This window comes from Lonchura striata, chromosome 4 (assembly GCF_050655825.1).
Source record: "Lonchura striata isolate lonStrDom1 chromosome 4, ASM5065582v1, whole genome shotgun sequence".
NCBI classification, from domain to species: Eukaryota; Metazoa; Chordata; class Aves; order Passeriformes; family Estrildidae; genus Lonchura; species Lonchura striata.
Genome location: NC_140706.1, coordinates 5,544,969 through 5,605,916, shown reverse-complemented (window position 1 = coordinate 5,605,916; position 60,948 = coordinate 5,544,969). Strand labels below are relative to the sequence as shown.

General features: G+C 43.5%; 1 protein-coding gene across 2 annotated transcripts; it reads left to right on the top strand.

The window, feature by feature from the left end:
- Window positions 1–8,168: 8,168 nt before the first annotated feature.
- SUCLG1 (succinate-CoA ligase GDP/ADP-forming subunit alpha) lies at window positions 8,169–23,743 on the top strand. Of its 2 annotated transcripts, XM_085577483.1 has the most exons (10): window positions 8,169–8,235; window positions 13,927–13,995; window positions 16,747–16,850; window positions 17,687–17,803; window positions 18,311–18,523; window positions 18,612–18,669; window positions 20,995–21,078; window positions 21,685–21,836; window positions 22,355–22,543; window positions 23,490–23,743. In XM_085577483.1, the coding sequence occupies exons 1-10, from the start codon at window positions 8,184–8,186 to the stop codon at window positions 23,514–23,516; spliced, it is 1,065 nt and encodes a 354-aa protein (XP_085433609.1). In that variant the 5' UTR covers window positions 8,169–8,183; the 3' UTR covers window positions 23,517–23,743. The 2 variants fall into 2 exon arrangements, with proteins under 2 accessions (XP_085433609.1, XP_021391422.2); XM_021535747.3 differs by lacking the exon at window positions 13,927–13,995.
- Window positions 23,744–60,948: the final 37,205 nt, after the last annotated feature.

Here is a 60,948-nt window from a genome sequence, read left to right as displayed (position 1 = left end):
GGTGGGCTGGTCCAATTGGCACAGCATGGGAAGTTCTCCAAAGGGAGGAAGCCTCCCTGTGTCTCACTGGGTGCTTCCCAGGCTGACATGGTGCAGAGGAGGGGCTGTATCTATAGCTATGATTAATTTTTTCATCTAGGATTTGTTAGATTGGTTTAGAAAAATCAATTTTGAGGATGGCGGGTGGTTGAAAAATATTTCTCTTCTCCCTTTTCTTCCCTCTTTTCTCCCAGGCAAATTGTGAGCCAAGTTTCTCTTCCCTCCAGTCACAAAGGGAGTTGGCATCAGGCTTGGGTGAGCTGTGATTTGGTGTCATCTCAAAAGAAAGCACCACTGAGTCCAGCAGAGAAGCTCATTTAGCAAAGCCTGTCAGCTTGAACATTGGCCTCAGCTGGATTTAGGCTGCATCTGAAGTCAGACAGACAAAGCATTGCTTTACAGCGAGGAAGAGGAATTTGACTAAAGCCACTGTAATAATTAATCTTGTGATGGGCAAATCATGCAAATTAGGTGAATGTAGGCAGGCTGGGAACCCTCTGCCCAGGCCTGAGGCAGCTCAGACTCCTTTGTGCCACTCTGGGTTCCTGTTACAGTGGAGAGATGTGGGTCCCATGGTCCACCCCCTGCTCTGAGATCCACCTCCTCCTCTGCAGTCCACCCCAACGTGGAGGAAGCACAGCCAGAATCAGCCACTTAAAACTTTACCTTTCAAATACTTATTTTCCTGCACAGGTAAATCCAATCAAAATCATATTTTGTCACACACAGGTGTGTATGATGAGTGGTGTTTCACTGTGGTTTCCTACAGGACCTGTCTTGTTTCACTCTAAATCTGTCAATAATCCCAGTGAATTTAAGCACTGCAAATATTTCAGTTTGAGGGTAAATGTGCCTGGGTGTTTGAGTGGAGTGTGAGAGCAGAAGCTAACACTCCTCTGTGGCACCCACTGAAGAGGTGCAGAAACCCCACTGAGCTGAAAAATGCCCCTTGCTCAAGAAAAGCAGGCTCCTGCCCATGCTTCCAATGCCTTGTGATGGGACATCTCCCAGAGAGATGGGAGCACCTCCAGTGGGTTCCTCTGCAACCCACTGCAGGTCTGATTCAAAGCTCACTCAAGGTAAAAGTGCCATTTATTTTCTGTGGGATTTTGAATCTGTTTTCCCATTAAATGCACTCAGCTTTTAGAGAAGGACAATTGTGATATGAATTAATTTAGCTGAAGTTTCTGGACTTTCCCATTTCATGTCGATTTTAGGGATTAAGTTAAACCAGGTTCTTCACAGAATCACAGAACAAGCTGAATTGGAAGGGACCCATCTCCTGGCCCTGCACAGCACCGTCCCCAGGAGTCCCCCTGTGCCCCAGAGCTTTGTCCAAACACCCCCTGAGCTCTGCCAGGCTGGTGCTGTGCCCACTGCCCTGGGGAGCCTGTTCAGTGCCCAGCCACCCTCTGGGGGAAGAACCTTTTCCTGATCTCCAGCACAAACCTCCCCTGGCACAGCTTCAGGCCATTCCTTGGGTCCTGTCCCTGTCACCACAGAGCAGAGATCAGTGTCTGTCCCTCCTCTTCCCCTCACAAGGAAATTGTTTCACAACTCAGCATAGTGAGAATAGCCCCACCAAGATGTTCACTGCTTCTTGTAAGGTGCTGCTGTTCTGACAATCACTTTTGCTTTCTTTTTCTTTGTACTCTTTATTTGGTTTAGGTTTAGTGTTTTTTGGGGGTTTTGGGGTTTTTTTGGTTTTTGTTTTTTCACCTTCAGGGCATGCTTTAACAGCAATTTCACAAGAATTCAGTTTTGGTTTTGTTTGCAATAATTGTTGTCACTGGAGTGAAAAACGAATCCATAGGAGCAATTACTGGTCATGAGAGAGTGACTAAAAGAATTCATTATCTTTAGCTTTGCTATTATTTTCATGCACATAATGATGGCACAGGCTGGTGCACTGACTACAGTGTGTTTAGGGGAGGGAGAAAAATTCTCTAAAAGCCTGTGGGAGATAATTAGTTTGAACCTCCCTCTGAAAAATGTGTATTTTTCTTTTGTGGCAACTTCAGTGCCAAGACCTGAGGACGAACAGGTTCCTATGGGTGACACCAGCAGAGACAGAAATCAGATTGCCTTGGGAACAGAGGAAGAATATTCTTCCCTGACCTTCACATGGGCTGAAGCAACTGTGCTCTCACTCCTTCACCTTCCAATCATTTGCCTCTCTGCCACGAGCTGCTAAAATAGGGCAGAGATACAGTAAGCCTCTGTGGCAGTTTGGCATCTAAAATTAGCTCCTGCAACAGAAAACACCTCGAGTTTGGCCTAATTAAGTTCAGTTGATGTTATTGCTATTTCTTCACTAGTTCAGTAGGAGGAGGTGGGTGGCTGCTTGTGTGTTCCAGGACCATCAAACATCAACAACCACAGTGACAACACAAATGCCATATGCTATACCCAGGGAAAGTGCAGGAAAGTCACTACCAGCACTGAAATTATCAGAATAAAGGCAAAAAAATATCCTGTGGTCACTTTGCTTTCCTGCCTCCAGCACAGTTGTTTGTGTCCCACATCAGCTTCTTCTCCACAGCTTTTTGCTGTAGTTTTAAAGGGTCAGGGTGGTCCTGCACAGGAATTTCCTTCATACTGAACAAACTGCAGAGCCTTTTTGTGCCCAAAACTAGAGGATTTGAGAAAAACATTATTTTTTTTTTTCTCAAGAAAGATGTGTCCTACAGCACCCTGCACTTCCTGAGGACATAACCTTGGTTTTGCTTAGTTGTCTTTGTATTTTGCTCCTCAGTTAACCCTGCAAAAGTTGTTCTTCAGCCGAGGCTGTTCAGGAGGGAGCAGTCAAACAGTGAAGCAGTTGTGACATCTAGTGGTGTTTGTGGCTGTTACACGGCAAGGAAAAATGGGGAATCGTGGAATGGTTTGGGTTGGAAGGGACATCAAAGACCACCTTGTTCTAACCCCTGCCATGGGCAGCAACTCCTCCCACTAGACCAGGCTGGTCAGAGCTTCGTCCTTGAACAATTCCAGGGATGGGGCAGCCACAGCTTCTCTGGCCAATGAAAAATATACACTGAATAATACTAAAATTGAAAAATAGGTATACTTGGTGAAAATTGATTTTGAGTTTTAAAGGATAAATAGCCAGAGAGATCTCACAAAGGGCACCAGGTCTCAAGTGCTGCCATTGCAGTGCCTTCACCGCTGCTGCTCCAACTTTAACTGCAAGGTTGCGAAATGAGGATTAGCCCCTCTGGTTTAGTTTAGACATTTGTATACATTTTGTAGACATTCAGGAACCTAGTCCTGAAGCAAAGGATTTCAGTAGAACATTAACTTGGTCCTGCAGAACTTTGCACACTGACATTGCTGTGTCAGCAAGATTTCTGTGATTTCTGCAAAATTAAAAACCTCAAATAAAACTCTTCCCTTTAGAAAGAATCTGGGTTCTTTTAATGCTGTCAGTTACTTTTGCAAGGACAAAGCTGGCTTCAGTGTAACAACAAGTTTGAGCAAAATTCTTTTTGTCTTTAGGTGCAAGACAAATCTTGCCGTGGAATAAACATATATTCATATTTTATTCTGGGGCTGTTAAGCCTCCAGAGAAATAATGGACTCTAGAGAACTTCTACTCTTTATCAATCCCACAGTGCCTGAAAAGAAAGGCAATTTTAGTGCAGAAAAATTCCAACAGATGTGTTTGTGAAGCTGCTGTGGCCAGCTCTGGGATTTCCAGACTGCACGTGACCTGTCCGACCACTGAAAATGAAATGATGACATCCAATAAAGGGGAGTAAAAATGTGTAATTTGTCATCTCAGCACTTCTTAAGGCATTGACATATATTCAGGTTGGGCAGGGCACTGAGAAGCTTAGTCTAGTGCAAAATATCCCTGCTCATGACAAGGAATTGGCCTGGAGGACCTTTAAATGTTCTTTCCAACCCAAAGCACTCTATGGCTTGATGATGCAGAATTAAATAAGAATTGCAACAGAGCTACTCTTTGTGGTTTTGTGTGTGTGAGTCCAGGAGAGGTGGGTGAACATCACTGGAACTAAGGGAATAGCCCCAGGAGACTGCTGGAGGGAAAAGCCACCAGTTCCTGCTCCAGGACCACAGAGCCCTGCCCTGCCCTGCCCAGTTGTCCTGCAGTGGCCTGACCAATCTCCCTATGAAATAGCTGATGACAGTGGTGGGGGAACAGGGCAAAAGGGAAGGAGCTGGATTTACTGCTCTCCCTGGTGAAGGTGAACACATTGTTCCATGTGCTTGTGACTTCTGGGGACACCAGACCAGACCAGACCAGACCAGACCAGACCAGATCTGATCTGTTGTAGGCTGTGCTACATTTAGCCAGGTTGGGAACTTCCTCTTGGCTGTGCATTTTGGGTGCTCCCAGTCCTTACCACTCTCTTATTTTCTGATGCTGATATTCAGAATTATGGCTTTCTTAAACCCCGCAGGGGTAAAAAAAATCATTGCTCCATGACTAATTATGCAGAGACACATCAGCCACAGCATTTCAGGGATGCTGAGGTCAAAAGGAATGTGCCTCTTTCCACTCTGCCGTCCTGGCCCTTAGATGTCAGGGTTTTATCAGCTTTCAGCTTAACTCCTGCTGAGATGCACCCCACAGTCCTGAAACCTTAAAAACCACTGTGGCCTCCAGGAAAGAAGACTTGAGTTTATTTATCACACAAGGATTCATTGGTATTCAGTGGAGTCTTTTTCAGGGCAAAGAATTAGGGGTGGAACAAAATGGTCCCCTTCCAACTCAAACCATTCCATGATTCTATGAAAGAATTAAGAGCCAAACTCAATTCCTGACAGCAAGGGGACAAGCCATGACCAGAGGCTTTTCTGGCATAAGCATTTCAAGAAACTTACATCCCATTTTGCTTCTGCTTCTTCTTGTGTGGCAGAGGCTTTGCAGGATCCTGTATCCTGCTCCAACACCAGGAAAACCCCACGCAGGGTCTCTGAGAACAGAATTTGTTCCAGTCTGCTGTTTTCCCTTTGTGAACCCCTCCCATCTTCAGGTCTGCTCCACTCCTCGTGACCAGCAGTGCAGGCTGATGATTTGGAAGTGCAGGTCTGCAGGATGTGACCTTTCCCAGCTCTGGGGGGCAGCCCCAGGTGTGACACCTGTGTTTTTAATAAACCAGATTGCCGTGCTTGGCTGCCCCATCTCCAGGAGGGAGAAAGGCAGTGGGAGGTGTATGGCTGCAGCCCAGTGAACAGCTACAAAAACCCATCAAATGTCAAGCTTTCCTCTAAGACCTGGAGCTGCTGAAGCATTTCTGGCAAAAGTTACTGAATAAAATGAGTAAGCTCTGATAAGCCCCTGATATTTGACATAGCCACACTTGCTTCAAATCACAGAACAAAGGAAAAAAAAACCCTATTTAGATGAAGATCACCACAGGCTTTTGGCAGCATCTTCATTCCAGGAGAAATCCAAGCCATGATGGACCTGAAAGGATCATTTTGGGGCTGGCAGGCTGCAGGTGTCCATGCTTGGGACTTCCCACTGAATGTGACCAGAGCTGGTGCCAAGCTGAAATCTGATCTCCTGTTTGTGAAGCACTGCAGAAATGTCAGCCTCTTTAGAAATACCAAGCAACAGTTAGGGGACGAGGGGTAGTGTTTGTGTGCTTCTTTATTTTCATTTGGCATTAATAATACTGAGCCCCCCAAAGTAATTATACTAATAGTACCACAAAAGTTTGCAGGATTTTTTCAGAAGCAAAATATAGAATGTGTTTGCTGAAAGCATAATGGAGATTGCACAGAAAAAAAGCAAGCTGGATGATCCTTTTCTTGTTCCACCTACACCCTCCCTGCCATAACTCTCCACTGGTCCTTATCTCTGCTCTCTGGAGTTACAGAAGTCCCAGCAAAGTAAATTTCTAACTAATTCCTTAGCAGATGCTCTCAGCCTTAGCTCTGTTACTGAAAACCACAGGCTGCAGGTTAAAAATAAAGCAGGTTAAAGCACAAGTGTGGCTAATCCCTCCAGAGGGAATCCTCAGCTCTGAATTTCTCTGTGCTCTTTTCAAAGGAAAGGAGAGCAGTGGTCCAGCTCCTCCCAGTCACTTCCCTAGGGCTGAGATGATGGGATTATTTTTACTTACAACCTATAAATTAAAGTATAGAAACCCACAAACTGCTGGAAGCTGGACAGATGTGAGGCCAGGGTTTACCTTGACACTGGGGTTCTTGCCTTGATTCCAGGGAGGTGGTGGGGACTGACCAATTTGTTTGCACATCCTTATGTTCCAGTGAGAGGAGGTGATGATGCCACTACAGCTAACAAGACTCGTGAGGATTTCAAGCTGCTGGGTTGTTTTATTGAGGGTAAGATCAGACATCAGCTCAGATCAGACAGCAATCAGACATCAGCTGATGCCACAAATGTAGGTCCAGAGTCATCACTGAGGTGAGTAAGGGCTAAACCAGCTCAAGAACTTGTGCTTGGTTTAGCAATTCCCTTTTCCTGATCTCCAGCACAAACCTCCCCTGGCACAGCTTCAGGCCATTCCTTGGGTCCTGTCCCTGTCACCACAGAGCAGAGATCAGTGTCTGTCCCTCCTCTTCCCCTCTCAGGAATTTGTAACTGCACTGAGGTCTCCCCTCAGTCTCCTCCAGGCTGAGCAGACCAAGTGCCCTCAGCCTCTCCTCTCACGGCTTCCCCTCAAGGCCCCTCACCATCCTCGTGCCCTCCTTTGGGCACTCTCTGGTAGTTTAATGTTTTTCTGACATTGTGGCCCCCAGAGCTGCCCCAGCACTGGAGGTGAGGCCACCCAGCCCGAGCAGAGCGGGACAATCCCCTCCCTTGCCGGGCTGGCCATGCTGGGCCTGCTGCCCCAGGACAGGGATGTCCCTCCTGGCTGCCGGGGCACTGCTGGCTCAGCTTCCACTTTCCACTGGCCAGGAGCCCCAGGTCCCTTTCCCTGGCACTGCCCTCCAGCCCCTCCTTCCCCAGTCTGTCCCTGCAGCCAGGGCTGCCCCATCCCAGGTGCAGAATCCAGCGCTTTCCCTGGCTGAACCTCACACGGTTGGTGCTTGCCCAGCCCTCGCACTTGCTGAGGTCTCTGCAGGGCCTCCCTGCCTTCGAGGGGGTCACTATAGGACACGTAAAAACATGATGCAAACCACTGCTATTGCAAAGGTGAAAAAGAGGAAGTTTAATTTCCAACTCCAGCATTTCTACTTTTCCAAAAGTGACAGTGGATTGGAGGGTGAATGTAACACCTCTCCAACAACATTGGACAAACTACTAGTACATCAAATTTCTCTGCCTCTATGGAGGAATGGTAAACGATAGATTGCTTACAGAAAGTTGTGTGAGAAAGTTCTCTACAAGAATTTAAACTCAGAAGGCTTTAGAAAATCTTAAGAATCAGGGTGTTGTGTAGTAGACATAATTCGCGCCATTTCTAGTATGATATATGTGATATTGAATATTTGTTGGAGTATACATGTTTGTATTAGGAGTTCCCCCCCCCCCCCCACTCTCCCAGGCTAAACTGGTGTATGTTGAAACCTTTTACACGTAAAAGGATGTGGCTCGGCCAGGAGATGGGGATGGGCCGTGTCTGGAGAGATACGGGACACCCTGGTGCTGAATGGTGATGGATATCATGGAAATCCTCGGGCAGATAAATGTGAATGCAGCGTTCAGTAAATTTCATCAAGGGATTCAACAACTCCGGACACTGAATTGTTCTTCCTCATCACCAAAAAAGAAAATCTTATTAACTTATGGACTCTGAATGGAAGAAAAGGCTGACTGCCGAAATCTTGGCTTCAGGCGGAATTTTCCCAATAAAACCCGCTTGTGCCAGGATGGAGGTGTGTGGGCATAGAGAAAACTTTCTCTGCTGAGGCTGACTCCTTGTTGCACACCCGGTGCCGACCCCGGGCTCTGTGCTTTCCTTGTGGCTGGCTAGATGGAATTTGATTGCAAATAAATATTTTTTTATTTTAACTTGGCGGGACAAATTCTCATTTATAACAAGGGCAACACGAGGGAGTGCGTATGAGGAAGGAGTGCGCGGCTCGGACGCTGTCCCCTCACGGCTCCGCGCCTACAACACCCAGCAGGCCCCGCGGCGCCGCTTCCGCCGCCGGGGCGGGCCGAGCTCGGGGCCGCCGCCGCCGTCATTGCGGACCGGACCATGTCTCGCTGCAGCCCCGCCGCCGCCCGCCTGCTCGGCCGCTTCCTCCGCCGTGAGTACCGGGACGAGCCCTCCCGGCCCCGCCGCGGGGGCTGCGGGCAGCGCCGGGGCTGGGCCGGGCCGGGCCGGGCAGGGCCGGGCAAGGTCACGGCGGAGCGCGGCCCGCGGGCAGCGGGCGGGACCCGGGCTGGCCCCGGCGGTCCCGGCGCCGCTCCCGGCACCGCTGGGCGTTCGGAGCGGGGCGGGATCGCTCTGCCCGGGGCAGGGCACGCCTGGCTGCGAGGGAGCCGTGTGTGGATGTAGTGGGAAGTTTTCCCTGGAGGGTGGGCGGCCGCACGTGTGGGGCACGGGGAGGTTTTCTCGGCCGTGTGGACCCGCAAAGACTCCGAAGGGCAGGGGCCGGAGGGGGCCCGTGGTCACTGCGAGGGCTGGAGGCCTCTGGAGGGCCGGGGATTACCCTGTGGTTTCAGCACAGCCTGGTAAAGTTCTTTCTCGTGCCAGGAATAAGATTGTGGAGTTCCCTTTTTTGGAGAGCACGAGCAGTCTGAGACTAGTGTTTCAGCTCGAAACATTTAATTTGTGTTGTTCTGAACATCACAGTTAAAAATAAAGTGCTTTTCTCCCTCTTTTTTTTTTTTTTTTTTCTTTCCAGTGTGATTTTTTTTGGCTATATCCTCTTGAAGAGGAGTCTGGTAGTAATAGAATGAGGGTAGTAGCTTCAAAGTGAAAGAGGGGAAGTTTAAACTGGATATTAGGAAGAAATGCTTTACAATGGGGAAACTGGAGCAGGTTTCACAGAGAAGATGTGGCTGCCCCATCCCTGGACGTGTTAAAGGCCAGGTTGATGGGTTGAAGAAGCCTGGTCTAGTGGAAGGTGTCCCTGCCCGTGGCAAGGGGTTGGAATGAGATGGTCTTTAAGGTCCCTTCCAACCCAAACCACTCTGTGAGATCAGTGTGGGTATGCCCAGACACAAGAAAAGTTACTAGGAACGTAAACAGAGAAAATTGTGCATTAACGTGGTTCTTGTAGCTGAAAATGAATGAACAAACTTAAACCTACCTCACTGGACTGCACACAAAGTGTTTTTGTCCCGGTGGGATGGTGACTTGCAGGTCAGGTAATGTGATCTCACAACCGCAGGCTGGTCTGAGTAGTTCCTGTGGCACACCTACTGTCCAGGTGGGTATCCATTCCTGCCTCTTGTTCTCCACAAGCAGGATCAGAAAACTATTTATGCTGTTAACTTCTGCCACTTCAGCTTTTTGAATTGGCTCCCCTGGGCCCAATAAGAATTGGTTCTGATGGAGGGGAACAGATGGGAATGTAGCACCTTCCAATTCAGTTTAATTTATACTCCCAGCAAAACTACTCTTGGGTGCAGTTTTATGTGTAAAAACCCCACATTATTCCCTTTGCAAATAGCAGTAAGAGATTCAGGGAATTGTTATCAAAATTATTTTAAACCCCGCATTATTCCCTTTGCAAATAGCAGTAAGAGATTCAGGGAATTGTTATCAAAATTATTTTGAGGGGTAGAAAGGAGGAAGAAATCTAAGTGGCTCAAGAAGTGTCTTTATGCAGCTGTTCAAGTCTTTTACAGAAACTCCTGCAAGATGAAACAGTCCTTCATTGAAAATCTTTGGTTTGATACTCTTTATTCTTTAAAGACTGCTGAGACCTTAAATCTGGGCTTTGTACATACATTTTCACTAACAATTAACATCTGCTTCTCTGAGTGATTTGAAATCATGAGTGTCCAGTGTGTTCTGTTGCAGAAGAGATACAAATCTTGTGTTTGTTGCTGAAGGAAACATGCAGGGTGTGTATCCCTAAGGTTGAGATCAGGAAGTTGTGGAAATGGAGTATGAAATCTGTCAGTGAATGGTGAGTGCTGTTCAAAGGTCACCTCAGAGCACTGCTGGTGTATGGACAGAATCAGGAGAAACCTGTGCTTGTCCATACTCTTGAAAAGTTTTTGTAGGCATTTGAACTGACTGAAGAGTCAGGATTAAGGGTTCCATTGTCCTCGATGTATTGGAAGGTTTTGGAGAGCTCTTAGATTAAAAGATTACAGTAATTATGTGAGTAATCTTAGCAAAGAATTGCTGCAGAAATAACAGCCCAAACTGAAGCATTCCTTAATTGTTTTTATGTCAACAGTGTGGAGGGAGGAAAGCTCACAAACCTTTACCTGCTGACATTCTTGGTGGAGGATACCTGGGGAAGAGCAGCTTGTTGCTTGTAGGAAACAGTGGATTTGTACCAAGGAGAGACTTGGATTAGGAAAGAAATGTGTTGAAAGAACTGAAATTTTTCTGAATGTCATTTCCCACTAATTGTAGATTTGTTTTAATGTGATGGGTGTAGTGGAGGCATTGCATCTGCCCTTCACAGCCCAATTAATTTACTTAATTCCTCAACTCATGGTCACAGATCTGGGTTTCCATAATTAACGGGAATTTGGCAAGGGAATGGTGCAAGAAGAGAACCTGGGGACTGATAAACAGGAATCCTGGAGTGCATAATCCTCTTAAACAAAGGAATAAGATATTTTGAATAATCCCTCAATAGCATAAAAACGTCTTTGTCATGAAGAAGCATCTTCTGCTAATGTAGCTGATAACTTCAGGGGTGAGTTCTGGGGATGGGTTTATGCTTCTCTGCACTGTCAGGAGCTCCCCAGAACTGTTCTTGTGGCTTCCTCAGGCCTTGCATTGGTTGGCAGAGGAAGGAGAAAGAAGATGGCATAAAAATGTAAATTAAACACAGAAAACATTGAAAGGAACTCTGAGCAGCAAGCTGAAGGCCCATAACTGATGGGAAGTGTGGAAAAAAGATACAGCATTTTACGTAGCACTCCTCATACCCCTGAGCTTCCCCTGCACTCGCCTCCATTTTCCCCACTTACATTGGAGCTCCTATGATTTCTAAGGCTTTCTTCTTTCCTTGCATAGGTTATGGAAAAGAAAAGGAGTATCTTCCATCATCTCCCAAGTTCTCTGGCTATTTCAAGGTGCAATAGAGGAAGAATTTCACTTATTCCTCTTCCCTTAAATAGGTAATAGAAAAGAAAGGGAATATCTCCCTTCATCTCCAAGTTCTGTGGGTATTTCAAGGAGCAATAGAGGAAGAATTTCAGTCTTCTGGCAATGTAGGTGTCAGCTCAGGTCACTGTGGAGAGGGATCTGCTGTTTCACCTTGCTTTTATACTGGGCTTGTTTTATAAGCAGCCTCCAATGATATGCCTCATCTTTCAACTTTCCTTATTTTTTTGGTTTGGGGTAAATATGGTTAAGAAGGAGACACTTTGATTGGATTTGTGTCCATAGGAAATTCTACGAGAAGCCCTGAAAATAGTAAATTTTGAGCTCTGTATAGTTTGGATGAAGAAGAGGTTCGCGCCTTTAGTATCTGTGTTGTCACCTGGTTTGCACAACCCAAATAGAGAAGGGCTTGGACTAGATCATCTCTAAAGGTCCCTTCCAACCCAAACCATTCTGTGATTCCATGAAATGTAGCTTGAGTTGCATTGTTTTAAATGAGATTTGTGCCTGAGAGGTGTTGCTGCTCAAAGAGGGCCTGAAAGCTCAGTGTAAATGGTATTTAAATACCCTCTGTGCTTTAACATACCTTGTAAATGGATCCGTTTTCTTTTTAACATATAAATTCCTGTTTGGACTCCATGATAAATAATAGGGTATTTTTCTAGAAAGGCTTGTTAATTATAATGCACAAATGAGCTTTAAGTCCTGCTTGAGCCTTGGGATTGTGAGATTTTTTTCCTAAGAGGTAAATGAGGTGGATTTTCCAGTTATTTGTACTGCAGTGAGTTCTACTCTTGGCTGGGGCCTCGTTGCCTGGAAATGCCAGAGGAACCAGCAGCAGTGTGTGGTGCTGGAGTAACTGCCCCTTAGTTTCTAATAAGGTTTCTTGACTCTAAAACAGCTGGTGTTCCATATACAAGCTTATGCCCCACTGCTAAATTTAGATATTGCTTTTCAAATCTCCCCTGAGACAGCAGGGGTTGGGTACTTGAGCACTTTTCATAACTGCTGATTTTCCTATACAATGGACCAAAGTACGCTCTTGACACAGTACATCTCACTAAAAATAGCTAAGTAGAAATTAAAGTACTTTAAGAAGAAAAACCAAAACAAATCATCTTATTTGTATAACTTTATTTTTAAACCACAAACTGAACAGGGGCGGGGCAGAAATGACGATTGTGTCTGGAAAGTTTGTCCAGTCTCTTATTTTATTTTTAATACACTTTGTTAAAGTCTGTTACAGGCCTTTGTTGGACATAGTAATATTGTCTTAAAACTCTGACTTGACAAAATTTAGCATTTTCCCTGTGCTTTTGGGAAGAGATGGATTTGATAAGACTTGTCCTTATGCTCTAGGGCCTACATCTGGAGCCTTCACCTTTGTAACTTGGCCTGTAATTCACACGTGAGCATTAAAATAGCATCACCGATGGGTTTGGCCTTGCTGGTTCACAGCTGAAGAATATTTTTAAAATTTTTTTTTTCCTCCAGTCTTCATGAAGCAGCATGCATTTACACCTAAGCAGACAGATTTTTTTTTTTTTTTTGGTAGTAAAATCAATTGTCTGGACTGGTTTGGAAGTTGTGAAGCAGGTCCTGGGTGGAAGTTGAGACTTGACTTCTATTTCTGACTCATACCTGCTGTGAACTTGGGCATGCCATTTCCACTTTCCTTCCACCTGTTTCCTTCTCATCTTGTATCTGTCTTAACTATTGAAATTGCCAGCTGCCTGCACCCAGGGCTTGCTGTTTGTGCCACGTGGAGCAGAACCTCATCCTGACCCATGGCCCTGCTGCTCTCCCTCTGCTGATAACTGGGGCAAACCTTGCTGCTGCAGGTGGGGCCAGGAACACAAGTACAGAACTGTATCAAGCCATTTGAAAAACCCCAGAAACTCAGACTCATCCAGCCCAGAGACTGCAAGGTGATTTTTAGGGCTTTTTTTCATAAATCCCTTCAAAAATATATTGCTCTCCAGACATTTGCCCATGCTAAGCTGCCTCTGGAGACAGCAAAGGGCTCAAATCTATAGCCAGGATTTTTGAGCCAGCTGTATTTTCTCTGAAGAAAGGCCATACAGTAATGTAAGAAGCACGTGGTTTTCAAGGGTAAATCTATACAAAGCTTAAATTTTAAGCTGCTGTTTAGATATCAGGGCCTACTTTTTTTTTTTTTGATAGTATAGAAAATATTCAAAAGCTTTTTATCCTTGAAAAATGTATTAATACTGTCTTCTGAAAATGGAGGATTGACAAACAAGCTTTCAAAAACTTTCTTGTGCAATGTTATCTGAAAATAGATCTGGAATGAGCAGTTGAACTGGGAGTGTAAAATTGCTGTGAGGTGTAGAGAAATGTGACTATTTGTCAGTTTGTCAGCAGCAAGAAGGCACTGGAGTCTCCCTTACTGGAGATATTCAGGAACCATCTGGACACAGTCCTGTGCAATGTGCTGTAGGATGACCCTGCTTGAGCAGGGAGGTTGGACCAGCTGACCCACTGTCATCCCTTCCAGCCCAACCCATTCTGTGATTTTTATTTTTTTCAAAGTACTGAAATTGCTCAGTGGTAGGTAGGTGGCTAGCAAGCATCCCTCTCCTACTTTGCAGGAGGATTTGTCAGTGGCTGGGCACAGGCTCTGTAGAACTTAGATCTGAATCAGTTTGTGTTGCCTGTTTGTTCTTTCCCCTTGCAGGCCCATTTTCAGTCTGTCATTGCCATTCTCCTGGAAGCCTGGAGTGTTCTCCCCAAGGCCTCGCTGGTGGTAAGGACTGTAGGAGCTCCTTCTCAAGGGGAATCATCCTCTGCTGTCCTCAGGGTTGGGTGTCACCCAGGCACATCTCGTGACAGTGAGGGACTGCCTGAATGGCTGGGCTCAGGTAGATCAATTCCCTGCTCTCCTGACCAGCATTCCAGCTGTTCCTGGTTTTGTTTTTTCTCTCCTTTGCTGAAGGCAGGCTGCTTTTCACCAGATGTGCATTTGAGTTGATTCAAAAAAGACCAAGTCCTCAGCCTGGGACAAAGAACATCCTGTGCTGTCTTCTGTAGCAGTGGTTTCTCTCTCCCCTCCCACAGCCAGCCTGGCAGCCTTGTTCATTAAATCTCAGCCTTAGACATATTTTCATAAAATCACAGAATCACAAAGTGATTTGGGTCAGAAGGTGACCTTAAAGATCATCTTGTTCCAAGCCCCTGCCATGGGCAGGGACACCTTCCACTAGACCAGGTTGCTCCAAGCCCCTTCCAGCCTGGGCTGAAACACTCCAGGGATGGGGCAGTCACAGCTCTGGACAACCTGAGTCAGGGCCTTACCATCCTCACTGTACAGGATTTTTCCCCAATACCCAATTTAAATGTGCTCTTTTTCATTTTGAAACCATTCACCCATGTCCTGTTATTACATGCCCTTGTCAATAATGTTATTCCATCTTTCCTTCAAGTTCCCTTCAGGTACTGAAGGGAATTGAGTCACCCCAAAGGCTTCTCTTTTCTAGGCTGAGCAATCCCAATTCTCTCAGCCTTTCCTCATGGCATCCTCATAACTCCAGCTCTGTCATCAGCTTCCTGTCCTCTGGATTCACTCCAGCAGCTCCAGGTCCTTCCTGTGCTGGGCCCCAGGACTGGACACAGCTCTGCAGGTGGGGTCTCACCTGAATGGGGCAGAGGGGAGAATCCCCTCCTTCACCCTGCCCATGCTGCTTTCGATGCAGCCCAGGATACAATTGGCTTTTTTATGGCTTTTCTTAAGGATTTCACATGGATTTTGTCTGTTACTGCTTTGTATTTCCAGGCATAACAAGTTCTGCAGCAGTATTTGTGGTGATTTAGGTTAAAGCCCTGCAGGTCACTAAGCTGAAGTGCACTGTTGCCACTTTCCTTAAAAGTTTACTGTATCCTAGTCTGTACCTTTCTGTGTGGAGTTTTACTCTTTGTGTGAAGCTGAGGATTTGCTGCAGCTCTTTAGAGGACAGCAGGAGGTGGCTGGAGTTAAACCCTGGGTTTGCCAGCACTGTCTAAGAATACAGTAAGGACTTTAGGTTTAGCAGTAGCACTGGTGTGTGTAGGTTGCTTCTGGCATGGTTTGGTTTTTCTGTTCACTCCTTTGAATACAACTGAAGCATAAAAGCAGTGTAGCACTACACTTTAGTTGGCAAGAGAGAGCTGTGAAACTCTGTGATGGAAATGTGTGTGTATGTGGATCTTAAAAAGTTTCTGCAGATTTACTAACCCATGGAAATTCTGTTATTACAATAATGTAATAATGCATCTTAACAAATTCTGTGCATTATCATAAAGATACTTTTTAATTTCTTTCTCTTAAAAGCTTTTACTCCCTTCCTAAAAAGAGAAAAGGGAAAATATACTCCCTTGTTCAGTTGTGCCTGAGTATGTATATGGAACAGTCTGGGGACTGTGATTCAGGATCTGTTATTTTTATTTGAGCTGCACTATTTACTTCCTTAAGTCTTAGTTGCTAAAGTTTTAAAAGAGCTAAAGGGGTAAATAGCAACTTACTAGTGTATATATTGGAGATCTTGTATTAGGATTATGCCTTCCCAGGGTCACTCTATGTATAAATTAAGGTTTTTATGTCAGAACACTTGCAGGGAATAAATTGGTTCTGATCCCCTCAAAACTCTGGTGTTTGAAAAAGCATGGCAATAAATATAGGTGTGTATCTTATTTATACCAGAAGCCCACTCTTGTCATCTTAAGCTTTCTTCTGTGTAGCATTCTGTGCACTTGCTGTCATCATTCCTTTCCCTTCAACACAGATGCAGTCATTCCCTGTGACTTTTGTTGCCAGCACATACTGTGCTCTTTTTCTACAATTGTGTTGTGTTGTTTTCTTCTCTCAGCACCAGAGTTGTGAGAACTAAATTGAAAATCACTCTAGTGGAGTTGCTGCAGAGCTGTGTTTCCTCTTGAGCCCAAATGCATGTCCAGCAGTGATACCACAGCTAGGAATCTGTTGGAAAAAGATCTCTTGCTGTCTGACATGGCATCAGGTTTTTCCTGGGCTGAGGGATCCTCAAGCTTCTCAGTGTCTCTTGTTGTCTGCTCTGGACTGTGCTCTGTTCACAGGAGGTGTCACATAATACCAATATTGTAACAGCCTCAGGATTTTATCAGGATTTTAGTTCTGCTTTGTCACTTTGCGGAATATCTGAGAAGATAAAAATGTGTTTGTCTGCCAATGAAAGCAGTGCTTAAGAAGTAGTTTCTGTCTGTCAGGAGAAATCCTGATATTGAGTGCTCAATATGAGAAATCTCTCCTAATTTCTGGTAAATTGAGTAATTGGCATAATAGGGTGAGCTACAGGTGTTTAATGTCTTGGCATGACAAGAACTGAATGAGGCTTCAGAGCTGCTTTTGAAAACATGAGCTGCTCATGATTTTTTGATACAAGCATTGACTGGTTTGCACTTACTTGGTAGGACATTTTTTATCTCAGAGTCTACCAGGGGAGTGAATTAATGGTTTGTGCTCTCTTCTCCTCTCTTCTCTCTCCAGTTCAACAGAATGGAGTCCGACACTGCTCCTACACAGCATCCAGAAAAAACCTGTATGTCAACAAAAGCACAAAGGTTATCTGTCAGGGTTTTACAGGCAAACAGGTATGTTTCTAACTCATTTTTTCTATCAGCCTTTCAGTCAGAAAGTTAATTGCTCAGAAAATGTAGTTATCTATGAAATGGATTATATACTCCTTTGTCTGTGTTGATAGGAAGCTGGACTTCTTCACCAGGAGGGTCCCTTCAGCACTGTAGTTTACATTCTTTGGCCCAAATACTTGTACAAAAGCTTGAAAGTTGGTTTTGAGTCATCTCTATTCAGTGCTTTTCATTTTTGTTTTTCATATTGTATACAGCTGAAAGGATTTCTCTGTAAAAGGCTATTTGCAAAAAAACTGCAAAAACCTGCCCGTTTTCAAAGTGCTTTTTCCACAAATGTAGTTCAGTATCAATGGCTATGAATTCAATTTCTGTTTTTATTTCAGGATATTTAATAATTTTCTCAGATTCAATCTTTTACAAATTTGCAGGCAGAGAAGGCTGCTTTAGTAAAACTACCAGCTAGTCATGGATGAGCATGCCAGTTCCTTCTATTTCACTGTAGTGTTTGTCATCTGCCAAACTTGATGTGGAAAGAAGCTGTGTCTGCTGTGTTTGCAGGTGTGTTAGCAGCACACAACAGAAGACCCTTGAGCATGAAACTACTGTGCTATGATTGAAAAAAAAAAAAGCATATTAGCATATTCCAAATGTATTTAAAACATGGGGATGCACTCACCAAAATATTATAGATATATATGTGTAGTGAAAACTTCCCTTCTTACTGCAAATTTTAGTGACATAAATTGCCTTCAGAATTATAAATAACATCAAACTTTTTGGTTAAGTTTATTTGCTATTACATGCCTTCTAACTTTACTTATTTTTTTTTCTCAAAGGGCACCTTTCACAGCCAGCAGGCATTGGAGTATGGCACCAATCTAGTTGGAGGAATTTCTCCAGGGAAAGGGGGAAAAACTCATCTAGGTCTGCCTGTGTTTAATTCTGTGAAGGAGGTAATTTGCAGCAGTGACTGGAGGGCACAAAGTTTAAAGCTGGAGGGCTCCTGATGTCATTACTCACACTGGAGAGACAAATATTTGAGCTGAGGCTGTCACTGGGCACAGAGTGAAACAGAAGCCTTGTAAAAGAGGGAACATTCAGGGTGGTCAGGCACCACTTTGGCTTCCACTGTGAAGTTCACAGAGTCTGGGTACATTTGCTTTATGAATGCAGCTAGTTTCTGATTGATTCTGCTGTGCATGATGAATTTTTAGCAAACTGTTATGTAAGAGTATTTATGATGGTGATCACGGGGCAGATCCTTTCCAGACAGTGGTCAGTTCTCAGTTCCCTGGTTGTGCCCCATTTTCAGGGAATTTAACACTTCCTTAGATTATAGTAGATTAATACAAATCCTTAATTCATGCCTGAGAATGGATGTATTTTAAATGACTTGTTGTCAAACATTCTCTTCAGCCCCACTAAATGCACCGTGTGGTTTTATTTGGTGTCTGTTGCAGGCCAAAGAACAAACGGGTGCTTCAGCCACTGTCATCTACGTCCCTCCCCCGTTTGCTGCTGCTGCCATCAACGAGGCCATCGATGCAGAGATGCCTCTGGTGGTTTGCATCACTGAGGGCATCCCCCAGCAGGACATGGTGCGGGTCAAGCACCGGCTGCTGCGGCAGAACAAGACCCGGCTGGTGGGCCCCAACTGCCCCGGAGTCATCAATGTAAGTGACTTCTGCCTTTGCTCCAAGGCTGAACTGTTCCTAGTGGTGGTTGGAATGTTCCATCTGACTTCTCCCACTCTTTCCTTAGCCTGGAGAATGTAAAATTGGTATCATGCCTGGTCACATTCACAAGAAAGGAAGAATTGGTGAGTTTTTGAATATTTATGCGTCATCTAAAACAAAAGTTTGGTGCTCTGGTTCTTCCTTGTGAGGCAAGGCACATCCTGCCCTGGAGAGAGCTGATAACACTGTGGGACAGCTTGTCTGTCCTCAGTTTGTACGTGAATTTTAGCATTATCAATCCTGAAAGCCCAAATCCAGAATTCTTCCATAGTACACTTGGTGCTGATAGTGGAGGCAAAGCAGTTGGGAATTCCTGTAGGTAATATGATTGACTTGGTGTCTTCAAAGGAGAGCCTTGAGGAAACTTCCATTTTTCTTGGGATTTGAGAGCGCTAAGCTCTCCAACACTATTCCTTACAACAGCTTGGCTGCTTGGGGCTGGAATCCTACTCTTCTAGTGATCTCAGTACTGCAGCAAAGAGAAGAGACTACAGATAGTTTATGATATAATTTAGACAACTATGAAACCATTACAAGTGGAAGTGACAAATACTCCCAATTTTCAGGCAGTGTGGTAAAGAGCAGGAAGGCAGTGACTTGTTCATAACCAGTGTTGGTCACACCCCCTGTGTGTAATGAGTTACACACCCTGTTACATGCTACTCTCATGTCCTGACTTCTGTCAGCTCCTTGTTGTAAACTATAGAAATAACAACTTGATTTTTAAATTTTCAAATAATGCAGCTCAGGAGCTGTAGAGAAATTTCTTCTGAAATGTCCATTTGTAGTTACGTAGAGCTTCAGAAATATTGCTATAAACAGCACACGCTGCTGTTGCCTGTCAGCAAGGTAACCAGTTTCACTTGAGCATAGCAGTATTCTTTGCAGCATTTCCTTTTATTTATTTTTTTTTTGATGGAAAAATGTGTGTATTGTGGGAAAGCCTATTCAGTGCTATTGAATTACAGGGACTCAGTGCATTTTTTTAGCATGAGGAGCTCCCTTTGCTATGTGACCACTTCTGGCTTGAGACTAGACTGCACCTAAGGAATGCTGGAAGATGTGTTAACACTCGTGTTCCACCTTCAGCTTTTACAAGTACCCATAAACCTGGAATTGAAAAATCAAATAGCTGCAATTATGCCCTTTATAAAAACCACTGAGACATTGCTCAATGACTGTAAAAGGGAACATCAACCCTGCTCTGAGCTCCCTTCTGAATCAAAGTTCTGTTCTGATTTTTTAAATATATACAGGAAATGTGTTGCAGCCACAAGTTATGAGACTCTGAATGCAAGGCACATCAAGTGCAAAAGAATATTTAACATCTTGAATCCAGTAGCTGTGCCATTGCTGGAAATGTTTTTAATGGTGAGCCAAGAATCAAAGAATAAAAATGTGGATTTGCCACCCTCCCAGTTTCATCTAACGTGTGACCTTTGGTGATGTGCTCTGCAGCTTTCTATTACTGTGAGGCATCCAATAATCATCTGAATATACTGTGATGCAAGGCATAAAAATAGCCACAGTCTTTGGACTTTCATCTGTAGCTCCTCTGAGGCAATCTGATCTTAGTGGTAAACTGGGAGGCCTTTTCAAACACAGCAAGGAAAAAACACTGTGCTAGAACACATCTGAGCTGGCCAACAGTATAAATAGTTGATAAAACTAAGGTTCTTAGTCTAGTGGTGTATTTTCTCCTCTGTTCCTCTGTTCATGCCATGTATGTATTATGTTTCTTGTTATATGGCTTGCAGTAGATGGAAGATGGTTTCTATTTTTCCTGAAAACCTTTCCTTTTGTAGTGTTAACAGAAGTCTCGACTTGAAAAAATGAACAAAAAGCCATGCAAATATTCTGCCCCTGCTCTAAGTTCTGTGCTTCCTTCTATCCTGAATTTAAAACTGGGGTTGTGGTCTCTTGTGATATTGTAATGTGTTCTGTAGGGCAGCAACAAATACCTTAATAGTGATAACTTGCATTTGTGCAGCATTTTTCTGTTCTGGAAGATCTCTTGGTGTGCCTGACCATAATGGGGGTGTGATTAATGCAGAATTCTTTTGTTAACTGTTGAGCTGCAACTCTGTTTCAAGACCAGTGCATCAGCTACTCACATACAAGATAAGAAGTATTTTCTTTTATTTGCTTTTCAGTTTTCTTTCTTGGTAAGGCTTTTAGCAAAAATATTATTGACTTTCTGGGCAGCTTTAGTCCCTTGACAGTTAAGTGTCAAAAGATGAAAACCAAGAAATGGTACAGAAAGAATCTGACAGAATGTTTTGGCAAGGGCAGGTGGAAAACCTGGAATCTCATGTTGTTTACTGAGGTGATGTTCATGACTGTAAGAACAGCTGCCTCTAGTTATGTGCTGTGTTAGTGGTAAGTTTATCTTCTTTTCTTTCCTCAAGGTATTGTGTCAAGATCTGGAACCCTGACATATGAAGCTGTTCATCAGACAACACAAGTTGGGCTGGGGCAGTCTTTTTGTGTTGGTAGGTTCCCTCAGAATTAGTCTCTTGGACCTAGACTAATCTGCTTTTTCTTCACAAGTGTAAATTCAAAATAATTCCTTTTTGCAAGTGTAGAATTTGCTGAATGGCAGTTGTCTTGACAAGTGGGATTCCTATGTGCTGTGCAGAGTACAGCTCTTCTCTGCTATCATTTCCACCTCAGATTAATTCAAGCCTTAAATCAGTTTTGAACAGAGAACTGTGAGCAGATATGATGTCAAACTGTCCCAAGAAGTTTAGTTCCAAAGGATTAGGGCAATCTTGGGCATTTAATTGGGTGTGTTAAGTAAATTCAGTTTTCATACACCAAAATTCTGGAGCTGGCATCTTGGTCCTGCTGTGCTCATAACATTTTGTTTATGGTTTGAAAAGTGAACACTCAGATATCAAAGATTTCTGTGAATTGTTGGGGAGGTATTTGGAGCAGGAATTTGACATGCTCTGACTTGGGTAGAACCTTCAGAGCTGCCTGTCTTACGAACCTTTGGGAGTACTCCTTATGCTGAAATTTACTTCTAAACTTCTGTTGTAAGTGCAATATCTTTATCCTGAGTTCCTCTTTTTTTGTGGTTTTAATTTTTTTTGTAGGTATTGGAGGTGATCCCTTCAATGGAACTAATTTTATTGACTGCCTTGATGTCTTCCTGAAGGATCCTCGTACTGAGGGGATCATATTGATTGGGGAGATTGGAGGAAATGCTGAAGAAGATGCAGCAGCATTTTTGAAAGAAAATAATGCCGTAAGTCTTAAAACACCCTGCTTCCAGACACTTTCATAGTTAGCCAGCTTCTTTTGCCACATCAAAGAGACCTCATTTCACTCTCTCATCTCTGTTTACAAAAACCACAAACAGTCATCGGGTTTTTAAAGAAAAAGAGTTGAAATTAGGAGTGTTGTCAAGGTTGGACTCAATGATCTTAGAGGTCTTTCCAGCCATGCTCTGTGAAGTGGAGAGCATTGTCAAATTTAGAATTTTATTCCTGTAACAATATTTGTAGTGATTTTTTTTTTTTTTTGGTAGTATACATGGGTCTGTAGAAAGATTTAAAGTTTGTTTGCATTTGGTTTATGATGATTATCAGCAGAGGAAGTACTCCACACTTCTTTGTGCTGTGTGAGCTGTTTTATAAATTTGCCGGGCAAGTTAATATTTCAATAAAAAATGAACAAAATAAAGATGGACAAAATGAGCAATTTGTTACATGGAACTGCTTTTTCTCTCACCCTCCTCACACATAACACAATTATCTCTTCCAGGGCCCCAATGCTAAGCCAGTGGTGTCCTTCATAGCTGGCCTGACAGCTCCTCCAGGCAGGCGGATGGGCCACGCTGGAGCCATCATTGCTGGGGGAAAGGGGGGAGCCAAGGAGAAGATTGCAGCCCTCCAGAGTGCAGGGGTTGTGGTCAGCATGTCCCCTGCTCAGCTGGGCAGCACCATCTACAAGGTTGGTTCCTCAGGCATTGGCTCATCTAGAGCAAGAAGCCACTTTTGAGGGAATATGAGCTGGGAGTCCATCTCTTACCCAGACACTCTGCTAATTATGTTGCTTAAACATAAGAACTCTATTGGCTGGACAAGCTGAAATTACTACATAAAAGATATGTGCACACAGTCTTATTGAATATTGTTTTATAGAAGAGTAAATGTAGCAAAACAGAGAAGAGATTACATTCTGCTTTCAAGCGTAGCTACTTGTTGAAATTGTTTTCTGGATGCAAAGAGCCTGAATTAATGTAAAATATGAGAACATTATTTCTAAATAGGGTATTTTAGGAAGGAGAACTTTGGCATATAATTCAGAGTTATGGTTGAATATATGCTGCTGAGAAATTAAGGTGTGGAATGGGATTATTTGCATTTTACTTAATTCATATCCAAAAAAGGGACGCCGCTTGAGGAGATGCATAATTCAGCTCTGTTAGGTATTTTTTGTTTCCTGTGGTGACTGTATAGTACAGGATCTCCACAGGCTGCTGTGGGATTCTTGCCTTCTTTTGTTGTGCTTTTTCTTTACTGAAATGAAAATCTTGATTTTGTTGCTTCCCTGGCTTGAGTCCTTTCCTGTAAGGATTCTCCTGCAGTTCTGATGCAGATTTGGTGTTTTTCAAGCCCATTATGCTGGGAATAAATCTGTTCTTGACAGCATTGCAGTCTGGCAGTGATTATAGTCTGGCTTTCCAGAGCTGGCTTGTTAATGTGAGGTGGGAGAATGCTCAGTTTCCTTTCCCCTCAACTTGCACACTTTATGCTTTTTATATTTTAATTTTTAATACCAATTTTTAATTCTTAACATCAGATTTTCTTAGATACATACAAAGTAATTTGAAGTAGAAGTATAATAGAAGCATTTTCTGTTTTTCCTGCTGTTAACATCTGTGTGCTCTTTGCAGGAGTTTGAGAAAAGGAAATTGCTGTAAGAGAAGACACTTTGGAATACTTTCTTCAAAACACCAGTGCAGCACCCGGCCTTTGCTTATCTTTTGTCTGCTAATCTTCAGTTGCCCCAATGTCTTGACACTGGTCAATGAATTTGACTCAGAAGCCATAAACCTCCTGGCTAAACCTGTTTTGGTGTCTACTTGTTTCAGACGTTGTCACCCTGTTGTAAATCACAGAAAATTAATAAATCTACTACTAAATCTGATCCATCTTTTGAATTCCTGAAGCAGAGCCGTTTCTTCGGTCATCATAAACAAAATCTTTTGTAACTTAAGCACTGCCCCTTTTTAAGGTGAAGTTTCTTGTAGAGCTGCTTTTAAGGATCAAGGCACTGACTGTATGCACATACCACACTTTGCTTTATTTTTAAGGAGTCCAGTCCTGCTTGTTCGTTGCTGGCCAGTACCTTTGAACAATAGGCCAAAGTTTCCGTCCATGAAACCAAAGCTGCTGGATCTGGAGGGATTGGTGTTGATCCACGTAGCTGGATATGCCTGAGGTCCAGACTTTCTCTTCAAGGCTGACTAGCCATGCACAGTGCAGTCCTCTACTGGCAAAGAATTCTGTTTGTTGTGTATAGAAATGGAATTGTTATTGATAAAAATTAATATAATTTCACACGCAAAATATATATTCAAAGTTGTCTGTAACTATGAAGATGATTTGGTCTTTAGCTGACATTACACTAATTTCCAATTTATCTTAACTAGCATTGCACTGCTTGTATTCTGAAATCCAAGTAACAATGGGACGTAGTAGGGAAGGATTATTATTCTCTAGAAAAGAATATAATAAGGTAACTTTATTGTTAACCACTCCCAGCACTGTAATGGAAATCCCTCTTTTTTTTACTGTGGATATAGCTCAAGTATTGTGCCTATAAATGTTGCAAGTTTCATCAGGATGGATTAAACCCCAGATTGCTTTATATAGAGGACTGAAAGTTCATGTAACCTGGCACTTGTTTAAAGCTAACCTTGTGTCCCATAAAGGTGCTGTTACAAAAACCTGTGTCGTTATTTATTTAAAACTATTCTTAGTTTTCCCACTCAGATAAATCCCTGTGGAATTTCTCTTCCTGAAGCAAGCAGGTGTGTCACTGCTGACATTTTTAGCTCCTAGTGCTAAGCCCTGGTGAAGTGCATAAGGGACAGGTCATATCTCTGCACACTGAAGGTGTGTCCATGCACTTGATGTATGGTCTGGTGATGCAGGCCTTGGGACACAGAGACCAGGTGCTGCATTGTTCACCTTGGCATGATTTACTGAAATGAACCTGACACGCTGTCACTGGACAGCTGAAAGCAGCGTTGAGCAGTAAATCATTTGATAAAGCCTATGACAGCAGATAAGGGTTTTTTTTACTAGATCTGCTCAGTTTTCTGGTGGTGCTTGTTTTAATCTAGAGCAAAAAGAATGATGGGTGCCCTTTAGAGAAATGGCACTGCTAAATTGTCTCAGTCTGTGCAAGAGTGCAATTCCTCAGCAGTGAGTGTCAGGGAATTGCAGCCAATCTTCTTATGAGCCTGATAATCAGAGTAACTCATGGCAGTGCTGTGCTGGTGCCCTTTGGGACAGGCACTGCTCAGTGATGAACTGCCTGGATTTCATCCCTGTAACAGATGTTCTTCCAGGACAGCTGAGGTGGAGGGAGTTTCCTGCTAGGGATTGCTCCTTGGAAGCTTTTAGAGGCACCAGCTATTTTAGGAGACAGTTATAAACTCCAGTGATTGCTGCACCTTGAGAAAGTGTTTCCTTGTGCCTTGAGATCTGAGGATGGGTTTAGCAGTTCACCCCTGGTTCTAAGGTTTGCAGCAGAGTCCAGTGCTGTGCCTCAGCAGCTACCTGGACCTGCTCCAGCCCGGGCAGCAATTTAACCTGGCACTGATGTCACCTCAGGATGGAGAAAGACCCTGACCTTGTCTGATAGAAAGGTTTGGTTTGCAGTTTTTTCTTGCTGGCTAAAAATGTGCACTTGACAAATATCAGCTAATTAATGACAGCATCTCTTTGGAAAACATTCACATCTGTTTAGTACCATATGTTCTTGTGGATAAATATTTTGAGTAATCTGATCTGGAAAACTGTTTATTTATTCTTTTTAATGGCAAAACTTAAATTAGTGTTGAGCCTTAAAGCAGTTGCTGCTTTATAACGTAATAGTTAACCTATAGAACTATAACCTGGTAGAACCAAGGGAGATCTTGTGTGCAAGAGAATCAGTGCCAATGTTGGTGTTTCCATATTTTGTGGAATAGTCCTTTTTGTGTTTCTTGATCTACACTTGACAGTGTTGTCAATCCATGAATCACTTTCACTTTTGAGAGATGAATTCTGTAAGTTCATTTTGGTCAGGAAAGTTTATTGCCACGCTGATTTTCTTCAACAGAGAGAAGGATGTAGAGTCCTTTGGGTTTTTTTCCTCTTACTGGACATTATGTGGTTCTGAATCATCCCTAACACTTTCTAGTGACTGGATTCCCTGGTAGCAGCCAGGTGTCAATGCAAACTGGGCCAGAAAATGCAGGATCTGAGCCATGAGAGATCCATTTCAAGAAGAACTTCAGACTGACTTCTGTGCTGGTGGTTTCAAAGCACTGCCCAGTGTGTGGTGTCCAAAGTCTTAATTTTGCTGGAAGCGTGGAATTAAATCTTGTGCTGCAACACAACTATTTGCTCAGTTTACCATCACCTTTGCCTTCCCTGTCCCACTGCCTGTTGCTGGTCAGGATTAAATGACAGTTTTTCCTAGGAAGGTCTGTCTGATACCGTGGGCAGGAGCCTGCAGGTGATTTTGGAGGGTGGCAGAAGGTTCTGGGTGTTGTACACAGTGGGCTGTTCCTCCTGGAGCATCTGTGCAGTGCTGAGACAGCCTCTAGCTTTGGGATGACTAGAAATAGCTGGTGAAGAGGGAAGAGTCCAGGTTTGATGCTTTCCACAGAAATTTTAACACCAAAAAACCCAAAAAGTCTTGGACATCAACTTGCAGCACTCCAGTAGCAATTAAATGAGGTTTATGCTACTGGCCATATTGTTAAATAATTGTTTTTCCTGAGTTATTGAACAAGGGGTTAAAACTATTTCTCAACCAAAGATTATATCCCAGCACAGGGTGGTGCAGTTAGTTAATTAAGGCTACAAGCAAGAGCATATTTGGCAATTGCTGTTTGATTTGCATCCAACCTTTGCTCTGTGCAGCCCAAGGCTCTGAGGACCCTCACAGAGGCTGATTGAGGTGAGTGGTGGGGGTAAGGTATTTCACAATGTAGGGTAAATAATGCACAACCCTGAAATTATCTGCCACTTCCTCCTTTCCTGCCTGGGTGCATGATGAAGCCTGGAGCCCTGTGACTGAATGTGTGGTGGAGGTGATTCTGTGATACAGCAAGAAAAACCTGTTAGGTACCATTGTTAGGGAGAATTTACTTCAGGATGTCCCCTCTCCTTTTATCTCTGTGAGTTTGGTTTAGTGTTGAATTGACCTGAAATCAATGCCAGCAATTTTGGAAAATTTCTTGACTCAGAAATACTGAAACTCTTTCCATTTTCTAAAGGAATTTGTCAGCTTGTTCCACTTGAACTTGAGGTACAAACAGGATATTTTCCTAGAAGTGGAAATCTGAGAGTTTTGCTCAAGTTAAAAGCCTCAGGGAGATTTCTCAGAGTTGCACCAGGGTTCTGGTTTGTTTGTTTGGTTAGTTTTTTTGTGTGTATGTGGTCTGTTGTTTGGATTTTTTTGTTGCATGGGATTTTTTGTTGTTTATTTGTTTGTTTTTGTTGGTTTGCTTTGGTTAGTGTTTTTTTTTTCTTTTTTTTTTTAAATTTTATTTTTGGGGGGCAGGGGTTGGTAGTTCCAGGTCCCTGATACTTGTTGGACCTGCTGACCATCCATACCTCACTCACAGGGCTCAGACCCAGACAATTCTCTGCCACTTAGAACATCCAAAAACTCTCATTAAATCTGACTTTATTTCTGCAGCAGTTACGTGATCTCAAAAGAAAAGACAAGAGATGCCTCTCTGTTTACAAAGCCACATAAATTTCTAGGACAGGGAGTAAACCTGTGTTTCTGAGCTGTAATGAGTAACCACGTAGAGCAGTGCTGGTGCTGGGAGTAGGAGCAGTATCCTGTAACGATGTCTGTGCTGTGTAGATGCATAATTGAGGGTCTCTTAAAACCTCTTTTGTTGTTGTAAAAGACAGCACAGCAAATTTATAGTTTCCAGCACATCTGAAGCAGTACAAGTTTGTTGCTTTGAAAACTCCACCAGTCTCCAAGCCTGCTCATTCCATTTGCTGTTTTGCTCTCTAGGTGGCAGGTTTTGACTCCAAAACATGGGTTTGGTTCCTGCTCTGAACTCAGACTCAAAGTGTGCTGGACAAATAAAAGATGGAAGCAAACCACTACCGCTACTTTATTCTTTCTCTGTGTTAGATTGATTTATGATAGTATCCTTTTCTATGAGTTGGAGAGAGGTGTTAAAGAACCTGTCTGGTTTTCTCATGGTGTTCTCACTACTCTCTCACTACTCTTATGATGCTGAAATGTCTTCTTGTTTTTCTTGCAGTATGTTGTCTGAACTGCGTGGGTTTGTCAGTCAAATGGGACCTGCCTTAGAGAAATACCTGTCTTCATTTTGAAACAGGCAAGAAATGGCTCAGACTGTTTCTTCAAGGACTTAGCAACTCTGACTTTACTTTTTTTTTCTTTTATTCAGTTATTTGCTCCTTGGAAGAGAGGCATCCTCCGTGCTGCTGTGTCCACCAGGCTCTGTAACCTCAGGGCAGTGGATCAGCTGTGCCCTCAGGGCTGGGAGCAGTCCTGCTCCTCTCAGTGCCAGCTGGGCACGAGACCAGTTTGGTTTAGTTGGAACCAACCCAGTCCTGTGAGAGGTGTCCCTGCCTGTGGCAGGGGGGTTGGAACTGGATGAACTTCTGAGGTCCCTTCCAACCCAAACCATTCTGTAATTCCATGATTTGAGGTCTGAAGTGCCAGCCCTTGCATGGAAGAGGCTGCCAAGGCTCTTGTGGTCCAGGAGCTGTCTGGGAGCAGCTGCTCTGTGTGTGGAGCCAGGTGTGTGCATGGACAAGTGTCTCTGAAGGATTTGTACCCTGAGGGACCGTGCCTTGCTCAAGGTCACCCTCTCCTCCCTTGTTCTGCTTTCAGACTGCAAGTCTAATTACTGACCAGAGCCTTAGCTACAAGGAGAGAACACAACAGTCAGGAGATTGAGCCTCCAATTGTGGGTCTCAGATTCAGTCAAAGAGAGAAACGGGGAGTTTATAGCCAGGCAGAAGCCTGGGAAAGAGCTGGAGCAGAATGTAAATACTTCTTTATCTCTCTTGTTGTTCATATTGTTTCTAGTTAAGTTCTATTACTGTGTGTCAAGCACTTTGCACCAATGCTGTGTGTTGTTTTCACTTCAGGACCAATGCAGTTGATCCTCACAAAGCTCTGTATAAAAGAGCAGTGTATTTTGAATAAATTGGAGTTTTACTCTCAGCAGCCTTCTGAGTCAGTCTTCTCATTCCTGTCCTGCCTCAACAGCGACATCCAAACATTTCAATCATTTAACTGAGTGTATTTTATATATCTTTCTGTAGGCAACTGTTATGTTTGCTCAAGACAGGCACTACATTTTTTTCTTCCCTAAAGTAAAGATGGCTTGGATGTAAATCCAACCCAAGCTCACAGATGCCAGCCTAGACTGTGGCTCAGCCCTGTCCTGAAACATGGAATTTGGGGCACATGCCAAAGTTCAGACACGTGGTAGAATCCAGTGATGGGGAACACAAGAAACAAGGCAAAGACCACAGAACCTCTGAAATGGTCACATTTCAGGCATGTTTGATCACTGACCTCTCCTGGTCAGAGCAGAAACTTGGACACCCTCGCCTGCATGGAGAGAGCTGTGCCTGCAAGACAGCTTGGCTGGCTCTGCCTGGAGCTGCAATCTCCCTCCCCTTGGCCAAGTGACTTACCCAAATCATGTTGGAAATCAAGCTGCCACTCCCACACCTCAAAAAGTCACCTGAGCTTTCCTCCCAAATTTAAATTGGTTCCATTTTACTCAGTATGGGCCGTGTCATCCTTTGTCCTATTTATGGTACAGGCCATTTCTGTTGCAAAACCAGCTAATAATTTATTTAATGTATCTTTTATAAAACACTTGAGAGTGCCAAGATCTGATTTTGTACAGGGAATGAAATCATACAGCATTAATCCTCTCTTTCGTGCAACAATGGAAAACAATATAATTAGAAGCCATTCTTTCAGCCTGGAAATTGTAATTGGATTGCCAGTTTTATAACGTCAGCCTTCAAAGAATAAACAAGAATTAGTCAGCTAAAGAAAATATGCTCAGCTTGTTTCCAGCAGGAGCTGATTTCAGTGGTTAACTTTGAGGGTTACTCTTGTTTGTTCATTTTTTAAAATTTGCTGCTGGCAAATAAGGCATCCTTAGAGGCTTAAACATGGATTTTTTTCCTAGGAAAACCCACTGTGGTTCTAGTCACTCAGCCTGAAGCAGCTGCAGTCCTCCTGTCGCCTTTGCTTTCCACCTTGAAGTTTGCTTGGAGCACCTCTGGGGCTATCAATGATCCTGTGGATCAGATTTTGAGATTTGGTGGGGAAGCCAGTGCACCCTAAATGGGGGTGATATAGCAATGGCAAAAATGATAGAATCTCAAACCCCAAAAATGGAAGTGCTGGAGAGCAACCAAGGCAGAAGAGAGCAGGCAGCAGGGGAATTGTGGAGGGGAAGGGGCTTCTCTGTAATTACTGCTCAACCATTTAATCTGCATTGAAATGCAGAAAAGAAATTGCTGGTCAAGGTATTTATTAGCTCTGTTTATGACAAATGGTAGAAATTATCTTGTGTGAAGCGCTTAATGAGGACTGGGTAGAAAACAGGCTTCCCTTCCAGTGGGAATCACAGAATCATTAAGGTTGGAAAAGGCTTCCAAGATCATCAACTCCATGTTAACCCAGCACTGCTGGGTTCCCACTAAGCCATGTTCCTGAGCATCACATCTACATGGCTTTTGAACACTTCCATGGATGCTGATTCCACCACTGGCCTGGGCAGCCTGTTCTAATACCTGACCACCCTTTTCTGTGAAGAAATTTTTCCTGATTTTCAATCTATTTGGAGCTTCCTTCTAGCCCTGCCAGCCCAAGAGTGAGGGTGGTGGCTGGACCTGCAAAGCTATGGAGGTATCTCAGGGCATCTCCTGCACAATGTTTTGTGTCCCAGCAGCCCGTGGAAATGGATGTTCTTCCTTGAGGAGCTTCAGCCTCCTCTTCTTTCCTTAACCTTGTCTCTGGTTTCCCAGATGGAAAGCTGTTTCCAGCTCCTTCCAGACCAAACACCACGTGGTGATCTTACACTGCATTGAATTTTTTGTCAGACAGTGAAAAGTGAGGTTTTGGCAAACACTGCATATTCTTATAGAGACGTTGTTACCTTTGGTTTATGGTTAAATAAACCCAGTAACAACAGAGTCTCTTGAAAACGCTGCTATCCATAAATTCCATCCTCCATTCTCCCCCCAGCCCATGAGGCTTTGCAATCATCCTCACTACATCACTGTCCCACAGACAGGGCTGGGGACCCTTCTGTGACAGCTTTATGGCTGATGCCTGAAGAACGAGCTGTTACTCCTTGTAAATTATTTTCTAGATTGCCACCAAAGTATACATCATTGTGTCATGGGATGGCAACTATATTAAATCTGGTTAGATAGTTAGGGTGGGTTGCTGTCATAAATCAGCCCCTGCCTGCCTGCCTTGTTGCGGTGGAAATACAATCAATAGTTGTTGCAGCAGTTTATTGAGTTAAAAACATTTCTTTTTGCAAAACAAATTTTTAATACTTCTCCAATTCATTAACATCCTGTCTATTTACTGCTTTGAAAAAACCCTGAACACATCCTATTGGAGTCTGCATTGTCACTTCAATAACACATCCATAGGAACATTTGGAAGTCGTTAAAAAGGGGAATTATTTCATCATGATAAAATAGAAGGATGAGAACAGCTCAGCTGAAAAGATTGCGTTGTCAGTTCTGATTTAATGTGTGAATAATGCTTGCAGGATGGGGAGAACATCTTCTGCTGGAAAGATTGTTTTTATGTTGCTAGAATATGAGTGCTGGGATTTACAACTTCAAACTATGTTTCTTTTTTTCAGACGGTGTTTGTAATGAGCTGGGGTTTGTTTCATTCCCCTGGACTATAAGGGTCTCCTGGATGCCAGGCATGCAGAAACCTGAAGATGGTTTGGATTAGAGGAACTCAAAGTTTAAACCAAAAGCCCTGCTGCCAACTCTCAAGTTGTGTGCCTTTGTAACTTAATTCTGCTCCTTCATTGCCCAGCCCCAGGGGCTGGAAGCCAGAAGTGTCCCTGTGAGGCTGCCAGCCCATGGCAGTGGCTGTGTCTCCATTTGGAGGGACACTTTGGGAGCTTGTACCCCAAGGCTGTGCAGAAAAGCCTGAAAACCTGACCTGAGCGCTCAGAAATGGAAATGAGGGGAACTCTGCATCCTCTGGAGACAGAACAGCCATAAATGCCTTTTGAAGAGTTTCCTTTTGTCTTAGGTTACAAAATGCAGCTGGGGGTGTGTGTACTCTATTTCCACCTGTCAGAGGTGGGGCAGTTCTCTGCTGTTCATTGGGCAGTTTTTTCTTTATCTCTTCCACAACCAATCCTCCCTCCAGAAGGTCTCTGCTGTTAATGGGCCATTAATTATTAATTATCTTCTGTTCATGGGCCAGTGAGTGTTCCTGCATGGCTGAGAAAATTCCATCATCCCATGGGGAGATGCTCTGCCCAGGGGAGGAGCCAAACATTCCTACCTGGATACAATCTGACCCGGGAACAGCACAGCAGCCTTTGCCCACTGCATTCCCAGAGGAGCAGCTTTCTTCCCCCTGCATTCCCAGAGGAGCAGCTTTCTTCCCCACTGCATTCCCAGAGGAGCAGCTTTCTTCCCCCTGCATTCCCAGAGGAGCAGCTTTCTTCCCCCTGCATTCCCAGAGGAGCAGCTTCCTTCCCACTGCATTCCCAGAGGAGCAGCTTTCTTCCCACTGCATTCCCAGAGGAGCAGTTTCTTCCCCCTGCATTCCCAGGGGAGCAGCTTTCTTCCCCACTGCATTCCCAGAGGAGCAGCTTTCTTCCCCACTGCATTCCCAGAGGAGCCCAGGCCCATCTCCCCCAGCCCTGGAGCTCCAGAGGAAAACTCCCCCCTTGTGCAGGATCCTGCTCCAGCAGAAGCACAGCTGGCACTGCAGGAGGGCTGAGCCGCCCTGGGATGGGGCTGCTGCCACCTCCCTGACACACAGGGGGTCAGGGCCTGCTCTGACTCTGGCAGGGTTGTTTTGTATTGCCAAATTTTTAAATTTTTTTAATTTTCTTCCCTAGTACAGAACTGTTATTCCTACTCCAATATCTTTGCCTGAGAGCCCCTTAATTTCAAAATTATAATAATTCACAAGGAGGGGGTTTACATTTTCCATTTCAAGGGATGCTCCTGCCTTCCTTAGCAGGCACCTGTCCTTTCAAACCAAGACACCTTTGCAAAGGCATAAACAAGGAGACAATTCTTTAGAAGGTTCGAGAGCTGGAATTTTAAGGACTCTTCCTAACTCTATACCTTTGAAGCTGTAAAGCAACGTGGCCAAAGCTTCCAGGGAGGTCCTGAACAAAGAAGAAATGGAAGAGTTTTGTTCCTGACCACACCTCTGCAGGTGATGTGAGGGAGGTGCCTCAGGTCTGGGGTTACAAGGTGGCAAGAGATGGTTTCCAGGTGGTTCACAGAACCAGAGAATGGTTGGGATAGGAAGGGACCTTAAAGATCAGCTGGATCTTAAAGTCTTACCCAAAGGCTGGATGAGACTTGAAGTCACCTGGTCTAGTGGGAGGTGTCCCTGCCCATGGCAGGAGGGTTGGAATTAGGTGATCACTGAGGTCTCTTCCAACCCAAACCATTCCATGATTCTGTGACACAACACCCTGTTCCCATGTGGCCAGACAAATATCCAGAGTATGCCGAGAATTCAGGTTTGTGGAGATATTTCAAGGACTGCACAGACATGGACTCTTCCCAGGGAGACTGTTTGATGTCACCAAATGAACCAGGTGATTAAAGAGAGGGTGAGAGCAGCAGCTTGCTGGCATTCTGTTTGGAAATATTTCCATCCCATTCACTTGTGTGTTTTGTGTGTCTTTTTTCTGACTGGAAAAGTGAATTCCTTAGCATTTGAATATTTTGTTCTCCACAGATGCAGCACTGAAGACCACTAATAAATGCCAATTACCCCAGGTAGCAGAGTGTCCTGCAATGACAGGAGGCCACCAAATTTGATGAATTATTTGAGCCACCAGTGACCTCTGGTGCATCTTCTGTCTCCATCAAACCATTTCTGCTCTCTTTCCTATGGCCCGGCAAGACCCCCTCATTTAAAATATGAAAGATATACACCTGTAATTAAACCACTGCTTCCACAGATGGGACAGTTTAAATCCTGCTCAGCAGGAATGAGGATATTGATACCCTTGTTATAAATGACTTATCAAATAATTGATTTTTTTTCCCCTTAAGACCCTAAAAACTCTTTAGAAACTTTATAAACTAGCAAATGATTCCTTAGAGGGTGTTTTAGGAGACTGTGAGATGGAGCAGAAGGGGAAGAGACATCTGATGGTGTGAACAGTTGGCACAGAAGGGGAAGAGAATACCTTTGTTCAACTCCAGGTTCAGGCAACTAAATTAATTTTTTGACAAATTGTAGAAGTGGGATTCAACTTTCCACATGGAGATGCCAAATAGGCAAATCTTCCACGTGGGGCTTGTGAATATGCTACAGCACCTGTGGAAGTTTCATGGGCTGAAGGAGAGCAGATGGAGGTCAGGGAGGGCATCCTGGGACATCTGAACAGACATCAGCTGCCTGCCAACTTGCCCCTGTGATCTCCTCTGAGACTTCGAGAACCAGCTAGCCCCTGCTTTTGGATGCCAAGATGTGTCTCTTGTGCTAAACCCCATTTTTAATGTTACTTAAAAATAAAAGGGGTTTGTGTGTGAATTTTGACATGAAAAATGCTGTGTTCATTAACTGACTTCCTTCTTTGTGTGTCTGTCAGGCTGCCTGTCTGCCCAAACTGACCAGCATCTGTGCTTCTGTGCTCTGTGGCTGTTGAGGAGGTCTGTGCTGGCAGATCAGTCTGTCCTTGGTGAGATGGGTCCAAGTGTTCAGCTATTAACTGATCTGGCAAAATGCTAGAAGCATTTTCAAGTTTCTCCTGAGCCTGTGACTTAAAGGCTATGTTGTGTCTCTCTTCACCACCAAGGGATTTAAGACATGATATATAAAATATTATTTGAGCCTGGGTCAGTCTTGCACCCATTTTCAGCCTGATGTGAATTTCAGAGCCAGCTTTAATCACAGGTTGTGAGCCCTGTGGGGAGAACAAGGATGGCTGCACAAGAAGAGGATTTCCTCTGAGGTCCTGAATTGTTGCTGGGGGCTCCTCTTTCCTTTTTTTGTCAATAAATAAACACCTATTTCAACAAAAGGGTTACAGTTCCTCTTTCCTACACTGGCATCCTTTAAGGGATTAAGACCTTCAGGTGCCTCAGTTCTGAAGGTGTTTGCAATGCTTCTGCATTTATGGGCAAAGTGGTCATGGCAAGGAAGTGTTTGGTGCAGAACATTGTCTAAAATGCCAATGTCTGTGTGTTCAGGAGGTCACACTCAAGGACCATTATGGTTTTTCTGGCTTTCAACACCTGTTAAGACATATTTATCCTGCAGACCTGGTTAGATCATCCCAAGGCTTGCTCCTAATGTGTGCCTGGTTTGGTGTGTGCCTGCAAAACATTCAAACCAGTGATTTGTACCATGGATTACTGCTCTGCAAGGGCTTTTACCAAAGCCTTTGAACACTTCACCTCAGGGAAACTCCAGCTGAGTACACAACCAAGGTGGCAGGAGGTGAGTGGCTGGGGATCACAGGATAATGCAAGTGGGGAAGGGACCTCGGGCTCAGCCTCCTGCTCAAAGCAGGGCCAGCAATGAGGTCACTGCAGCAAACTCAGGTGGGCAGCAGAAGCTTTTTGCAGAAATTTGCTGTTTGAACATGAAGCTGCTCTTTGCTTTGTATCCCCACAATTTTCCTGCTTGCAGCCTGATTCTGCAGCCCCCCAAGCAGAGTTTGGGTATTTTAAGCTCTTTGTCTACATGGACACTTCAATTATTTATTCTGGTTGGGCTTGTTTTCTTCAGTACTCATTGCCTGCTCTAGAGGTGGGGTGACTTATCCTCAAGCTGTGTCAAAAGGAAAGGAAAGGAAATCCTGCTGTTCTTGCCCATCATGGTTAATATGAGAGTTGTGCTTCTGCTTCACTATCAGTTTTGCTTCTTAAACACTCTGAAGGTGGAAAAACACATCCAATGAATTTCATGGCTTCTCTTTCATTTATCTACACACCTCAGGAAGATATAAGTGAGATATTTAAAGGCTTCAGACCAGTTTGGCGTTAAGATTTAAGAAGGGACCAGAAGACAAATCAGTTTGATGTTGAAGGTAGTGTGAACCACAACTTCAAGGCATTGCAGGGTTCTTCATGTATTCTAATGGAATATCCTGAGCTGGAAGGGACCCACAGGGATCTCCAAGTCCATGAGTAGCAATCCCATGCTCCATTTCCTGGCATCCCTCACTACCTTTACAAACAATTTTGCCAAAATTGCAACAATTTTGGCATTTTCTGTAAAAAACCTGCACTTTTAAAGCCTTAATTATATTTCTGAGTGGAAAACTAAGGGAAGCAGGGAGACAAGTTCTGTTGCATTCTCTTTCCTTCTAGTTATATCTTTCTTTTATCCCTCCTTTTCTCCCCCTCCCTCCACATGTTCCTGGCAGTCCCTGCAGGAGATTATTCATTTGAATGGGAGCAAGTGCCACTTGGAGGTAATTGTGAAGGATTACAACCACGATCATGGCAAAAGAGCTGAGGTGTTAAATTCAAAACTGCTTTATTTGTGGAGCCAAGTGCTCATCCATGGGGCTCCCTGCTCCAGATAGAAACATTCCTGCTTCCCACGTGGAGTGATGGACTTTGCTGCATCAGCCACCATGCAGGGGAAAAGCCTCTGCTGGTGCTTTTGGCAGCTCTGTGAAAAACCTCATCAATAAGAAGAGTTCAGGGAAGGCAAATTAAAAGAATCAGCTCCACAAAAAATACCTCTGGTGAAGGAAATGAATACAAATGATGCTGCAAGAAGTGAGTCTATCATTCAGGCTTTTCTAGCCACACAAAGAACCTCCTAATGAAACACATTTTAAAGTGATGAAAGCAAATCCCTCAGAACAAATACAGAGCACCTGGAAGAAATTCAGCAGGAGATTTTCTTGAGAAAGGCATAGTGAATTAAAAGAACTGACACTTTTACCAAAAGTGTACTCATCACATGGGAAGGGGACATCAGGAGGGGTGGCAGAGTCACCTGGGGGCAGGTGGAGGGGAAGGAGGCAGCTGCAAAGGTTGACACAAGTGAGCCCAAAAATATTTTTTAACAGGCTTGGAGCCAGTGGTGGTTTTAGCACTTTGTTATTTTAATGAAACTGAACCACCTGCAGCTGAGTCCTGCCTGAGAGGCAGATGAACCTTTGGCATCTGAGTTAGGAAGCTTTGGTCTGTCCTGGGAAGAAATCTTTCCTTCTGTGAGCAGCAGTGGGAGTGCCTGCTGTGCAGGTTATCAGCCTTCATCCTCGGGGCTGGTAGGGCTGGCTCTGATTTGGCAGCCCCTGTAGAACAGAAATCCCCCTGAACTCCCCTGCAGAGACACTGGTGTAGCCCAGCTCTGGTTCAGCTCACACAAAGTTAAGGCAAATTTCTACTTTTCTAACAAAACGTCAGGCAGAAGTTCCAAATAGTTCAGGCAAGGCAGATATTGCCCAGTGCAAGAGAAAATTTTGTCCTTAAGGACCAAAAATTTGTTATGGACAGTGCAGTAAGAGTATGAAAATGTTCCTGCCTGCTTTCCCTTGTGCTGTGGATGCTCATACCTGGATCTTTGCTCTCTCCTTGGAGAACAGTGGTAGTAGCCTGGTGAACTGCCCTTCAGCTGGCATCCAGTCTGCTCTCAGCCAAGCACCTTCTGAAAAATAATGCCCTGACTTGGTAAGTTTATTCAAGGATCACTGTCTCTAGGGCTGATTCCCTTTGGGAATCCTTGCAGTGCCTCTTCTGCACCTGGACACCCAGTCTGAGAAGTAAGCTTGGTGGGAAGGGAGGTCCAAAGGAGTTTTAGAAACTGAATTATTTTCTCTCATTCTGAAGCTCTGGAGCTTTTGAAAATCTTCATGAGGGTAATTCCTTACATGACTCCATCTGACACTCTTTCCACTTGTATATTTTGCCCTCTCTGTTTCCTCTAAGATTTCCTTGTATTTCCATTCCCTTAACCCTGTTTTATTTTTCTCTCAAGGCTCTGCCATGTGCATTCTTCCTGCTGACATGGTAAGTTTTTCCTTCTCCACTGAGAAATGACTCATTTATTACAGCGGGGGTCCCAGCTCTTCCCCAACTGTGTACAGATGCCCTTTGAATCGAGCTTTGAATGAGCTTCATGAATAACAATCCAAAAATAACTCAGTGATGTGATTTGGCTTTGGCTCTTGGAAACCTGTAAATCATCTTAAGCACGACTGGTTAAAAGAGTTCACTGTGGAGATGAGCACAAGCCAGAAACAGGCTCTGTGCAACCTGTTTACAAGGCTTTGAGCCCCAGGTGAGTGGGGAAATCAGCTGATTTTGGGGACAGGGGGAGGATTGGGCAAGGCACCCATTGCTCTGGGAGCTGGCAGACATCCATACCAAGGCCAGGAGGGTGTCACAGTGCAGTGGCTGGTGCCAGCAGGGCACGGCAGAGCCAGAGGAGGAGGATGCTGGTGGGCTGGGAGCAGGCTGGGTCAGGCTGCAGACACCTTCCAGCTCAGCGTGGCATGGGGCAGCCCCAGAGAGAGAACATCTGGGGTGGAGGGCTTGGACACATCATCTGTTTTCTCTTCAGGAGGTGGGTGGGTGGGCAGCCCCATGGGGTAACTGTAAAAAACACCAATCGCTTTGTTTTTTAAAATTTTAAAAGTTTATTAGTAATAAAATAGTTATTAAAAATAGCGATAATATTAGACTAATGAAAATTTGGACAATGAGGATTAGGACACTACGAGACAATAAAAAGCAAGGAATTACAGACATCCAGATTTTTGGGCACTAAGCTGCCAAAAGCATACCTTGTGAACAAAGGAATAACCCTTAAAAGCAATAGCCTGTTGCATATTCATATAGCTCATACATGATGCTTATATAAATTCCATGCAAATTAAGAACTTTTCTGGTTTTTGTCAGCTTCTTCCTCCTTAATTCTGGTGGTTCCATAAAGACAGAGAAGGTGGAGAATGTTTGTCTTTTCTGATAAGGAGGCTGTAACTCTATGGGCCCTGTTGCTGTTATCTCTGTGTGAAGAGTTTCTTGATTATCTTATCCCTTGCTTGAGCTAGTAAAAAAAATCTTATATCACAGAGTTTCTATTTAACATTATGTCATAACCTAAGACTATATTTAACACACTAAAGAGACTTAATAGAGCATAACTTTCTAACATTACACATATAATATTCATTGTAATATTTGCCAAAAGACAATCATAAAATATGCATTTTTCACAGTGACCAAGGCTGTGCTGCTCTCTTTGAGATGTTGCAGTACAAGCTGACCTGTGCTTAGCATTAATCCAGTTATAAATAAGAAATCCAGCTCAGTTCCATAGACCAGCCTCTGGGCTGACAGACACAGGTTTCAACCAGTAACAACTCTCCTAAAATACAGGTGTTTGACTGGTTCAGAGTCTAGAGACCAGAACAATGACAGTGTAGCACCAGGAGTTTTTGAATTGCCTGTAAAAGCTGTTGTTGAATTGCCTGTAAAAGGAGCAGTGGAACAGGCTGGCTGATGAAACATTCTGATGAACCATGGCGATGTTTTGGGGTTAATTTTTCCTCGTCTGCCCTGCTATTCATCAGTGGCTCCCAGACAATGAACCAGTCTTTTTTTAATTATTTTTTTAAATTTGTCCTTCCAATCCATTAAGCTTTTTGGTTTATTTATCTTTTATTTTGGTTGTTGTTGTTTTTGTGGGTTTTTTTGGTTATATGGTTTTGTTTTTTTTTTGAGGGAGAGAGGAAATATTTATTTTCATGAAATTAGTCATTTCAGAGCTCTATTTTCTTTGGTAGCCATGTCAAGCTTGTAACTTCTATAATTCCAGTAGTACCTTTCAGGCTGAAAGCTCAAGCAGAATATGCATCTGAATAGGCAGTTTTCTGCTTCATCTGTGCCAGTCTTTCAGCTGCCCCTGAGTCTGATTTGGAAGGACTTCTGGGCTGATCTAATTTGATTCTGAACCCTCAGCAGTAACTCCACCACCCAGTGGCATCTCCCAAATTTCCTCTCTGTCTGTCCCCTAGCATCCCCTCTCTGAAATGCTACATTAGCCTTGCAGGGACTGAGGTAAGATAAGAAAGAGTTCTCCCTGACAGTTAAAGGGGTTTTAAAGGAGTTTTTTCCTTTTTTTTTTTTTTATTTATTTTTTTTTTTAATTTTTCTGGTGTTTAGAGGCTGTTTGCTCTGCTAGTGAGAACAGTGTAAATACAGAGCAAAGTGTTCTCTGTAAGAAATCTGTGGCTGAGCCCCTCCTTGCCCTGGAGCTGCTTGCTGTTGCTTTGGCAGCATCTCTGGGAGCTGAATGTACAGCTGGTCTGGCACTCCTGTAGCCTGTTACTGCAAAAATGGATCTTTTTGGTGCTAAAGTGCTTATTCTCAGGAACTTTACTGGCTGTGAGTGTGAGGAACAGGACAGTAAAATTTGCTGTGCAAACTAGGTTTAACCATCATCTCTGCAGATTCAAGGATTACTTACAGTCCTTGCCTTCATGGCCTGGTGAACACAGCAGAGCTTGATAGACCAGAAAAATTATGATGGATATAGCTGTACAATAATGGGCTGCTTGCATCTCTGCCAATGTCATAGATCAAATTTGGTTCAGCCTTTCCATGTTTTTGACTAAACTGAGATGCTGAAATTGTGTCTGCTAATTGTGACTTAAATGCTTGAACTCAGTGGAAGCTTGGTGGCTGACTGTGATTAATTGTCATATTTTAGTGCTGTTGGTGTTATGGACCATAAAGTTTGTTTCAACAAAATGCCAGCAAAAGTTAAATGTATTAAAAGACAGGAATGGTAAAAGGGTCTGGGCAGAACACCAAGCTTGGGTCTGGCATTTTTTTTTCCTTACTCTGCTGCTGAGTAACTATAATAAATGTCCTAGGGTGGTTTTTTTTTTTTTTTTTTTTTTTTTGACACCAAATTCCATGGTGTCTTTAGATGGAAAGGGGCCTTAATTGCCTTTTTTAATTAAGAGGAGAACATCTGAAGAACTCATTGATTTTACCAAATTTTGTGACTGCCTGTGGACTCCAAATCTCTTTGAAGAATTCTCTCAGCATAATATTTTAAAATAAATTATTTCAAGTTGATAGAACTCATTTTGTTTATCTACTGATAAAACAATGGGGAGATTGCTTGACCCTGGTTAATGTTCTGTGCTGTGTTTTTTGCTTGTGCTGAGCAGGGGGATTACAGATACTGACTTTGTCCAACTGGGAGAGAGATGGGTCTGGCTGTGGCATGGATTGAGCAGATATTGATCAGAGAAAACTCCCTGGAGGGTACAGAGACTTTAAAGAAGAGACCAGGTGCTGCCTGAGATGTCCCAAATGCCCAAATTAGGAGTTCTACAGGTCCTGTGTGGTTTTGCCCACTGCAGGAGGTTCTCTCATGTTCCAGTGCATCCCAGATAACCCAAGGTCCTGATGTGGGTCATTAAATTGTGCCTTTGTGTCTCTTCATCTTTTGTGCCCCAGATGGAGGGGTCTGCATTTTGCTTCACCTTTAGCAGTCTGATAAGGGGATAGACCCACCAAAATCTGTGTCCAGTGCCCACAAAATCAGCTTCTGTTTCATCACAGCCAAGTTCTCCCTCCCCTGCCAGGGCAGCTTTGAGAGGCTTTCAAGGCACTTGAGACAGGCTCTTGCTGTGTGCCCTTTTGAAGAAGGACACAAATTCCTAATTTGAGTGTAATCTCATCCCTTTGGTGCTGAGCAGAAAGCCATTAAGGATGTCACAGACATATTTTAGCTGTAGGAAGTCTTTAGCATGAGATCTTAGACAGTTTGACCACTTAAACAATTCCTAAAAGCCTCTATATTTCTATTGTTTTTGTATCTTTCCTCAGTTATTTCCACAGAAGTTATTTTAGGAGGAAATTAGCAATTAATTACAATAACAATGGTGATTAGCTGTAATAAGAATAGTGATAGAGCAGAGCTTACCACCCACATAAAATGCCACCAAACCTAGATATATGAAATCACTACAGGAAATATATGAGTATTAAATTCATAAAGCAATTTCCTCCAGTGCTGTTACCACATCTCCTGGTGTAATCTGAGAAAATAGATGTTCACGTGGCAGCTATAAATATTCATCTGCACAAGGAGATTTCAGTCTCTTGCCTCTTGCTATTGGTTTTTCCATTGCCAGGAATTTTGTTGTTTTATTCCTCTCAAAGCTGAGCGTGAGAAGGCACCAGGTGCACCATAGCAAAGTTAGGGATGGCTCTGGTTGAATTTAAATTCAGCCCCGTTGAACCCTGATGAACATTTCTTATCTCCAGAGCCACTCCTGCAGAGAAATGTTTTTATAATCTATTTGGCTGTTATGAGGAGTAAAAAGGGCTCCTGGGCCTGTTTCATCCTGGAGTAAAGGATGTGGACATGTGCAGTGCCCTGCACGAGGTGCCCCAGATCCTCCTGACTGGCTCTGAGCTCCTGAGTTAATGCAAACAACATTATGTTCCCTAAAGGAGTTTTATAGTTAGAAAGAGTTATATGGTAATAAGAGTTATATAGATGCAATACACCTGGGGTGTATAAAAATGCTCAAATTGCAACCCTTTCAAAGAAGTTATCATCCTTGGAAGTGGCTATAAACATGTGTGAGCAGGAGCTGAGGGCTGGAAGGGGGAAAAAAAAGTCAGCTGAAGTTTCTTATTCCCACTTCCCCTGCCCTTTCCTGTGAAATTCAAAGTTATATCAAACCTATTGAAATAATTCAGAGCCCTGTATGATGGAGCAGTACCATGTTATGGGGAAGCATAATCCTGGTAAGAAGCCATAACCATACATATAAACCCTCTCAAAATAAATGACCATAAAAAAAAAAAAAGAAAAATCAATAAATGCAGCTCTACACACAACAATATTTCATTTTTCTTTTAAGAAACATGCTGGAAACCCTACTGATGTTGCTTTAATTCATTTTATTATACATATATTTATTTTCTAATCCTCTGAGGAAAATGAAGTAAAAGAACATGTACCTGTACTTTTATGTTAAAAGAGCTGGTTTCCATTCCACTTCTGCTTTCACTCTGCAATCTGTTCTTTTGAAAAGCAAAGTAAATTGAAATATTTGCTTTATTTGAAAATTTCCTGCTGGGAAAGGATTTAAAGGTGACAGCCAAAAAAGATTTCACTGTAGAATGTAAATTCCTTTTGACAAAAACCTGTTTTCCAGCAGAAACAAACTGATGCATAATCCAGTCACCTTCACTTCGCATAGCACTGGAGCCATGTAATCTTTCACATGAAGTTAATTTCAGAGAGTTTTTCTCAGCCATTCTGGAAGAATCAGCATAGCAAAGCCTTCACAAAAACCAAGCAAGATTTTAATGGAAACCATCAGATAAGCATAAACATTTTCCTCTTTTAACATCCAGGTGCATACAAAGCTCACTGATCTGCACAAGCAAGCTGGAAAATCTCCCTTCCAAAGGGCACAGGGATGGCATTGTGAAAAGAGAGTTATTTTTTCCCAGTGTAACTCAAATGAGTAATTTCAACTTAGGTTTGAGTAAAAAAAAAAACCCAAAACCAAAAAAACTGAACAACTTTATCATAATGATCTCCCTTTGAGGTTGGTTTTTTTATCACATTTAGAACACATTCAAGGCACATGGTGTTGATGAGCTCCCATGATGTCTGACTTCCTGCTTTTCCTCACATTTTTTAACCCAGTGACACAAATGATAGATGGTTTCCAAATTCATAGGGACCTGTGGGAGATATGTTTACCAAGGAACAGGAGGAAGGGTGGCTGTAAAGTGCTTGCAAAACTGGTTGCATGTATATTAATGTTAATTATTATGAATTAATCTTTCATAAACCATAATAAAAGGTTAAAAAATGAAATGAGTGCAGGTTTTTTTTTTTAAGAAGCAAGTCAGTTCCACTTCCTTCATGAAGGTAAAGACACGTTTGCCAAGCTGATAGCTTTGAAACACACAAAATCATTTCAGGGGAGCTGTGCTTACACAGCAGGAACGTAAGCAAAATTCGAGCTACCTGTTTTTATTGCTGAAATCAAAGTGTTTTTCAACACACTCAGAAGCCTGGCAGGCTGGGTGGAAGATGAATGACAGCTGTGGGGGAACTGCTCCAGTGTTGATCTTAACAACCCTTTTACCTCTAAAGCAGCCAGAGCAATACCCATGAATTAACTGCTGGGGCTGCCACTCAGCAGTAAATCTGGGCTACCCCATCCCACTGATTTAGCATAACTACAGTCACATTTGTGGCACCAAAACCCTGAGTTACAACATCATTTTTAACCTCGCTCATTGATTCCTAGCTATGTCAAGCTGAAAGTGGTTGTCTTGTGAACAAACTAAGAATTGTAGATGTCAAATAATTTCTGAGATGAAAACTTATTCCCAGATTAACCAATGAATACATCTCAAGGCTTTTTACCCTCCTGCCTTATCAAGAGGAGCCCAAATAACATTTGCTGAAGGTAATTCTTTTGTGCATCTCTATCCATACTGATCACCTGAGCTTGCTTCTCCTATAACTCCTGATGAAATTCCTCAAAGGAAAGCCCTTCCAGGAAGGAAACTCACCCACCTTTAGATGTATTTTAACACATCAGAGTTGAAATTCAGCCTCTGCTTTGCCTTTGGAAGGAGACAGAGGGCACAGAGCAGGAGAAGTGTCTGTGTAATCCTGGTTCTGGTGCTGCAGGAGCACCGAGAGCAGCGTGGGGCTGTGCAATGCTGCTCAGACTGTGCAGCTCTCAGCACAGTGCTTCAGTGGCATTTATCTGGGCCAAAACAAGTTGGATGTCTGTAAGATCAAGGTGGGATAATCCTAGAAAAAGTCCTTGGTATTCCCAAAATTTACCCAACTGTGCTTTCTGAGCCTAAGAGCTTTCACCTGAACTTCACAGGGCTCCTGGTGGGAGACTGAGGGGAGAATATTTTTTATGGTTTTGGGGAGCAGGCACTTGTTTTCTTTTTGCTGCTTGTATCCAGCCCACTTTCCTTCTCAGAAGCAGCAGCAATGATGGCTCTGGGGTGGCAGTGTCACCTGCTAAAGCTGCCACTTGGGGTTTTAGTATTGTAACCTGGAGCCTCCTCTCTGGCACTGAGTGCTTTGTCAGGAGCACTGCCACAGACCTACCCAGAGCACAAATAAAGCTGCCTGGATGGGGGCAAGGCAAACTGCTCTTCCTTGCACTTATGTGTCTTTCTATCTCAGGGGATTAAATTGGTTTGTAGAAGTGCCTTTCAGCACTTTGGAAAAATCCATCCTGCTGGCTCTTACCTGGAGAGGGTTACTGAGCTGGTTTTGAGTGAGGCTTGAAGATATAGACTGGTGGCAAGGTCTCCTTGCAGTGGCCAAGGCTCAGCACCTCACCCAGTGCTGGTGCTGGCCCTGCTCCAAAGTCCTGTGATACAAAGGACAAGAAAGAAAAGATTTCAGTTCACAGAATGACCAGGTTGGAAGAGACCTCCAAGATCAAGTCCAACCCAGCCCCAACACCTTACCTAAACTCTGGCACCCAGTGCCACATCCAGGCTTTGTTAAACACATCCAGAGATGGGGACTCCACCACCTCCCTGGGCAGACAATTCCAGAACTTTATCACTCTTTCTGTAAAAAAACTTCTTCCTAATATCCAACCTATATTTCCCTTGCCACAGCTTAACCAAGAGCTTATTTGCTGTTGGTCATGCTCTCCCTGCCAGAATGTCTCAACAGGAAAGTCATCTCTGCCATGAGCTTTCTGGGCTCAGCTACAGGGCCAGCCTTGGCCTCTCCTCCCTTCTGCACCTGCTGCCAAGGCTTCCCAGCAGTGTCCCTGCAGCTCCATTCCAGCTGCAGCAGCTCCATCCAAGAGGCAGGGATGCCTTGGAGGGGCTGCCTAGAACAGTGGCTGCACAGAGTTAGAAAATAAAGCAGTTATTTGTTGTTAGGCCTTCAAAGGATACACCTTGGGCAGTGCAGGAGCCTGGAAGAGGCTACACCCAAGATGGATCACAGTCACGAGTTTTTCAGAGAGATATAAGTTTGGTCTATGTACATATCAGGGGTTAATTGTTAATTGTCCAATTACAGCTTCAGGTGATGTAGTCACATCCCCTCAGTTTGCTCCCCCCAGTTCATTTTAGTTTGTAGATTTTGGGCCTGAGTCTGAGATGATGACCTTGGTTCCCATCTGGGAAAGGATTGTTTTGTCTGACCAAACTGTGAAGAGAACTTGCTAACGCTCTATATGAAGTTCAAAGTTATACACTAATGCAGTACAGGATCTGAAAAATAGAAAAGCAAAAACTCAAGGCATCAGCAGGAGCGAGATACCTAGGTGTGGGAATCCAGGGCTTCCCTCTGGCTGCCCTGGAAGGTCTGGGAGTCTGGCAGGGGGTCAGGAACTCCCCTGGACAGAGCCCCCAGAGACACTGTCTGTGATCTCTGTCCATGGAAAAGAGTTTTCAATCTTACAGGATCAATTACAAGCTCTGAGTGTTTGATATAAGTAATAATTAAGTGTGGCATGGGTGCAAAAGTAAAATTTTAGGATTCTAGATGAGGGGTCCAAAGGGCACAAGATGGAGGAAATTAATTGGGTGTGTCTTGTCCTTTTTCTCCTTCTTCATGCCCTCCATGTCTCACTGTGGTGTTGGCATTTTTCTGTTGGTTCAGGCTGGGGACACACTGTCCAACGTAGGTGACAGATATTGGCACGTTCTTGTAAATCCAGCCCAGGGAGTTTCTGGTATTTAATGTTTGTAACATCCCACTGAGGGCAGAGCCCCACACGCTGCCCTGCAGGACAGAGCTGGGCAGGGCAGCAGAACATGTGAGAGATCAACAGAATAAACAACCTGGAAACCAGCACAGACCAATTATGGCTTCTGCTTTGGCAGCGGGGCAGAAAGACAGAGACTTTCTACAATCTCAGAATCATCAATAGCTCAGATTCCGACACCTGGGAAGAAGGAGAACACATCTATGAATAGGGAAATCTTCCAAGGGGGAAGGTTGAATTCTTTTCCCCTTCTCCACTGCCCACGGAGCTGTGAGGAGAACCTACCTTGCAATAAATTCAACATGGCAAAGAGGAAAAAGTCCCAGCCTCCCGTTTCTCTAATGCAGAGCAAACATAAAAAAAGATGGGCAGGGAAATGTGAAGGGAAAATTCCTGGTTTATGTCTGCTTGTGTGCAAGTTTCTTTTTGCTCTTCTAAACTGCACCTGATATATTTTTATTGGACCAAGATGTAAAACCTGAATTTGATTGCAGCCATGATTTCTGACCCACTAAGTGCTGCTGAGAATTATCTCTTGAGGCAGAGTAACTATTTAATACTGCACATCCCTTGTGTTCAGTGATGAAAGCTGCCTACAGGGTCTAACATTTCTAAATTGAGTGATTATCTATTGGTAATTGTACTCTCTAGACAGACCTGGGGAACAGACATATGGTTAGAAGAATGGGTCAATTTTTTTCTCCTTCCTTTTCTTCGGCTGCTCGCTGCTAACGACAGCACTTCAGCTGTTTCCAGGCTCTGAAAAATGTTGTAAAATCTAAAAGAGTCAGGAAAAAAAAAAAAATTCACAAACAGCAGCCTCCCTTGGCAGAAATGTTGTTACCCCTGTCACTTCAAGGTGCTTTTGTGCCACACAGCCAAGCTGAGTAGAGAAGTCCACACAATGAGGTCTAAAATCAGCTTTTTCTTCACTGGCTCTGCTAGGTTGGTGCTCTGTTATCTGGACACGCCTCATTTCCAGTACAAATCTGTACAGGGAGAAATGTGTATGACCTGATCTTTGCACCTCAACTCTATTTGCTGAGTCTTGCCTTTTCATCTTGCAAACAGGAGTTAGAAACAGCCTTTATACTCTGAGACAGTCCCACTTTGTTTATAATTACTCTGATTTCAGCATGACAGAAATATGGATCTCAGAATGTGAACTAGGGCAGCGTGGCTCCTGTGGTAGCTGCTGACCACAGTGAAGAAAAAAAAGCTGATTTTAGACCTCATTGTGTGGACTTCTCTACTCAGCTTGGCTGTGTGGCATAAAAGCACCTTGAAGTGACAGGGGTAACTTCAGCTACAAGAGAATTTGCAAATTCCCTGCTAATTATCAATTCTCAAGTAGTTTTCAATGGCTGTGGTGATTCTACTTTGAGATCTAAATACCTTCATGGCCTAACTTAATGCATAGAAAATCTGGAGTGAATAAGGATCCATTAAGTCAGTGTCCAAAGCTTTGTACCCATTGAAGCTGTAATAACCTCACAGCTCAAGCAGTGTTTTAAGGCATCCCCAACCCTGTTCCCCATGGGCACGATTATGACAAGTCCCTTGAAGTTTAAGCCACCTTCTGAAGTTGTCACTGGAGTGATGCAGTGAGGGATAAAGGAATGCCACTTGGTGTGGGTAAGGATGCTGCACTCAGTAGTGCAGCAAGGAAAGTTTTTCTCTCAAATGCAGCTTGGCTGGAGATACACAGGGCATCAGAACCTGAATCAAGATCTGTGACCTGCTTGCTGTCCTTGGGGTCTTGGAAAGCTGCACACTGCTCTCCAACAAGGAATTCTCAGAAGGAACCAGCAAGGAACTGTCAGAACTTTGGGCCTGTGAGCCAAAGCTTAGAATTAAACACAGGATTTAGTCTGAGACCTTGGAAAAGGCTTCCAAACTTAGGTACTAGAAGTGAGAATGTGGATTTATAGTTTAAAGCAGAGACATGTTAAGTTAAATAAAGGAAAGTTTAGAATTTTAGAGTTTAAGATGTAGAAAAACGTAGTCATAAAGGTAAACAAAGAGTTTAGAATGCAGTACTCTAGGTTTGTGTGTCATAACATGATTGGCTAAGAAATCTGACACTGTAGCATGAATCCATAAGATGAAATATTTAAGGATTGGGTCAAAAACATAAAAATACTTGTTGGCACTGTTTTATTGGTCAATAAATCCTTAAAAGATCTTTTAACTAGGAGTCTTGTGACCTTTTGAACCATGGGGTGAAGATGTGAGCTGAACTCATCCTTCCTGCCTATGGAGAAGATAAGAAAATAAACCTCATCATCTAAAAACTCAGAGGTCCCGTCTCTAACTTATTCAAAATTCCTTCAAATATCCCCATATTCGTGCTCTAAAGGGATCTTAATAGTGTGAAAATCCACTCGAGGAACCTCTTAAACTCTCACTGCAGAGGCCTTTCCCTGCCTCTGGATCTTGCAGATCACCTGTCTCTCCATCCATAACATATGAACTTCCTTTATTTCTCCAAGGTGACCTTTGAGACAGGGAGCTGCTTCCACAGGACCAGTGAAGAGCTGGTTGTTTAGTGCTGTACTCCTGAATTTCAGCATGACAGTGTTTGGCATGCAGATACAAATTAAAGGATGAGAAACAGGTGTTTGGATCAGGAAAAGGCTTTTAATTATGAAGAATATTCTTACTGACTGGTTGCTCTGTGGTTAAATGGGTCTGTCATCATGCTCCTGAGCTCTGTAAATAAACAACACCCAAACATTCAATATTAATTAGAAATGTTACATGGGCATATGCTGATATTGAAGTACCATGACACGTTCACAGATTGCACAGCTGGAAATAATGGTGACTTTTTAAGAAACACCATCCCAACTAGAATTATCTGTGGGGAGAAAAAGAAACCCAACAAAACATCACAACTCCCAAAATCAAACAAAAACCTGGAGGTGGCAGATTTCCATGGATAGAAACTGGTCTGTAGAAGTTGGTCAGCAAACAGTTCTTGGCCTGATGACAGCGTGTGCCCAATAAAGGAGCTCTGTGTCCTCATGCAGGTGTCTCAAGATGCTTCTGCCTGTGCCCCCCATCCCCTTGGCAGGGGAGCAGAGAGCTTCTGACAGCCCCAGAGGTGGCTGTGAGCTGGTGCACCTGAGCCCTCTGCTCACAGCATCCCCTGCCCTGGAGTCACACCCTGTGCCCCAGAGCTTTGTCCAAACACCCCCTGAGCTCTGCCAGGCTGGTGCTGTGCCCACTGCCCTGGGGAGCCTGTTCAGTGCCCAGCCACCCTCTGGGGGAAGAACCTTTTCCTGATCTCCAGCACAAACCTCCCCTGGCACAGCTTCAGGCCATTCCTTGGGTCCTGTCCCTGTCACCCAGAGAAGAGAGCAGAGTCCTCACCCTTTGTGCAGAGACTTCTTTGCCTTGAGCTGCATGGGTTTCCCCTGGGTGTTTCCGACCTTGTTCTTTCTAACTTTTTGGACACCACTCATATCTTAGCCTTGAGACATCTTCTACTATGACAAGAAGGAAATCATCATCTCTGCTTTAAGATCTGTGAGGACTCAAAACCTCTGGTGGAAGAAAGGGGGAAATGTGTGGACATATATCCCCACAATTAACCCTCCAACTGAAATTCAGCCATTAGTCAAAGACCCTAAAACATTCAGGGAGCTGAAGTTAGAATCATTAGTAAATGACTAATGGTTTACCTTTTAATCACTCTAACATGGACTTTGTTCCAAAGAGCTTTGCTGAAGTGGCTGCAGCCTGCACAGATGGATGAGGAGCAGAATCAGTCAGCAGTGGGTCACAGCCCACCTGTGAGCAGAAGCAGCAGTCCCTGAATTAAGGTATTTACAGAAGGACTCGAGAAATGACACTGTGGGACTGAGCTAAAGGGTTTCATGGGGAGTGGGAAGGGTTGCCAACCTTCCAGGACTCTCACCAGGGCAAATGGCTGCAACAGCCTGAGTTTTTCCTTAAACAGGAGGTTGTCAGAAGGGCAATTTTTATGGCAGGCTGATTCCTTGGCCCCTTGCAGGGTGGTCTGCTGAGAGCTGGCATCTTGTTTTTCCCTTTACAGATGGAATTTCAAGCACATGGACCTGTGGTTCAGATGGCCGAGGGTGGCAGAGCTGGCACAGTTAAATCTGAATTTCTTCCCAGGCACAAGGCACAACTCACACAGCATCAGCAGTGAGCCTGAGCAGCCTGGTTTATGTTGTGGCTTGTCCCTGGATTAGGTGGGCTGATGACTTTTTTATGGTGTCATCTTAGTGTGTGTTTGACTGCTGTAATTTGGCAGCGTGGACCTGATTCAGCCTCTCTGTCTCTGCCTCTAAAGCAAACACTTCTATGGTGTCTGAGACTCCTTCCAATTCCTCCCCACACCACATCATTCTCCTCCTTGGCAGCCTTGCACAAGCTAAGGACTGAGAGGGAGCAAAAACCTATCCAGCAAAGACAAATAAATGAACAACGCACACGAAAGCAGCTTGCCTTGAAACTTAAATTGTTTGCTAACTTTCTTCTGGTTTTGGCAGGGAAACAGATTATTTCCAGTGCCCCAGCCTTAGGAGCTTGGCTGCTTTTCAGTATCTGACTAGGGCTTCAAGGTTGGGAATTTAATTGTCTTCAGCACCTGCGAAGGCAAAGCCAATAAGTTACTGAAGTTGCAAGGTAAAGATAGATGCTGTTTGGTTTGTTAATTGAATATTTAGCCTGACTTCCTAAGGAGGCAAAGCTTGCTGGCTGTTTGTATATGTCTTGCCATTAAATTTTAAACCAAAAATTGAGTAGGAATGATACCTGAAAGGCATAAGAAGTGTCCAGTTAGAGATGAGAATTCATTTCTAGTCTCCAGAACAGGAGAAAAAAGGCAGTGTGAGGGCTTTGAGTATTCCTGGGCAAATCCACATAGAATTACACTGCCGGAGGGTCCAGTCCACAAGAGAGGACTGGACACAAAACTTTGCACCATGTTTGCATATTAAGACTTTTCATGAGCCATTTCAGTTGCAGGCTGAATGATTTTGATCCTTGTCATGGCAAATATCTCATGTGACGGCTGAGGGGTCTGATCATCTTCTTCCTGTTCATTCAATTAAAATAAATATTTTTGCCTGCTTTTTTTGCATGCATTAGGCAATGCAGAAAAAAGGTATCTTGTGAAACAAAGAGATAGTTATGTAGAAGATTGGCACTAGAACTAATAACACACCTACCTGCAATTTTTCCTACCTCTTGAAACAAACAAAAAAAAATCCTCCTAAAATGGTCAATATTGAACTAAGAATAAATCAATTCCCACAAGTAATAAATACCAGAGACTCAGCTCACCGGTCCTTTACAGTTTGTTTCTATTCACATTGTTATAGGCAAGGTATTGGGCTGTTCTGCAGGATTCAGGATGAAAGAGTTGGCTGGAATGAGAGTTGATTGTAGCCAACTCAAGACATTTAGAAGAAAAATCCTCACAAGTTCTTCTGAGCAGGGCCACACAAAGTGTAGTGGGTTCAGCTGCTTTTATTCTTGTGAACGTGGTCCTGAATCAACACAGAATTAGGCATGCACCTGGCTTTGCAAGCAGAATAAATTTCCACTTCCTTTGCATTTGAAGCTCATTAGCCTTCAAGGGGACTCTGCCCAGAGCATTGAGTTATTCTCATGTCACTGAAGATCTCCAGAAATGGGTCTAAGGATGGCTGCAACAGTGAGTTGTGCTGAAAGTCCCTTTCCTTCAGCTCTTTTTTTTTTGAGAATCTGGGTTTTTAGGGAAACTTCTGAGTTTCCTTAGAGGAGAGGTGTATGTATCTGACTTTCTGGCTTGGCTGTTCAGTCCATCCAGAGTTATCTTTCTCCTTCCAGTAAAGAGATGCCAGTAAAATGTTTCATTGGGAATAGGATCTGGGTCTGTGGTAGGAGGTAAAGCAATAAGAAGGACTAAGAAGGACAGTCATTGACATTTTATGGGTCTGAAAACCAGAAACATCTTCTAAAGAGGTGCTCAGGGTACTGAACCAGCAAGTTGCCTTGGTCTCTGTGTATGATCCATCCCAGAATAGTCAGGAGCAATGACTGCAGAGGCACTTAGCAGTCAAAAGATCTCGATATGCTGATCTCATGCTCTGTATTGTCAGTCCAAGCCTTGCAGGTAGGCTGGGCTCAGCCCTGGGGTTTATTTTTCACTCCTCCCATCCCTGTCAAAAGTCTGTGGGTGACTCTGCAGAGGCAGGAGACTTTGGTGCCATTTGGTTCAGGCAGCAAAAAATGGAGAAGCAATTCCAGCATTAACCTCAGAAATACCCGGCAATGAGCCACAGAAATATCCATTTCCATGCAGCTGCTCTGACTGGGCCATTTTCTGGGGAGAGGAGGCTGATGTGGAATGCTCTGCACCTCCTAGCACAGGGGAGATGTGAAAGTGAGCTCTCCTTTCCCCTGAGAAGGAGCAGTCATCCCACATTTCTCTTTTCTTTGGCTCACCCTCAGAGGGTGCAGGCAGCAGAGCTCCCAACCTGTGGCAGACACTGAGAGAAAGAAGGAAGAGACCTGAGATAAATGAGTCTGTGTGCCTCTAAGTGGACAAATTAAACTAAATAAATATAGGAGGGTGTGATCCAAAACTGCCAATTGCCAGTTGTCCTTAAATTACCATTACTTTATTATTTTCTGAAATAAAGCTGTTTTTTGATAGTTGATGTGATGAGTTTCATGTCCTGTGCTGAATCAGAAGGACTGGACTGACAAATCATCCACTTTGGAAACATATTTTGCATGTACTGATGTTTATGGCTCTATGAACCTCCCAGCAAAATCTGCTGCAGAAAGTCTTTGGCCTTAATTTCTGCACAGAACAAATTCTGATTCAGTGTAGATCTAAGGAAAAACCTTGAAAATTCAGATAGAATCCAGATATGCCTTCTAAATAAATCCAGTTATCACGAGCAGACAAGCCACCACTTCCTTTTGATTGTAGCAATGAATAACTCACACCCTTTGTGAGTTTAGGATTAATGTCAGGATTAACACCAAACACCAGGTCTCCCCTACAGAGCTCCGAAATTTCAATACTGCATTGCAATTAGGCCGTGTGAGCAGCAGAGGGTAGTGTATTACACAGAAAAACTTCCAGCTGGATGCCAGAAGCTATTTGGGAGTGTTTTTCAGGAAAGCAGATTGTTAGGTGTTGGAATCTGAGGTATTGATGATTCTGAGATTGTAGAAAGTCTCTTTCTGCCCCACTGCCAAAGCAGAAGCCATAATTGGTCTGTGCTGGTTTCCAGGTTGTTTATTCTGTTTATCTCTCACATGTTCTGCTGCCCTGCCCAGCTCTGTCCTGCAGGGCAGCGTGTGGGGCTCTGCCCTCAGTGGGATGTGACAAACATTCAATACCAGAAACTCCCTGGGCTGGATTCACAATAACGTGCCAATATCTGTCACCTACGTTGGACAGTGTGTCCCCAGCCTGAACCAACAGAAAAATGCCAACACCACAGTGAGACATGGAGGGCATGAAGAAGGAGAAAAAGGACAAGGCACACCCAATTTCCTCCATCTTGTCCCCTTTGGACCCCGTATCTAGAATCCTAAAATTTTACTTTTGCACCCGTGCCACACTTAATTATTACTTATATCAAACACTCAGAGCTTGTAATTGATCCTGTAAGATTGAAAACTCTTTTCCATGGACAGAGATCACAGACAGTGTCTCTGGGGGCTCTGTCCAGGGGGGTTCCTGACCCCTGCCAGGGTCCCAGGGCAGCCAGGGCAGTCAGAGGGATGCTCTGGATTCCCACATCTTCCAGCCTTGTGATTCTGTGGTTCCCTTCTCTGGACTTGAAAAAAATCCAGTGTAAAAGTAGCTTTAAAAAGTCCTGCCCTATGGGGGTTCAGCAAACATCTGCCTGGGTGCAGTCTGGGTTAAATACTGTGAGGATTATCAGTGCACCAGCCTCTTCCCTCCTTCCATCGACTGAGGTACTTGCTCTGCCTCTGAACAGCAAACCTGTGCCTTCCCAACCTGCTCCTGCTTTTCCAAGAGTATTTGAAGAATTAAAGTGGTGTATAAGCCTCCTTGTGTTGCTGTTTCACCTCTACACCTCTCAAGGCTCGGGATAAATTGTAGCAGTCTCAGTGAAGAACATCTCACCTTGTCATCTTAGTGCCTCTGGAAAGGAGAGCTCCAAACAGTGACTGCAAAATTTCTCTGCCTCTATTGTAGCTTAAGAGAAGGAAAATTTGGTAACTGGTGCCGAGGGAAGCTGCTAGAGAACAGCTGTGCTCTTTGAGATAATACACATATAGTTCTACATTAATATTTACAGTATTTACAGATATATGTGAGAGTTTTGCCTTTTTTTTTTTTTTTTTTTTTTCCCGAGCAATTCCTGGTATAACAGACACTAAATGGAGTGTAGGCCAGAGCACAGAGGAACTTTTAGGGGTGCTGGGTAGGACTGTAATCACCTGCTTTCTTTCTTTCATTGATGCATCACAGTAAATATCCCACTGGGAGACATCCCTGGGGCAGGATGGTCTTTCTTGCATCTCCTTTTGTATGAACGAGGACAATGAACAAGCTGTTCTTAACCTTTCTGGTTTCCTCTGGAAGATTTGAATGCTAATTTAAAAATTTCAGAAGAAAAAAAAAGATCTTGGGAATTACATCTATCCCCCTTACACAGAGACAGCTTAAATATGGACAAAATATCATTTTGCAAACACTTTAATTAAAAAACCCTTGCCAATTTCTGCTGGTAGTGATGATGGAAGTCAAAAGGAAAAGGAAGTCAAAAGAAGTTAAGTGGGATGTACAAACACTGGAGCCCTTTCTGGGCAACCACCTGTGCCCGGATGGGTTGTGCTCTGTTAGAACCATGGTTCATCCTGCTGCTGACTTTCTTCCTGACACAGAAATGCAAAACAACACGATCTTTTTGTCTTAATAAAGTGGATTTTTCTCTCCCATTTCCTAATGAGGTTCCTGAACTCCTGCCAAGATGCTCATAACAAGAAATGTTATGAAGCCCATTTCCTAAATTGTTTGGGGTTTAATTTGGTCCTTATGGCCCTGGATAATTTAAAGACTTTTGATCTGCTTAATCACAGTTATTTGTTTTATGGTCTGAGGCCTTTGGGTCTTGCAACAGTCATTCATCCATTTCTTGTGCTAAAATGCTACTTTCTGTCCTTAAACATCATCTTGGTGATAAAGGTGATTTATAACTTTGCTTTTCCCTGTTCAGAGGGGGATATGACAGCTACAATCCCTCAGGTGTACTGCACCCTCCATCAAGCAAACCATTAATTCCAGCACAGCAAAGGTGTCAACCTAACTTGTTTGGAGGTCCTGAAACACGTGTATCTCCCTTAGATAAATGAAGTCAATTAAATCTCCCATTAAGATCTCCTACTTCCACAGATGGTCTTTCTTTTTCTCATATGATAATCATATTAAAATTGCATGCAGAGCCATTTGTACATTTTAGCATTAACGTTTGCTGCTTCAAATCAGCTGGGGGAAGAGGGAATTGTCACAGTTTTCATCAGCCTCTTCTGCTGTCATTGTAATCCTTCCAAAGGGAGCTGCTGCAGCCTGAGCAATCAGCAGCTAAAATTTGTTTGCATGGGCAGGTGAGAGGAGTAAAATGCGATCCAGGACTTTCCTGTGACTCCATTGTAAAATGGAAACATGTTTTCTGAGAAATGATTTCTGCAGGAAATGAACAGGGCCAGGGGATGCCCTGCCCATCTGGCTCTTCTCAGATTCTGCTGAGCCAATGCTTTCAGCAATGGAGAAAAGCTAATTTCAGCCTTGGAGTTCTCTGCTGCCCTCGAATCTGGGACCAGCCAGTGCTGAGTGCCCTCAATTTTCAGTTGTTATGGTGGCAGCATTGGCAGTGTTGGAGGACACAGCAGAACGAGGTTGGAATTGGTCTTGTGTGTCAAGTTGTCTGTAATAAAAACCAGCACCTCATACCCTCCTCTCAGAGAGCGTGAAGCTCTGTCTTTAAGAGGTTGGGTTTTTTTCTCTCTTTAATCTCCAGCTGGGACTTGACTTAGTGGAAGTTGTTTCTAATTGCTAGTTTAAATATATTAATGGCCAATTTTCCAGCAATTTTTCTTTTTGTCAGTGTTTTCCTTCAGTTTCAGGGTGCTTTTCTCTCTCTCTTGTTACGAGCCAAGAGGAATTAAGTTCCCTCAGCTCTCTTTGCCAGGCAGGGGAAGCCTTATTTCAGAAGAATAATTTTTCATCCACATCTCATCCTCTCACCAGTTTTCTGCCACATTTCCCATTTCAGCCTCACCTTCTTCCAGATACAGAATAATTTAATTCCTTTCTAAAATGGCTTTGCTATATCTTTACATGTTCCTGCCCACCTTGAGTTAAGAGAGGTCTTTCCAAAGGGCTGAAAGGTGGATTTTGAAGTAGGGTTCAGCTCAGCTGACTTCAGCTCTGTGTAGCAGCTGTGCATCCCTCTCAGGTTTTCTGAACAAATGAAGTTTGTTGTGGAAGGACCTGTCTGTTTGGTTGGCCATGACGAACTTGGGTTTCATCCTTGCACATGCATGGTCATCCATGGGCTCCTGAACTTGGCAGTATGGGAAGAGGTAGGACAAATTCATCTCTGTCACACACAGTTCTCAGTGATGTCATTATCTAAGAAAATATTCCATCTGTGGTACATCATATACATCACTCCTAGTGGTTTTCTAGGAGAGGAATGCCCTGGATTTACAGCTCAAGGACAGAACCTTCATCAAAATGTAATAAAGATTTAGTTTTAATTCTCATTTATTTTACTTTACAACATTTGCAGACAATGAGCTTTACTGCTTTAATGAAACATTTCTTATTATAAACCTGTCAAGTCTGCTACAGAAAGAACACTGATTATTTTTTCAGTGCATGCCAAGGGGATTTAATTAATTTTTTGTGAATCACCTACTTATAGTTTATGCCACAGCTTCCAAAGCAACTAGACTTGAGGGTATTCCTTTTGCATTGGCCCACTTGCAGCAAAAAGGGCTACACAGTAAGAATACATTGGTGGCAACTTCAACATCTCTTTTTGGTGCTGGGTGCTCAAGAATTTTGTTTGTGAACTACTATTAAGCAAGGGACTAGAAACAAAGAAACTGGGATCTTGTAGCATTCCACTATACCCTTGGGCAGTTTCACAGCTCTGAGTCACTTTCCTCTCTTCTGAAAAGAGAACATCATGGAAATTCAGTAATGTGCTAAAATTGATGTGCAGAAAACCAAGCAATATGGAGACAACGCTTGAGCCACTTCTGAAGGGGCTCCCACTAAATCCTGTGAAACAGAAATGTGGTGAAATTTAACACAAAACAACCAGACACGACCGTGCAGCAGTTTGGGACAGAGAAGGAAGAGGGGCTCAGAGGACTGGGTGTGTACCTATTTTCTGTATGTAGTGAACAGGGAAAATGATGCAGCTGGAAATGGTTTCCATAAACATCTGCCAGGCTGACAAGTCATGGGAAATGTCCAAGTCCTGTCTGAGCCCATAAAGATCTCCCTGACCTTGGTATCCACCTGCAGTTGCTTGTTGGCTTCCTCTTTTTGGCAAGATTTTCTGGACAAAACCATACCTCCCATATTTTAGTGTGGTTGTTTTTTTTTTTTTTAACTATATATAACTGGCAATTTTTTAATTAAAAAAAGACAGAAGGTATCAGTGATATCTGCCTATTTAAGAGAGCCTAATAAGGGTTTTGGTCCAGATGTAGTATATTGTTTTGTGGTGATTTTCTTTTAAGCCTCAGGGGTTGGAACTTTAATTTGCTTTGCTTCCCAAGCCCCTGGCAGTTGAACCCACAGTTGTGGTGTGGCTGTGTCACCCGAGCCCTGGTGGGTGAGAGGAGATGGGTGGGTCAGATTTCAGGTCAGATGAGTTTTTCCTCTTCTTCGTATGCTGGAGTCTGGATCTGGTGCATGGCTGATGTGCAGTGCGAGTCACTGTGAGACCTTTGCAGGCTTCAGGAGCTCTTCAGGTGGAGTTTCTTGAGAGAAATGAAGTCTCTGACCTGACTGACAGCACTGGAAGATGTCTCAATCCATGAAATGAAAATTTTAAACAGTCCCTCAGAACTTCCCTGCAGAGGGGTGACTCTAGTACAGCCCACAGTTGTTTGATCCACACAAAGTAAAAACCTAAAAATACCAGAAATAGCTTTTGGTTGAGAACTGGATAAATACAAGTTAGGGCTAAACTTTGTAATGCAACTGAGCCCCTGGCTGTTCACAAAATGCTGCTACTGTGATGACTAATAATAATAATGTAATAATAATAATAATAATAATAATAATAATAATAATGACAGCCATCATCATTATGGCTTCTGGTAGAAAGATTTAATGGGCAATGAGCTGAAGAGCTTAAATGTCAATAAACTTGCTGTGCTTTCAGAAATGCTCAAGTGCTGCCTTCCAAAGGTAAAGTGGCCAGGTTAATTTGGCTCTCAGCATTAGAATGAGCTTCTAAGGTGAGGACAGCCTTCCTCAGCTGTCAGAGTGGATCTCATGTGGTTTGCATGCCCAGGCTCTCAGCTGCTGGTTTTTAGGGATCCTGCCTGGGCAGTGCTGTGTTTTCCTGATTTCCCCTCTGCTGTGTGTGTCCCACTGCACGCTGTGCATGCCAGGCTAATGCTGGAAATTACACCACTGTGTAATTGTTCATAAAAGCCTCATCAAGCCTCACGTCCCTGCAAATGACACCAGAATGCCTGCTCAAGTGGCTCATAAGTCAATGGTGACTGTCAGGTCCAAGCTGAAATCTCCCAGTGGATAGAAAAAATAATTATTGGTACTTACAATCTTACCTCCAGACCTTATTGTTTCTGTGTCTTATTTTCAGAGGAAGGAGGGGACAATTACCTGCACTTTGATGGGGATATAAAGTAAGAGTTATTACCTACTGTTTAGTACTTGGTTATTCTTTTTCATTTGAAAATTAAAAAGAAAAATAACAGGGAAAAATAAACCCACAAAAAGCCACACACACAAAGAGCAAACTTGAAAGCATGACCTGTGTGGTTAGGATGGATTCTCTGTCCTATGCTGATATTTTCCCCTAGCCAAAGTCACCCCATAGAGCCATGAACCTCCTCAAGATGGTCATGGAGCTGCTCCTTTGTCAAGTAAATGATAGCTGGCAAAAAGCTGGGAGCGCTGCTGGTTTTGCTTTGCTTGGGGTTGTGTTGGTCACTAGAAAGCAGGGAGTGCATCAGGGCCAAAAGAAGGGGAGAAAATCTGAATATTACACCTGCAGTGAAGAAAACTCCACTCCAAAATGAACCAGGAGAACAGAAGTCTCTTACTGAAAATGATTTAGCAGGACTGAGAATCTTGTTTTGGTGGGGTGTGAGAGTGTGTGCCTGGTGTACCGAGTGGGACATCCTGCTGATCTCCAGATCCACAGGTCCTGCCTTGACTTCCATCACAAGATCTTCCTCTTGTGGTACAACCACACAAGCACACATCATTCTCACTCTCAAAAACTAAACTTCCACTAGGTTTTGGCAGTAGGTTTCAAATTTTTCCTTTTGGGAAGAGGAGAGTGGAAAATCTGAGCATGGATAGACAGGGAGGAAACATAAAAATAGTCAGTATATTTCAATTTTGTAGATATTTTCATCTGACAAAGATATGCAAAGCAATCTTTGCTTTCTCTTGCCTATTAAAGGGTTATGAAAGGGTGTTGGTCTTAGGTGGGACCATCCCCATGTTCCTCCACCCCTGTTCCCTCAGACACCCCAAGTCCCTCCTGATTATGGAAGAAAGGTGTGAATACAATGGGTCCCCCACTTTCCTCCTTTTCACTCACATTCCTTCCCAAGTAACCAACCCACACATATTCACTTTTTTTTTTGTCCATTTTGAGACTTGCTGGTTTCAATATGGTAATTTGCTGTTTCTGACATTTGCAATCTCATTTTTGGCAGCATTGCTGGCTTGGTTCCCCAGGTGCTGCTGCTGGCCTTGCTGCACTTGGATGCCCAAAAGGTGCCTGGTGTTCCCATCCAGGTACCCAATGAATCTGGCCACTCCTCACACCACTATCTGCAGATTTATTGGTTTTTCACTTGTTATTTAATACATTCAGTGCTTCCTTGTGTCAAACCTAGCAGT

What these genes read in the sequence shown, in the direction of transcription:
- SUCLG1 (XM_085577483.1), top strand. Translation starts at nt 8,184, where the DNA reads ATGTCTCGCTGCAGCCCCGCCGCCGCCCGCCTGCTCGGCCGCTTCCTC. An exon ending in TCACAAGAAAGGAAGAATTG is followed by an intron (nt 18,670 to 20,994) that starts GTGAGTTTTTGA and finishes TCTTTCCTCAAG; the next exon opens with GTATTGTGTCAAGATCTGGA. An exon ending in GGGGCAGTCTTTTTGTGTTG is followed by an intron (nt 21,079 to 21,684) that starts GTAGGTTCCCTC and finishes TTTTTTTTGTAG; the next exon opens with GTATTGGAGGTGATCCCTTC.